The 71,405-nt window shown below is 46.2% G+C and overlaps 1 protein-coding gene and 1 pseudogene across 4 annotated transcripts; both read right to left on the reverse strand.

Annotated features, from left to right (window-relative positions):
- Positions 1-7,949: 7,949 nt before the first annotated feature.
- Positions 7,950-12,000, reverse strand: LOC145535554 (uncharacterized protein CXorf49 homolog; annotated as a pseudogene). Its single transcript, XR_014075467.1, has 6 exons — positions 10,553-12,000; positions 9,774-9,930; positions 9,160-9,236; positions 8,831-8,876; positions 8,223-8,264; positions 7,950-8,118 (listed from the first exon to the last, which is right to left on the reverse strand). The product of XR_014075467.1 is annotated as an uncharacterized protein CXorf49 homolog (transcript).
- Positions 12,001-32,338: 20,338 nt separating this feature from the next.
- Positions 32,339-36,407, reverse strand: LOC145535360 (uncharacterized protein CXorf49 homolog). 3 transcript variants are annotated; one of them, XR_014075386.1, is made up of 8 exons: positions 36,216-36,407; positions 34,945-35,072; positions 34,160-34,309; positions 33,501-33,879; positions 33,218-33,263; positions 32,764-32,834; positions 32,614-32,655; positions 32,339-32,509 (listed from the first exon to the last, which is right to left on the reverse strand). XR_014075386.1 is itself a non-coding variant. In XM_081563776.1 (6 exons), exons 1-5 carry the CDS (start codon positions 36,229-36,231, stop codon positions 32,615-32,617), a joined length of 381 nt encoding a protein of 126 aa, XP_081419902.1. In that variant the 5' UTR covers positions 36,232-36,407; the 3' UTR covers positions 32,339-32,509; position 32,614. The 3 variants fall into 3 exon arrangements, 1 of the variants encoding a protein (XP_081419902.1); XR_014075387.1 differs by lacking the exon at positions 32,764-32,834 and having other exon boundaries at positions 33,501-33,622; XM_081563776.1 differs by lacking the exons at positions 32,764-32,834; positions 33,501-33,879.
- Positions 36,408-71,405: the final 34,998 nt, after the last annotated feature.

Below are 71,405 nucleotides of genomic sequence, written 5' to 3' on the forward strand. Positions count from 1 at the left end.
GATGCTGGGAGAGAGTGAGGGCAGGAGGATAAGGTGGGGTGGGGATGGGGTACACAGGAGGAGATGGTTGGATGCCATCACCGACTCAATGGACACGAGTTTGAGCAAACTCCAGGAGATAGTGGAGGACAGGGCAGCCTGGTGTGTTGCAGTCCATGGGGTCGCAAAGAGTTGGACACGACTTAGTGACTTGAACAACAACAACAGCTACATGTAAGAGAGATATTTCCGAAAATAAAATTTGGGGGCAAAGAGGACATCACGGGCCACTTTATTCCAATCCGTTTGAAAACTTAGGAAAAGATGACCAATTTTTAGAAAAAAAAAAAGAAATAACTTACCAACACTGACTCCAGAAAGAATAGCCACCCTGAGTTGCTCCAGGTAACCATAATGAAATACACCAGTAGTCAAAGCAACTTTCACAGAAATCCTCCAGGCTTCCCCCACTGAATGCTGACAAACATCCTAGGCATAAATATTTTCAATTTCACACAAAACCTTAGGAAAAATAGAAAAGGTGGGATACTCCCAAACTCATTTCCCTGAGAATGAAATAACCTTGATATTCAATCCTGTCAAGGACAGTTTGAGAAAGGAAACGCACAGGTCAATCACACACTCAGCGCATAAAAGCAAGAACCAGAAATGGAATCTTAGCAAGGTGAATCCTACAGGATATGCAAAAGGGAAATACATCATATGCCATGAGTAGGTTCATCCCGGGGCTTCCCTGGTGGCTCAGATGGTAAAGAACCTACCTGCAATGCGGGAGACCTGGGTTCGATCCCTGGGTGGGGAAGTTCCCCGGGAGGAGGGCGTGGCAACCCACTCCAGTATTCTTGCCTGGAGAATCCCCATAGACAGAAGAGCCGCTGGGCTCCCCCCTCCATGGGGTCGCAAAGTGCCGGGCAGGACTGAGCAACTAAGCACAGCACAGCACACAGATTCACCCCAGGAATACAAACTTGATTTAATTTGAGGTGATATATCATTCCAGCTCATCAGACTATGGGAGAAAACCATGTTCAGAAAAAGTAAGTAGTGTCAATATCTATTCATAATGTACTTTTAAAAATATTTCTTTTAATTTAATGTTTATTTTTAACTGGCGTGTAGTTGATTTACAATGTTGTGTTAGGTTCAGGTGTACAGCAGAGTGATTCAGTTATACATCTACATATATCCATTTCTTTTCTGATTCTTTATCCATAAAAATTATTACACAATGTTGAGTAGAGTTCCCTGTGCTATAGAGAAGGCCCTTGTTGATTATCTATTTCACATATAGTAGGCTGTATCTGTTAATCCCGAACTTCTAATTTATCCCTCCCCTACCGCTGCCTTTCCCTTTTGGTAATCATAAGTTTTCAAAGTCTGTTTCTGTTTGGTAAATAAGTTCCTTTGTACAGTTTTTTAGGTTCCACCCCTAAGGGACACTTGTCTTTCTCTTTCTGACTTTCCTCACTCAGTATGACAATCACCACATCCATCCATGTTGCGGCAAGTGGCATTATTTCATTCTTTGTATGGTTAAGTAATATTGCATTGTATATATGTACCACATATTCCTTATCCATTACTCCGTCGTTGGATATTTAGGTAGCTACCGTGTCTTGGCTGTTGTAAAGAGTGCTGCAATCAACATTTGAGTGCATGCATCTTTTCAAATTATGGTTTTCTCCAGATATATGCCCAGGAGTGGGATTGCTGGATCTTACGGTAGTTCTATTTTCAGTTTTTAGGGAAACTTCATACTCTTCTCCGTAGTGGTTGTACCAATTTATGTTCCCATCAACAGTGAAGGAGGATTCTCTTTTCTCCACACTTTCACCAGCATTTACCGTTTGTACATTTATGATGATGGCCATTCTGATAGGCGTGAGGTGATACCTCATTGTAGTTCTGATTTGCATTTATCTGATAATTAATGATGTTGAGCATCTTTTCACGTGCTTTTTGGCCATCTGTATGTCTTCTTGGAGAAACACAATTTCTGCCCCTTTTTATAAAACATAATGGGCAGATTTTATATATATATACGTATGTATGTATGTATGTATGTATGTATGTATGATGAGCTTCATGAAGTGCTTCTATATTGGAAGGTAATCCCCTGTCTGTCACATCATTTTCAAATGTATTCTCCCATTCTGAGGGTTGTCTTTTCGTCTTGTTTATAGTCCCCGCCCCACCCCCTCACCCCCCCGCCACCTTTGCTGTCCAAAAGCTTTTAAGTTTAATTACATCCCACTTGTTTATTTTCGTTTTTATTTTCATTACTCTAGGAGGTGGATGCAAAATCATATTGCTGTGATTTATGTCAAAGAGTGTTCTGCATATGTTTTCCTCTAAGAGTTACATAGTGTCTTGTGTTACATTTAGGTTTTAATCCATTTTGAATTTATTTTTGTGTATGATGTTAGAGAATGTTCTAATTTCATTCTTTTCTGTGCAGCTGTTCTCCCAGCACCACTTATTGCAGAGACTGTCTTTTCTCCTTTGTATATTCTTGCCTCCGTTGTCAGAGATTAATTGACCGTAGGCGCATGGGTTTATTTCTGGGCTTTCTATCCTGTTCCTTTGATCAATATTTCTGTTTTTCTGCCAGTAGTACCATACTGTTTTGATGACTGTACCTTTGTAGTATAGTCTGAAGCCCAGGAGCCTGATTCCTCCAGCTCCATTTTTCTCTCTCAGGATTGCTCTGGCTATTCACAGTCCTTTGTGTCTCCATACAAACTTTGAGAATTTTTGTTCTAGTTCTGTGAAAAATACCAGCGGTAATTTGATAGGGATTCAGCATCAGTAGGTTGCACTGGGTTGTATAGTCGTTCTGCCAATATTGATTCTTCCAATCCAAGTGATCTCAGAGAGGCAGCAGTGAGCTGTGGCTTTAAGTTTGCCCCTTTGAAAAACGCATTTCTCAAGGAGGCAAAATCTGTAAAAAGAGGTACAGAGTTTATTGTTAGAGACACAGCACAACAAGTAGGAGAGCACACAGAGAAACAGCTTGTTTAGTTAAGACAGAGAAGGCAATGATACACAGTTGGAGAGACAGGGTGTGGGCATCTGTCCTAATGAGGAGGAGTGCAGTGAGAGGCAGTTAAGTCACTTATATAGGGCAGTCCTTTTGGGTCTTTGTTTCCGTTTGGCCAGTTATCCTGTTTCTTTTCTCACACCTGACCTGCCCTAGGACCCTCCCCAACATGCATGAGCAACTCTATCCCAAGATGCATGCCAGCCCAGAGACCTATGGGGGAGACGTTGCATCACATATTATGGGGTGGGGCCCCTTTGTTTTTGACCCCCAAGGAGCCTTTCTGCCCATGTGCAGTGTCTCTCCTGCCCTGAGAATGGGACACACGTGACCTCTTGCTCTTTTACTCAAACGGAGAGTAGCCCCTCTGTCTCTGCCAGAGCTGTTATCTTAAAGTGTCCTCAGGAGACCAAGCCTGACTATTTACCCTGTATCTCTTATTCTTTCTCTTTCAAAGGGCAAGCCGGAGGTTGATTGTAAATACCTGGACTCAAGCCCACTTGCCTCCTTCCTTGGGAAATGGAAAGCAGAGGCTAGTTGCAAATGCTTGGCCTCACAAGAATATGATCTTTCTTTCCATCTGTTTATGTCATCTTCAACATCTCTCATTAGGGTGTTCCAGATGAGGATCTTTATCCCTTCCCTACCTCTGCCTTTCCCTTTTGGTAATCATAAGTTTTCAAAGTCTGTTTCCGTTTTGTTAATAAGTTCATTTGTACAGTTGTTTAGGTTCCACATGTAAGGGACATTTGTCTTTCTCTTTCTGACTTTCTTCACTCAGTATGGCAATCACTACGTCCATCCATGTTGCTGCAAGTGGCATTATTTCATTCTTTTTATGGTTAAGTAATATTCCGCTGTATATAGGTACCACATATTCTTTATCCATTCCTCTGTCGATGGATATTTAGGTAGGTATTCTTGCCTGGAGAAACCTATAAAAGAGGAGCCTGTTGGGTTACAGTCCATGGGGACGCCAAGACTCACACACGACTGAGCAACTAACACTTTCACTTTCACTTACTAGCATATGAAATGAGCACAGTTGTATGGTAGTTTGAACGTTCTTTGGCATTACCCTTCTTTGGGATTGGACCCCATGAACAGGATAGCAATGTAACAGATTTCTATATAATAATTTTGTACTCTTCAACTTTACTGAATTGATTTATGAATTCTGGAAGATTTCAGGTGGCATCCTTAGGATTTCCAATGTATAGTAACATGTCACATGCAAACAGTGACAGTTTTCATTTTCCTTTTCCATTTTGGACTCCCTTTGTTTCTTTTTCTTCTCTGATTGCGGTATCATACTGTACTTTCTACAGTTTATTAAATAATATGGGTTTACTGAAATTAATTTACATAAAAATCTAAGTGCCTACAAACATTCGATTATGGAAACACCACTACAATCAACATAAAAAGCATTTTCATCAGCTACAAAATTGTTTCATTCTCTTTGGTAGTTTAACCCCTAATCTCAAGCCCGAGACCCTGGCAATCCCCAGTCTGTTTTCTGTGTCTATAGTTTGGCCTCCTCAAGAATGTGAAGTAAATGGAATCGGGCAGTATGTAGATTTATCCATTTGGATTCCTCAGAGAAAAGAACATATCGGTGACTTCTGGACGTGCAATGTACATTTATGTCACCTGAGTATAGTTACATGGGTTGATTGGTTCATGATTATTTGTGATACTGAGGGCTCACACGCTCCACAATGTGTATATGTATGGTCTGTTTAATTCAATGTAATTAATCTTTTATGTTTGGAAGGGTTATTTTAATAAAAAGCAATAGTAAATCCTTTTCAAAAAGTGAATCATCCTGGTAAAAGTCAGGCTGGCAGATACCTCAAGAGGACTAGGGAGGAAGAAGTGATTGGCTTGGAACAAAAGGGGGGTTCGAAACTACAGGCCTGTTCTCCATCTGCATCTGAGCAGTACTTACCAGGCCTTCAAGATCGCACGAGCACAAGGGCATCAAGCACACCACAGTCATTCAAACACTGGGACACTCCAGGGACTGGGATAGTTACCCAGGGATAGTCAAGGTGGAAAATCTGGCAGCCCCAGTGTGCCCGGCCGAACCTGGCCAATGCAGGTGAAACTTACCCCACATTAAGTCAGCTGAGTAGCAGCCTTCATTGCATCTGCAAGCATAACCCACTGTTATCACGCAAAGGAAAATACAAGCCAACTGCAGGGATTAGGACTTGGACATCTTTGGGCAAGTTTACTGTGCTCACCACCCCAGGCTCCCTCTTCAGGACTCACCTCCTCTACCTTCTTTGTTTGTGCCAATCTCCCTCAAGAGTCCAGAGAGAGAGGTAGGCCTGGGGCTGGGGCTGGGGCTGGGGCTGGTGGGGTGGGGGTGTAATGGGGAGGGAGCCTCTTCCCAGGTGTTGGACAGGCAGGATGGGGCCTAGGGCTCTCCAAAGCAGCTGTCACTGTCTCCCAGGCTGGAGAAGGGGCATGAGGGGGAAAGGCAACAGGGGTGCACCGAATGAGGCTGGGCTTCGGCCTTCCTCCTACCCTCTGGGGCGCAGATGTATTTCTTTAACCTATGCCTCAGATTTCCCGCTGGAAGTGGAAGGCTTGGGGCTGAGCCAAGGCCTGTGATGTATATGTTTCCAGCAACATTATAGTGAGGTAGTTGGTCTGAACTGTGTGCCCAGAGGAGGGAAGGGAGCCTGGTGAAAAGTGAGCGAGGGGCTGTGTTCACGCCCTCGCACCTCCACTTCCATGAGCTTCTCCAACTTCCTCACCCTGGTGACCACAGTCCCGTGCCCCACTCTGCCCAAGGGTGGTGCTGATGCTGGTGCTTGACTTCTCCCCAGGCACAACTTACCTACGTGTCTCGGTGGGCAGAAACCTCAGCGGGAAGGTCTCTGCCAAATCTACTCACTCGGACAACAGCGAGATGTGCTACACCACCAGGCAATAACCACCGGATCAGCTGTAAACTAAGTGATCAGGCCCTCCTGCTCCAGGGAGGGGTCTGAGTGGAAGGAGTAAGTCCCACGCATGTTCTTTGCTGACCCTTGAGGTCTGTGACTGGCCCAACCCTCGTGCTCTGTCCACCTGACCTCATGCCATGAGCCCCGGAAGGAAGTCAAGGTCAAAATGTGGGGGAAGGGCGGGCCCGAGGGCTCCCCATTGCTCAGGTGCAGTCACCCCTAACTCCCCACAAGTAATCCAGATGGGGGGGGATCTCCTGTTTCTAAGATGGGCAGCCACGTCCCAGGTAGTCTCCGGAGCCACCCTTCCCATTTTCACTCATCCACACCCTCAGCAGTTGGCAGACATCACAGAATCGCAAGGTAGGATCCAGTGCCTCCTCCAGCGACTCCAACATTTTGGGATGTCCTGTCCTGAGGTTTGGTGAACTGCATCCTCCCCCTTCTATGTTTTGGGAACGTGACAACACCCCTTGAATAAAGGAGATCCGACCCTTGCTTCGGCTCACTCAGTGCCTTACAGAATCTAGACCAGGCTCTATTTCCATTACTCCCCGAATCACACCTTTCTGCCTCAAGGGGCATTATCCCTGATGACTTTAATTCACCCAGAGAGATGCCCAGGCACCAACTTTGAATGTGCTACCTACCATCATACCCTCTTTTGTGAAATAAAACCGTGGTCTTTCAGGAAGGGAGTCAGGCAGAACCTACCCTCATTTCACTCCAATACAAATGTGTCCCTCTGAGTCTCAGGCTGGCACAGCCCTGGGGTCTTGGCTGAGAGAAGGAAGTCCTCCCCAAACTTCAGGGCGGGAGGGAGGGATGGGAATTGAACATGGATTTCAGACTCAGTCTTGTGTGCCCTAACAAGTAGTCTGGGAGACTGAGCTGGGACACTCCGGGAAGTATCATTCGCAGGAAAATCTGTGTCATGGGGCTGGTGGAACGGTATTTGATGGAGACCCTGTAAGAACACAGACTTACCAACCATACTTGTCATAGAGCCTGATGGGCCCGTTTCCACTCAAGGGCAGAGAGACATCCAGGCTGCAGGAGTGTAGGCTGGTCAGTTGGTTAGGGCAGGGAGGATATGAAAGCTCCAAGGACCGGACCATCCATCTCTAGCTGTCAGGGTGCACTCTGCCCCAGACTGGCACCAGACGCCTCTCCTGACCTCCAGCTCAGCAACTAACCTGAGCTTTTCTCCTGTGTTCCCCTGTGTTCCCCTGAGCTTCGATCCTGCTCCCCAGTTCAGCGGGTCCAAGATTCATCCTCATGCCCTTTACTGAACCCAAGGAAGGGGAAGCCAAAGTTTTGGTGCCTGAGTCTCAGGGGTGAGTGCTAAAGAGAGCGGGGAGAGTATGCAGGTTCCTGCTTGCAAGGTGGCACCGGGGGGGTGGGGTAGGGACTCCACTGAGAGGGTAGGGCCGGGGAAGGGGGAAGATGAGCAAACCTGTGCCTGTTACCACCTGCTTAAGTAAACATGCAGGCAAGGTCATCGATGGCAAGCCAGGGGAGGGATCGAGGGTGCTCTGACAGGAAAGCAGAGTGGTCGGGGTAAGCAGGACAATGAGTGCAGTGAGGGAAGGGTGAAAGACTGGAGCTCTGTAAGGGGGTCATGACTTCCTTCTGACAGGGAGGCAGAATGGCAGCAATGAATGGAAACTCCTAAACCCCAGAGGAGGGTGTTTAGAGAACTAGAAGAGGGCCTTCAGGGAAAAGGGGGGACGTGCCAAGGTGGCCAGACAGAGCCCACACAGAACACACACTAGGGGCGCTCCGCTGGCCTGACGGCCTGGATGGTAGCACAGGCTGAACCAGAGTGCCCCCCACAGGATGCCAGAGGTACTGTTCTGGAACAGACTCTGATACGAAGTGGCTCCCCACCAGGCCTTGCCCCATTCCCCCAACCCCTACCCCCCAGAGAGAGGACAGAACACAGAATATGAGAAGCCTTTTAATCAAAAACTGCTGTGAAACTGGGGCAGACATGGGGCAAAACAAGGGGCAGAGGATGCCCTGGTGGAGGCAGAACAGGAGGCAACAAGCTTGGCCACAGCTCGCCGGCCCTGGAGGTAACAGCTGCTCCTCTTGCCGGAAGATACTGGGCTCAACCTGTGAAACAGCAGAGTCAGGGAAGAGCCTCAAGCCAGGGCCAGCCCACGGCCCTGCTCCACAGCCAGGACTGTGGGAAGGGGTGTGGGGTGTGTAACACTCACTTCAAAGGATCCGGAACTTGTCAACCTGGTACTGCATGGAGGCTGCAACAGGGAGAGGCATAAACAGGTGCTCTAGACAGACGGACATAGAAGCCTGTCCCCCTGTCCCCGTGGGGAACCACCTAGCCCTGCAACCTGAAACCCACATACCCCCAGCCCCGATGCAAAGAGCTCTGGGCCTCGTCACTCCCCACTACCGGAATTAAATGTGGAGCCATTTCCTAAAAGGAAACAAAATGTGCCAGCAGCTCTCAAGGTCGGGGCCACGCCCAGACCATTCAAAAATTGTCTCACAAACAATCCAACAAGAACCTCTGAGGCCACACCAGATCAACAAGGCATCTCTACAAGTCCTATCAGAAGGAGCTCTCTAGGACTCGCCTGGCTGGCAGAGTGTGTACGCAGTCCACACAGCACTTTGCTCCTTGTCCACATGCCCAGCTGAACATGCACCGCCCCCTCCAGGGTCAGGCGTGATAGGTTCTCCTCCCCACAGGAATGCTGGTCCATCCCTACGAGGCCTCCTGCACCGGCAGCCCACCCACCCCAAGGGCCCACCCCACTTCTGCACTAAGAACCCACTGCTCTCTGTCCCTGGTTCCTCATACCAAGTTGCTCCTTAAGGTCGTCTATTTCTCTCTGTAGCACCAGACACTAGGCCAGCAGACACAGCAGGAAGAGAAATGGTTAGTATACACCCACCTCCCTTCTCCTCCTCCTCTCCTCTCCCCCCGGGCCCTCCATCCCAAAGCCAGGTGTCTAGACTGGCAAGGGAAAGACTTTCCTCAGAGGAAAGGAGGTGGGCTCCCTCCCTGGGGTGTGGGATGGGGACAGGGCGGGGGGACGGGGGGGGTGCCCACACATGTCAGTTGAACTTGGACTCAGATCCCACCATGGGGTTTGGGTGTGCATTTCCAGGAGCCAGAAGAAGCATTACCCGAGGACAGCCCTGCCTTGCAGGTGGCTGCTGCCGCCTTTTCGGTCTTGGGGGATGGTCAGTTGGTTCGCGGTCACCTGACAGGGAAAGGACACACAATCCAGCTTCCCAGGCTCCCAGTGAGGTGGAAAGGGCCAAGCAGGGTCTAACGTGAGGTGAGGCAGTACCACCCTCTGCTAGCATCAAGCCTCCCCGGCTCTGCCCGGCAGGCAGCCCAAACCTTCTCTCTGGGCCTGCCCCTCCTATTCCTCAGGGGCAGCCATTTTACCACGATGGTCCCGAAAGACTGTGGTTCTGGGTTCGAGCCTCCCAGAGCGGCAGCCACGGCCAGCACCTGGGAGAGCAATGTGGGCGAACAGCACTTCACAGAAAACGCTATTAGCCTGCAGGTCTACGCCCAGAGTAGCTGTTGGGGCACTGCCACCGATCACCCCTGCCAAACAAATCCCACACAGAAGGTGATGGGGCCAGGGCTAGCCCTGCTGACACCTGTTTCCCATGGAAGAAGCAGCCTGAGAGCAAGGCTGAGGCCCCAGAAAAGAGAGACAGACAGACAGAGGTTTCTGCCCTCACCCCTGGTTCCCTGCCCCCATATCAAAACCCAGGACACTCACCTGAGGGGCCAGGCCCTCTGGGCATGACTTCTCCCTTGTTCATGGCCACGGGCTCTGAGTTTCCTGAATCCTGCCCGCCTCTGATGTTGACGTTGGTGCTGCTGGGTTCTCCTTGACGCACCCGTGGACAAGACGCCGGTGCCCTGTCAGTGGTCAGCTAAGAACAAAGATTTCTCACTGACCTGGAGTAAGGATGTGTGTGTGCATGCACCTGTGTGTACCAGTGCATTTATATGTCTATGTCTGTGTGTGTGAGACCTCGTGTGATTCAAGACCGAGCTGAGGCAGGGAACTGGAAAGGAAACTGAAAGGCTGATCTCTTCAGCACATTCCCTCTAAGTCAGCCCCAGGCCAGCAGGCAGAGCTGAGCTGGGGACAACAGTGTGGCACTGAGAAAGCCTGGGGCCCCTGCAAGGAAGGTTTGGGGATCAGCTAGGAAGTAGGATTCAGGAAAGTGATGTGTCTAAACACCGAAGCTCTGTGAAGCTTTTAAGGGGCCCCTCAAATCAATTCAGCTACCAGCTCTCCCTTCCACTCCAGCCCCAGCCTGGCTGGAAACAGGCCAAGGGTGGAGAACCCAGCCCAGCACACCCAAAGTGCTACCTTAACGTTTGTCCCTAGTAAAAGACCCCAATCTGGCATCCTAATGACCCAGTGACCGAGGGCCACCCAATGACCACCCCTGAGGGATGGACAGAGGGAGCACGGGTGAAGACCTGTGTCCTGGAGAGGGTGGGAGGGGGAAGACGGGGGAGACAGGAGGGGCCTGGCCTACTTACTCGGCCCTTTGGGGATGGGTCTCTATTTGGGTCGTTGTCTTCTCCGGACACCGCCATTGCTGCCACCGACTCCCGTGCCTGCCTTGCCACGGATTTCTTCCGAGCGCCGGTTTGCTTTGACTCTTTGCCTTCCCAAGGGACCAAGGCATACCTCTTGGACCTCCCAAGCAGCGGGATGCCAGAGATTGGGGGGAAGGTGGCCGGTTCCAGGGGAGTGGCCGAGATTCCCTGCTCCCAGGAAGGGAAGGTTGTCCCCGGGGCATGTTTGGAGACGCCCCTGAGGGATTTCTTCAGGAACCCCTTCCTCCTAGGACTGGGCCACGGTAGGCTGCCTGTAGTGGCAGCTGCAGTAGCTGATGCTACTGCTACTCCCGGGTACCTGGGCAGGCTGCCCCCCTTCTCCCTGAGCACGCTCTGCAATTTCTTAGGGGGAGAGATGTCCTCCTGCTCTGCATCGCCCTGCCTGACCTGCCTTTCCACAACCGAGATTAATCCTCGCAGAGCCGAGGACAGGCAAGTGCCTGGCACGTTAACGAGATTCTCCCTGCCTTGGATTTTCGAGTCTCTGGGTGTGTCCCCGGGGTCCTTGGGGCCGTTGCGCTTGGCCTGGCCTCTGTCTTTGGCATAAATGCTCACCCTCATCAGCTCTATCTCACTGAACTCATCAGAGGACTCAGAGTCGGACAGCAGCCCGGCTGGGCTTTCTGAGGGGAGCCGCTGGCGATCCACAGCCACCTTCAACCTACTCTTACTGCCTCTCTTCGGGTTCCCCCAGGCCCGGCCCGCCTCGAGTCTGCCGACCTGGAGAGGGCCGGCCTCAGCCTGTGCCTCTTCCCCACACCTCTGGGCGGCCACGCCTCGACTGCCGGGACGCGCCTCGAGGTCCCACAAGGGAGACCCTTCGCCGACCACGTAGCTCTCCGGGAACAGGCATCTGCGGATGCCCCGCAAGCCCAGGTTGGCCAGCTGCTGCAGGACGGTCGCCACTGACTCGTCAGCCAGCTGCAGGACGTCCCCCTGGTCGTCGGCCGGGGAGCCAGGCCGGCCTTCGCGGCCCCACAGCACCTGCCCTCCCGCTTCCGGCACCTCCCGCTCTGACTCGAAGCCTTCAGGGTCTAGGAAGCCATCCCCACCCTCACCCTCGCCGCTTCAAGGTGCCCCCGGCTCGGGGCCTGGCCTGGGTCCCCGCGGGGCTGTGGAGCTGGCCTCAAGGCCGCTGGTCTGCTCCCAGCACTCTGAGCCGAAACCCGCTCCCCAAACAGCCGACTCACCATCTGAGAAGCTCATGTCGTGATCTGGGTGGCCGGCGGACCTGGGACGGCGACGATTTATCAACCGGATCGAGGTGGCAGCGGTGGCGGCGGTCAGGGCAGGCGAGCCGGGTGGCGTCTGGCGCACGCCGTCAAGCACCATGCGCACCACACACAGGAGATCGCCTCAAATCACGCGAGGCTTTCAGCGAGCCAGCGCTGCCGCCTCCTCATTGGTCCGGTTCCTGCCAAGCAGCACGCGCCTTGTTTGCCCGCCCCCTCGAGGTGTAACCAATGGGGTCGAGGGCCTCCTGTGGTTTGCTGCCAAGCCCAAAGGCCATCGCGGCAGATGGCGAGTTGGTGGCTGAAGGTGATGCTGCGTGTATACCTCTGTCAAGCCTCTCGTCCCACCTCCTCCTGTCCCACCTCCCCTTTCCGGTTAGAGTCACAGCCCTGAGCCCTGACTGTGTACAAAGTGGGTGGAGCAGGAGGCAGGAAGGTACTGAGGGCGCTGGTCTCCTGGGAGGTGAGGATGAAACGTCAGGATGGAGGCGCTGGGCGCCTAGCACGTGCTGAAAGCATTTGCCAGCCTCCCTTCCACCACAAGTCTTATGACCCAATGGGAGAATGGGCAGAGGAATCCCGCGCTCAGTGATGAGTGGTCGGCGTACTTCTCCCTAAGTGGCCAGAGGACAAAGGGATTGTCGTTTTCTTCTGTAACATCTCTGCCTCAACTGCTCCATCAAACGTTCTTGGCAGGCAGATTTGGGGGACAGTCTGGGGTTGACCTCACTCCCCCAGCTCTTTCCCCACTCTGAGGCAATTCAAAGAAGAGAGAGTCTCACTGTCCAGTCCCCCCTTCAAAGATGCTCACCACCGCTGACCCTGGAGATGTAAACTAAAACCACGAATCGGGCTTCCCGCACTAGGACGACAAGCTTCCAAGTGCTTAACCATTCCGAGAGTGGGTGAGTTGAGGAGCAAACCTCTGTGGCGGTGGTGCAAGAAATCCATTTGGGAGGTAATTTGGCTGAATCTATGAAAAGCAACTTATAGAGCAGGGACCCTGTGCCCGGCACTCTTCTAAGTGCTGTACATAAATAGTAATGCTTCCTTGTGACCCTCCTAGGACTATAGTACTAATGATCACCAGCCTCTTACAGGTGAGGAAACAGGTACTGAGAGGTTCAGCCACTGGCCCACGGTCACTTGGCCTATGGGGATCAGTGGTAGAATTGAAACCAAGCAATCTGACTCCAGAGTCCTTGCTTTGATCCAAAGATCTTAAACCTTAAAAGAAAAAGAGAGAGAGAGAAAGCCATTTTTCCCCTCTATCAGGAAGTCCACGGCCTGGCACATCTTCTAAAAGTGAGGGTTTATTTCTAAGATCTCTATTTTACCCCACCGATCTATTTGTTAATATGGCAGTGACATACAGTTTTCTTTACTGTAGCTTTGTAATGTTTTGAAATCAGGAAGTGTGAGTTCTCTACTTTTTCTTTTTCCAAATTGTTTTCCCTGCTAAGGATCTCTTTAGATTCTATTTAAATTTTAGGACGAGTTTTTCAATTTCTGTACAACATGCTATTGGGATTTTGATAGGGTTTGCATTGGATCTGTAGATCACTCTGGGTAGTGTGTTAGAAGAACAGATCCAGTGGAGTGTGTGTGTGTGTGTGTGTGTGTGTGTTTGTGTGTGTGTGTAAAAGAATTGACTCATTCGACTGCAGAGGCTGGTAAGTCCCAAGATCTAGAGGGTGAGTTGGCTAGCTGGAGACCCAAAAGAGCCAGTGGTTTAGCTCTAGCCCAGGTTAGAAGGCCTAAGAACCAAACCAGTAGAGCTGATATTTCAGTTTCAGTCTAAAGGCAGGAAAAGAAGCTGATGTCCCGGGTCCAAAGGCTTTCACGCAGGAGGAATTCTCTTACGTGAGGAAAGGTTGCCTTTTCGTTTTATTCAGACTATCAACTGATTAGGTAAAGCCCACCCACATTATCAGGAGGAAATCTGTTTTATCCAGTTGACTGATTTAAATGTTAATCTCATGAAAAAGCACCCTACAGAAACACCCGGAATAATGTTTGACTAAATACCTAGGCACTCTGTGGACCAGTCAAGCTGACACATAAAATTAACCACCTTAGATAGTGTGGACTTCTTAACAATATTTATATTCCAGTCTGTGCAGAGAGATGCCTCTCCGTTTATCTGTGTCTTTTTTAGTTTCCTTCAGCAATGTTTTGTAGTTGGCAGTGTACAAGTCTTTTGACTCCTTGCTTGAGTTTATTCCTCAGTATTTTATTCTTTTTTGCTGCTAATGTCAATGGAATTGTTTTCTTAATTTCCTTTTCAAATTATTCTTTGTTAGTGTATAGTAATACAACTGAACTTTCCTTTTGGATTTTGTGTCCTACAACTTTTTTGAATTTGTTTATTAGTTCTACCAGTTGTGTCCATGTGTGTGTGTAAGGGTGTGTGTAATCTTTTGAGTTTTGCATGTACGAAAGCATGCTATCTTCAACAGAGATAATTTTACTTCTTTCTGACTTGGATGCCTTTTATTTCTTTTGCTTTCCTAACAGCTCTGGCTATGACTTCCAGTTGTTGAATACTAACATAATGGTGAGAGCGGGCTTCCTTGCCTTGTTCCTCACCTTAGAAGAAGCGATTTCAGACTTTCACCACTGAGTATGATGTTAGTTGTGGACTTTATTATGTCGAGGTAATTTCTTTCTACTCCTAGTTGTTTGACTGTGTTTTCTCATGAAGGAGTGTTGAATTTTTTGTGCATCTATAGAGAAGATCATGTGATTTTTGTCCTTCATTCAGTTAATGTGTTTTATTACATTGATTGATTTTTGTATGTTAAACTATCCTTGCACCAAGGGAGAAATCCCTTTTGACCGGGGCACATAGTCCTGCTAATGTGCTGTTGAATTGTTTTGCTAGTATTTTGTCGAGGATTTTTGCATCCGCATTCATCCGGGAATGTGGCCTCTAGTATTCTTTTCTTTTGGTGCCTTAGATATGAGGATAACGCTGGCCTCATAAAATGAGTTTGGAAGTGTTCCCTCTTCTTCGATTTTTTGGAAGCATTTGAGAAAGATTGGTATTAATTTTTTAAATGTTTGGTGGAATTCTCCAGTGAAGCTATCAGTTCCTGATTTTGTGTGTGTGTGTGCGGGGGTGGGGGGGTTGTCATTACCGATTCAATCTCATTATTGGTCTATTGTGTTTTCTGTTTCTCCTTGATTCAGTTCTGGTAGATTGTGTGTTCCTAGGAATTTATCCATTTCTTCTAGGTTGTCCAATTTATTGCCACAATTGGTCATGATATTCTTGTAAAATCCTGTTTATTATTGTCACGTTGGTTGTAATATCCCCTCTTTTATTTATGATTTCAGTTACTTTAGTCTTTTCCTCTTAGTTAATCCAGCTAAGGACTTAAAAACAATTCTCTGTGTATAAAGAGGTTTGCTCACAACAGTGTTGTTTATAAGGGCAAAAAACCCTGACTGCTACTTACATTTTCATCACAAAAGCTACTAATATCTGTTGAAACTTGATTATGTGCTAAGCCCTCTACATGCATTATGTCATTTAATTCTCACAACAGCCATGTGAGGGAGACACTAATGTTATCCCTACTTTATATTCGAGGCACAAACATGCGATAACTTGTCCAAAGTCAAACATCTAGTAGATGGTGGAATCAGGATTTAAACTCTGGCCTTTGGGTTTATATAGATACAAATCTGTGTTATGCAACTATTAGCAGAGGAAGTATGTTGCAATAAATGATATCCTGCACTGTTCGAAGCAAGAACTCAAGAAATCTGCAAGTGCCTAAAATCGTTGTATTGAAACATGAATGTCCAGGATGGGTTTCTGGCAACCAGTGGGTCCAATGGCTCTGAACCTTTTTTTTGGTTATGGGCCCTGCGTTAGTCTGTTCGAGTTGCCAAAACCAAATACCACAGGCCGGATGGCTTAAACAAAAGACATTAAGTTTCTCATAGTTCGGGATACTAGAAGTCCAAGATCAAGGTGCCAGCAAGTTCAATTCCTGGTGTAGGCACTCCTCTTGTATTGCAGTTGGCCACCTTCTCTCTGTTTCCTCACATGACATTTCCTCTGTGTGTGGATGGTGACAGAGAGAGAGAGTGCGAGAGACCTGGTAACTCCTCCTCTTTTAAGGATATCAGATCCTATGGGATTAGGGCCCCACTCTTATAACCTCTGTGTGTGTTGTGCTTGGTCACTCAGTCGTGTCAGACTCTTGGTGACCCCATGAACTGTGGCACACCAGGCTCCTCTGTCCATGGGAATTTTCCAGGCAAGAATACTGGGGTGGGTTGCCATGCCCTGCTCCAGGGGAACTTCCCAACACAGGGATGGAACTCAGGTGTGCCACACTGCAGGTGGATTCGTTACCATCTAGCCACCAGAGAAGCCCAAGAATACTAGAGTGGGTAGCGTATCCCTTCTCCAGGGGTACTTCCCAACACAGGAATCAAACCTGTATTGCAGGCAGATTCTTTACCAGCTCCCTCAATCAACCCTAATTACCTCTCTAAAGGCTCCATCTCCAAATTCAGTCACTTTGAGCGTTAAGGTTTGAAGATAGGAATTTAGGGGCAACACAACTCAGCCCATAATAGGACTCCTTTGAGAATCTATTGAAAGCTCCATACACCCTCCCAAGAAGTCTTTGCACACAATTTCAGGAAGTTCTTGGAACCCAGGTTGAGAGCCACTGTTCTAGGTCACCTTCCTCTTTTCCCAGATGGAGAAACAAGAGGTTCAGAAAGGGGAAGTGCTTTTCAGCAGGTGAGGCGAGAGACAGGTCTCCTGATTGCTCATCAAGTGCTTGCCCTACCTTACTCCACCTTGCGTTAGGCCTGTCAGGTCAGCAATCCACGGTGACCCCAAAACACTAGAGATTCTGTGGATGCAGTGAAGGAGAGTGCTTCACCCGGGATGCTCAAGTGAGTGAACAAGGCTCTAGCTATAACTGACAGTAAATGGGACAGATTTCATTGTTTCCAGTTAGTCAGGAGGTTGGGAAGAAGCTGTACCAACTTCAACACCCATCCACAAGGGCTCTGAGTGTGAGGCGATGGAGGTGCTTCTGTCCTAACAAACAGCAAAGTGGGGACTGAAGAGGTATAGTTGAACTGTCTGCTGGCCTTGACATGGCACTGTCCCTCTACTCTCAGATTCCCCATTTGTACACCCCTCAGGAGTAGAACTGTTAGATTTCTACGTGAGATTATCTAGCTCTAATATTCTGTACGTCTGTGATTCTGGGGCAGGAACCATGCGGGAAAACTCAGTTGAGGCATTTGGGTCCTCGAATCATGGGCAAAACAATTTTTTTCCAAAATGTCTTCTGATGGTGTCAAAGAATTAGCAATAAAGCACATGTAGTTTAAAGAGATGAAAAATCCCTAATAAGCACGAGAAGACCCTTACATGCTCAGTCATTTAAGGTAAAGTCTCAAGAGAAATGTTTCCTCAATTTCTGTTTCGGGTCCATCCTTAAAAAGGGAGGTGCATTATAACAGCTGGAATTCTGAACAACAAGGTTACAAGATGGATCCGTATTTATAATGGGAAAAGTTTTGTTATCTTTAGGCAGCGGGGTGGCCCCAGAAAATGACTCCTGTTTCATTTCATCAATCAGTGAGCTTTTAAAAAACATGACATTCTTCCTATCGACCCTATCGATGCCACAAACCAGTGTGGAGCCTTCACTTGGGCCACAAGACTAGAAACAAAAGTAGGGGCACTCACTGCGGGGTGGAGGCTGACATTCAAGGAAAATTCTTTCCACTTTGCTCCTTACAAAGAACAAGGGAAGGGCTTGAAGGGCTGTGCACACCCACCTACTGCTTCTGTGCCAGTGGAAGGTGGGAGCACACCCAGTCTAGCACATCGATGATCTCAGTTTCTGTCTGAGGAGAAAGAGGAAGAAAAGAGCTGCTGCTGCGGGGAGCAGGGGTGAAGGTTGGTGTTAAGACAGCAGTGTCAAACGGGCAAGGGAGATGCAGCCCATCCAACCACCAGCACCATCACCACCGCCACCATACTGGCACAAATAAGCTCCTCAGTCTCAGGGGTTAATAGACGAATCACAAAGAACAGGAGGAACTCCAAAGGCATGGCATCTGGCCCTTCCCAACAAACAGCCTTAAGCAATACTGCCCTCGGCTGGTCAGATAGGTGTACTATAGCGCAGGCACATCGCTCTGGATTTCTGGCCTTCATTTCTTTTTCTCGGGTTCTTGGTGCTCCACCTCTGAGAGGAAGTGGATGGGGAGGGGAGACGTCTCTGAGAAATTGTATCCAAATACATGACTTCTTTGAGTTTCAGCACAAGTTCACAATTAAATTCTGAATGAGAATGTACTACCCAAATATGGAATATATTTAAAAATTGAGATTGATATTATAATTAAATAAGCATCACTTGATTAGTTTTAGTTAAAAAGGTATGAGTTCCCAAAAATATAGCTATTAATGTAGATGAAATAAGATTACTAAGCTCAGTTAGATAGGTTATCAACAAAGAAAGTAATTTTGGTTCTACTTCTGGTTAGAATATAATTACAATATGCTTATACTGGGATGTTATTTCCCTAAGCATTATATTCTTCTCCAGTTATACCGAAACGTAACATAGATAGAGAAAAAGTCACAATATGTACGTCGAGTTTAATAATTGATTATCAAGTGTATACCCCCAAGTCATAGAAGCGGATAGTGTCGGCTTTCCCCAACACTCCTGAAGTTTCCCTGTCTTATCTTAGCCCCGTTCCTTCTTCAAGGAGAATAGGCCCACTCTTACTTATGTGCCATCCTTTCTTCCGTTTTCCTCAAAAATTTTATACTACACACACACACACACACACATACACACACACACACACACACACACACACATATAATGTTATGAGTTAGTGTTGACAGCTACTTACAGCTGTACGAATGGAATTGTTAAATATATCTGTGTTGCTTCCTGGTTTTTCAATCAATGTTAAGTTTGTAAGATTCATGCCTATTCTGTGTAGTGGTAGTCTGTATAATTTTGCTGATGAAATTGTATTTATTCGCATGAAGAGGATCTCCCAGGACTTTTGGATTTGAAGCCGGCAGGGCTTAATTTCAGGAGAGCCAAGGGGTCGTGGGAAATAGACTGCACTCTTAAAGGGGGCATACAAAATCTCACACGCTCCAGGACCCAGGGCTGAAGCAATAGTTTGAAAGGAGCCTGGGTCAGACCCAGCTACTTATCTTGGAGAGCCTCCCAGAGAGGCAAGAGGCAACTGGACTCACCCTGGGGACATAGACACAGGAAGCAGTCATTTTGCGGAGCTCCTTCTACCCCGTGGTCACTGGTTCTAGCAAGTGCCATTTTGGACTCCCCCCCTCTAGCTTACTAGCACCAGTGCTTAGACCTGCCCATCAGCCTGTAGGCAGGAATACTAGGACAGGCCAAGCTACTAGCCAGGCAGAGACGCAGCCCCACCCACAAGCAAGCCTGCTGTCTTAAGACTCCCTGGAGCTGGACCTGTCAATCAGAGGCCCCGACACACCACACTGGCCCTATACCAGTGAGAAGGCACTAAGCCAGGACTCCAGGATCCTGCAGTCAGAGGCCCTGTGACCTAGTTCCTGCCCACAGCAGGTCATCACTAGCCCCAGGACCAGTTTTACCCATCAGTGGGTAGGCACCAGCCCTAGTATTCCTTGTACCCAGACCCATCCACCAATGGCCCAAAACACCAACTTCTGGACTCCTCCAGAGCCCTGAAGTCAGAGAACCCAGGAACCAGCTCCATCCACTAGCAGGCAGACAACAGCAACCAGCCCTGCAGCCTGCCACAGCAGGAAATAGGTCACCCACCAGCAGGCCCACACCAGTCCCAAGAGCCACTGAGCCCCAGCACAGTGTACCAGCAAGTAGACACCAGGTCTGGGACACTTTGGAGCTCTCAGCCAGCAGCTCTGGAATCTGGCCCCACACTGCAGTGTGTGGAAACCCCCTATGCAATATCCAGGATTCCACAGCCAGCAATATCAGGAACGGGCCCCACCGAAGAGTGAACTGAGACCAGCTCTGAGACCCCCAGGGCCCTGCAGTTAGAGACCCAGGAACAGAAACAGAGCTCCACCCACCAGTGAGCTGGCGCTAGCCCCAGGACACCCTGGACCCCAAACCCAGTCAACGGCAGGACAAACCAGCCTGAAGATACCTTGGCATGTCAGCCAGCTGCCCCCAGAAACAGCCACACTCACCAGCAGGACAAGACGAACTTTGGGACACCTAGGACCCCATAGCCAGCAATGTAGGTGCTAGCCCTACCTATGTCAGCTGAAGGCTATGCGTATTCGTTTGATATTGATTCATAGTGGGGAGAGAAGTATGTTTTAGGCTTGCAGGATTATATGCAATAGAATTTATTGTTGTTTAGTAGCTCAGTCGTGTCCCACTCTTTGCCACCCATGGACTGCAGCACGCCAGGCTTCCCTGTCCTTCACTATCTCCCAGAGGTTGCTCAAACTCATGTCCACTGCGTCAGTGATGCCATCCAAACATCTGATCCTCTGTCGTCCCCTTCTCCTCCTGCCTTCAGCCTTTCCCAGCATCAGGGTCTTTTCCAATGAGTCGGCTCTTCGCATCAGGTGGCCAAAGTATTGGAGCTTCAGCTTCAGCATCAGGGCTTCCAATGAATGAGCAGGATTGGTTTCCTTTTGGGTTGACTGGTTTGACCTTGCTGTCCAAGGGACTCTCAAGAGTCTTCTCCAGCACTTCACTTCAAAGGCGTCAATTCTTCGGCGCTCAGCCTTTTTTCTTGTCCAGCTCTCACATCCCTACGTGACTGCTGGAAAAGCCATAGCTTTGAGTACAAGGACTTTTGTAGGCAAAGTAACGTCTCTGCTTTTTAATACGCTGTCTAGGTTTGTCATTGCTTTTCTTCCAAGGAGCAAGCGTCTTTTAATTTTGTGGCTGCGGTCACCGTTGACAGTGATTTTGGAGCCCAAGAAAATAAAGTCTGTCACTGGTTCCGTTGTTTCCTCATCTATTTGCCGTGAAGTGATGGGACCGGATGCCATGATCTTCGTTTCTTGAATGTTGAGTTTTAAGCCAGTTTTTTCACTCTTCTCTTTCACCTTCATCAAGAGGCTCTTTAGTTCCTCTTCACTCTCTGCCGTAAGGGTGGTGTCGTCTGTGTATCTGAGGTTATTGCCATTTCTCCCCACACTCATTATTAGAAAACGTAAATCAAAACTATAACGAGGTATCACCTCACACAGGTCAGGATGGCCATCATCAGAATAGCTACAAACAACACACACTAGAAATGATGTGGAGAAAAGCAAACCCTCTGGCACTGTTGGTGGCAATGTAAATGATATAGCTACTCTGGAGAACAGTAAGGAGAGTCCTTGAAACAAAACCTGGGAATAAAACGACCATAAGACCCGACAATCCCACTACTGGGCATGTACCCTGACGATACCATAATGCAAAAAGACCCATGTATGCCAATGTTCACTGCAGCACTATTTGAAACAGCTAGGAAATGGAAGCCACTTAGATGTCCATGGACAGATGAATGGATAAAGAAGTGGTGGTACATATATACAGTGGAACATTACTCAGCCATAAAAAGGAACACATTTGAGTCAGTTCTATTGAGGTGGATGAACCTAGAGCCTATTATACAGAGTGAAGTAAGTCAGAAAGTGAGAAACAATTATCATATATTAACGCATATATATGGAATCTAGAAAGATGGTACTGATGAACCTATTGGCAGACACAGAGAACAGTCTTGCGAACACAGTGAGGGAAGGAGCCGGTGGGACGAATAGAGAGAGTAGCTTTGAAACACATACCTTACCATATGTAAAACAGATAGCCATTGGGAATTTGCTGTATGATGCAGGGGACTCAAGCCTGGTGCTCTGGGGCAACCTAGATGGGTGGGGTGGGGTGGGAGCTGGGAAGGAGGTTCAAGAGGGAGGGGATATATGTATACCTATGGATGATTCAAGTTGATGTTCATCCGAAGCCAACATAATATTTTAAAGCAATTATCCTCCATTTAAAAATAAATCAATTTAAAAAAGTTTAAAAAAAGTAGCAAGAATAAAACATCTAAAGGAGAACCAAACAGAGATGAAGAGTACAATCCGTGAAATAAAAAATATACTTCAACGGTAGGTGAGATGATACGGAGGAACAGATCAAGAAGCTGGAAGACAGGAGAGTGGAAATCACTGAAGCTGAACAGGAAGAAAGAAGGAATAAACATAGATGAGGACAGTTTCAGAGACCTCTGGGACCAGGTCAAGCATAGAAACATTTGAATTCTAGGGGTCCCAGCAGGAGAAGAAAGAGAGAAAGGGGCAGAGAGCATATGTGAAGACATACCAGCTGAACACTTTGCTAACCTGGCAAAAGAAATGGGCATCCAGGTACTGAACACAGAGAGCCCTAAACAGAAAGAAGACCACAGCAAGACACATTGTAGTTAGAATGGCAAAAAATAAAGCTAAAGAGGGGATGTTAAAAGCAGCAAGGGAAAAGCAACAAGTTACACACAAGGGACTTTTTGGCAGAAACTCTGCAGGCCAGAAGGGAGTGGCACGACATATTTAAAACGATAAAGAGAAAAACCTCCAACCAAGAAGACACTACTGGAAAGACTGTCACTCCGATCTGAAGGAGAGATCAAAAGTTTTACAGACAGGCAAAAGCTAAAAGAGTTCAGCATCACCAAACCAGCTTTACAGGAAATGTCAAACGGACTTCTCCAAGCAAAAAAGAAAAGACACAACTAGAAACATGAAAATGATGAAAGGAGAAAGCTCACTGATAAAGGCGAATATACAGTAAAGGTAGTACATCAATGACTTACAAAGCTAGTGGGAAGGATAAAGGACTAAAGTAGTAAAAAGCATCTGTATCCGCAATGAGTAGGTACGGGAGTGTTGCTGTTGTTTAGTTGCTAAGTCATGTTCGAGTCTTTGAAGCCCCATGGACCTAGCCCGCCAGACTCCCCTGTCCATGGGATTCTCCAGGCAAGGATATTGGATTCGGTTGACATTTCTTTCTCCAGGGGACCTTCCCGACCCACAGGTCGAACGCACGACTCCTGCATTGGCGGGCAAATGCTTTACCGCTGAGCCACCTGGGAAGCCCCTTAGTTAAGGGATACACAGAAGAAAAAGATGGAAAATATGATGTCAGAAACAGTAAACGTGAGAAGAGGAGTAAAGATGAGGGGTAGTTAATATGCATTTAAACTTAAGAGGCCAGCAACTTAAAATAATCAGATAGAAAAAGAGACACGCACAGTGTACGGAATATAGTCAATAACTACGCACTGCCCTTGTATGGTGGCATATCATAACTAGAATTACAGTGCTGACCATTTTGAAATGTATAGAAATAATAAATCACGATGTTGTATCCCAGGAACTAACATGGTGTTGTAGGTCAATTATGCTTGCAAACAGACAAACAAGGAAACAAACAAAGATGCGGAGGAAAAGAGATCAGATTTGCACTTACCAAAGGGTAGGTGTGGGGGAGGGGAATTGGACAAATGTGGGCAAAAGGGGCAGACTTCTGGTTATTAGATAAATAAGTACGAGGGATGTAACGTACAACATGGTAAATACAATCGACACTGCCGTATGTTATATATGAAAGTTGTTAAGAGAGCAAATCCTAAGAGTTCTTCTCACAAGAAAAATTGTCTTTTTCTTTAATTTTGTATCTATATGAGAAGATGAGCGTTCACTAAACTTGTTGTGATAATCATTTCATTTCATGATGTATATAAGTCAAACCATGATGCTGTACACTTTAAATTTATACAGTGCTGTATGTCAAATATATCTGAATAGAATTGGAAGAATCTAAAGAATATCCTGATGCCATGCGCGGAGACGGACAGGACATCAACTTTGCGGTATTCCTGCCAAAACATTTAACCTGAGTGGAATCAGGAAGCAGCAATGAGACAAATTCAACTGGAGAAGATTTCTAAAAACCACCTGGATTGGATCTTTAAAAATGTCACTATCGTGCAAGACCAAAAAAATCTAGGGAAATGTTATAGTTTACAGGACACTGAAGACGCTTGACAACCAAATGCATCACGTGGCCTTTATTTGGAAGCAAACTTATTTTAGAAATCAGGTAGAAAAACCATATTGGGACGATCAGACATTTTGAGTGAGGATCATATAGTAGGTAACTGTATTGTCTCAAAATTAAATTTCCTGAGTATGATAATTGCATTAAGATTTCGAGGCAGACTAATCTTTTTCTTTAGAGATCCATACTGGAATATTGAGAGAAGATACACCACAACGTCTTAAAGGAACTCCAGTGATTCAACAAAACAGAGAGAGAGACAGACAAAGACTATGGCAAATGTGGCAAAATATTAATAGTGGGTCAGTCCAGGTGAAGGATCTTTGGGTGTTCTGTGCTGTTTTCTTGCAACTGCTATCTGTAGAAGGAATACCCTGGGGGTCCAGTGGTTAGGACTCAGTGGAAAAGACCCTGATGCTGGGAGAGAGTGAGGGCAGGAGGATAAGGTGGGGTGGGGATGGGGTACACAGGAGGAGATGGTTGGATGCCATCACCGACTCAATGGACACGAGTTTGAGCAAACTCCAGGAGATAGTGGAGGACAGGGCAGCCTGGTGTGTTGCAGTCCATGGGGTCGCAAAGAGTTGGACACGACTTAGTGACTTGAACAACAACAACAGCTACATGTAAGAGAGATATTTCCGAAAATAAAATTTGGGGGCAAAGAGGACATCACGGGCCACTTTATTCCAATCCGTTTGAAAACTTAGGAAAAGATGACCAATTTTTAGAAAAAAAAAAAGAAATAACTTACCAACACTGACTCCAGAAAGAATAGCCACCCTGAGTTGCTCCAGGTAACCATAATGAAATACACCAGTAGTCAAAGCAACTTTCACAGAAATCCTCCAGGCTTCCCCCACTGAATGCTGACAAACATCCTAGGCATAAATATTTTCAATTTCACACAAAACCTTAGGAAAAATAGAAAAGGTGGGATACTCCCAAACTCATTTCCCTGAGAATGAAATAACCTTGATATTCAATCCTGTCAAGGACAGTTTGAGAAAGGAAACGCACAGGTCAATCACACACTCAGCGCATAAAAGCAAGAACCAGAAACGGAATCTTAGCAAGGTGAATCCTACAGGATATGCAAAAGGGAAATACATCATATGCCATGAGTAGGTTCATCCCGGGGCTTCCCTGGTGGCTCAGATGGTAAAGAACCTACCTGCAATGCGGGAGACCTGGGTTCGATCCCTGGGTGGGGAAGTTCCCCGGGAGGAGGGCGTGGCAACCCACTCCAGTATTCTTGCCTGGAGAATCCCCATAGACAGAAGAGCCGCTGGGCTCCCCCCTCCATGGGGTCGCAAAGTGCCGGGCAGGACTGAGCAACTAAGCACAGCACAGCACACAGATTCACCCCAGGAATACAAACTTGATTTAATTTGAGGTGATATATCATTCCAGCTCATCAGACTATGGGAGAAAACCATGTTCAGAAAAAGTAAGTGGTGTCAATATCTATTCATAATGTACTTTTAAAAATATTTCTTTTAATTTAATGTTTATTTTTAACTGGCGTGTAGTTGATTTACAATGTTGTGTTAGGTTCAGGTGTACAGCAGAGTGATTCAGTTATACATCTACATATATCCATTTCTTTTCTGATTCTTTATCCATAAAAATTATTACACAATGTTGAGTAGAGTTCCCTGTGCTATAGAGAAGGCCCTTGTTGATCATCTATTTCACATATAGTAGGCTGTATCTGTTAATCCCGAACTTCTAATTTATCCCTCCCCTACCGCTGCCTTTCCCTTTTGGTAATCATAAGTTTTCAAAGTCTGTTTCTGTTTGGTAAATAAGTTCCTTTGTACAGTTTTTTAGGTTCCACCCCTAAGGGACACTTGTCTTTCTCTTTCTGACTTTCCTCACTCAGTATGACAATCACCACATCCATCCATGTTGCGGCAAGTGGCATTATTTCATTCTTTGTATGGTTAAGTAATATTGCATTGTATATATGTACCACATATTCCTTATCCATTTCTCCGTCGTTGGATATTTAGGTAGCTACCGTGTCTTGGCTGTTGTAAAGAGTGCTGCAATCAACATTTGAGTGCATGCATCTTTTCAAATTATGGTTTTCTCCAGATATATGCCCAGGAGTGGGATTGCTGGATCTTACGGTAGTTCTATTTTCAGTTTTTAGGGAAACTTCATACTCTTCTCCGTAGTGGTTGTACCAATTTATGTTCCCATCAACAGTGAAGGAGGATTCTCTTTTCTCCACACTTTCTCCAGCATTTACCGTTTGTACATTTATGATGATGGCCATTCTGATAGGCGTGAGGTGATACCTCATTGTAGTTCTGATTTGCATTTATCTGATAATTAATGATGTTGAGCATCTTTTCACGTGCTTTTTGGCCATCTGTATGTCTTCTTGGAGAAACACAATTTCTGCCCCTTTTTATAAAACATAATGGGCAGATTTTATATATATATACGTATGTATGTATGTATGTATGTATGTATGTATGATGAGCTTCATGAAGTGCTTCTATATTGGAAGGTAATCCCCTGTCTGTCACATCATTTTCAAATGTATTCTCCCATTCTGAGGGTTGTCTTTTCGTCTTGTTTATAGTCCCCGCCCCACCCCCTCACCCCCCCGCCACCTTTGCTGTCCAAAAGCTTTTAAGTTTAATTACATCCCACTTGTTTATTTTCGTTTTTATTTTCATTACTCTAGGAGGTGGATGCAAAATCATATTGCTGTGATTTATGTCAAAGAGTGTTCTGCATATGTTTTCCTCTAAGAGTTACATAGTGTCTTGTGTTACATTTAGGTTTTAATCCATTTTGAATTTATTTTTGTGTATGATGTTAGAGAATGTTCTAATTTCATTCTTTTCTGTGCAGCTGTTCTCCCAGCACCACTTATTGCAGAGACTGTCTTTTCTCCTTTGTATATTCTTGCCTCCGTTGTCAGAGATTAATTGACCGTAGGCGCATGGGTTTATTTCTGGGCTTTCTATCCTGTTCCTTTGATCAATATTTCTGTTTTTCTGCCAGTAGTACCATACTGTTTTGATGACTGTACCTTTGTAGTATAGTCTGAAGCCCAGGAGCCTGATTCCTCCAGCTCCATTTTTCTCTCTCAGGATTGCTCTGGCTATTCACAGTCCTTTGTGTCTCCATACAAACTTTGAGAATTTTTGTTCTAGTTCTGTGAAAAATACCAGCGGTAATTTGATAGGGATTCAGCATCAGTAGGTTGCACTGGGTTGTATAGTCGTTCTGCCAATATTGATTCTTCCAATCCAAGTGATCTCAGAGAGGCAGCAGTGAGCTGTGGCTTTAAGTTTGCCCCTTTGAAAAACGCATTTCTCAAGGAGGCAAAATCTGTAAAAAGAGGTACAGAGTTTATTGTTAGAGACACAGCACAACAAGTAGGAGAGCACACAGAGAAACAGCTTGTTTAGTTAAGACAGAGAAGGCAATGATACACAGTTGGAGAGACAGGGTGTGGGCATCTGTCCTAATGAGGAGGAGTGCAGTGAGAGGCAGTTAAGTCACTTATATAGGGCAGTCCTTTTGGGTCTTTGTTTCCGTTTGGCCAGTTATCCTGTTTCTTTTCTCACACCTGACCTGCCCTAGGACCCTCCCCAACATGCATGAGCAACTCTATCCCAAGATGCATGCCAGCCCAGAGACCTATGGGGGAGACGTTGCATCACATATTATGGGGTGGGGCCCCTTTGTTTTTGACCCCCAAGGAGCCTTTCTGCCCATGTGCAGTGTCTCTCCTGCCCTGAGAATGGGACACACGTGACCTCTTGCTCTTTTACTCAAACGGAGAGTAGCCCCTCTGTCTCTGCCAGAGCTGTTATCTTAAAGTGTCCTCAGGAGACCAAGCCTGACTATTTACCCTGTATCTCTTATTCTTTCTCTTTCAAAGGGCAAGCCGGAGGTTGATTGTAAATACCTGGACTCAAGCCCACTTGCCTCCTTCCTTGGGAAATGGAAAGCAGAGGCTAGTTGCAAATGCTTGGCCTCACAAGAATATGATCTTTCTTTCCATCTGTTTATGTCATCTTCAACATCTCTCATTAGGGTGTTCCAGATGAGGATCTTTATCCCTTCCCTACCTCTGCCTTTCCCTTTTGGTAATCATAAGTTTTCAAAGTCTGTTTCCGTTTTGTTAATAAGTTCATTTGTACAGTTGTTTAGGTTCCACGTGTAAGGGACATTTGTCTTTCTCTTTCTGACTTTCTTCACTCAGTATGGCAATCACTACGTCCATCCATGTTGCTGCAAGTGGCATTATTTCATTCTTTTTATGGTTAAGTAATATTCCGCTGTATATAGGTACCACATATTCTTTATCCATTCCTCTGTCGATGGATATTTAGGTAGGTATTCTTGCCTGGAGAAACCCATAAAAGAGGAGCCTGTTGGGTTACAGTCCATGGGGATGCCAAGACTCACACACGACTGAGCAACTAACACTTTCACTTTCACTTACTAGCATATGAAATGAGCACAGTTGTATGGTAGTTTGAACGTTCTTTGGCATTACCCTTCTTTGGGATTGGACCCCATGAACAGGATAGCAATGTAACAGATTTCTATATAATAATTTTGTACTCTTCAACTTTACTGAATTGATTTATGAATTCTGGAAGATTTCAGGTGGCATCCTTAGGATTTCCAATGTATAGTAACATGTCACATGCAAACAGTGACAGTTTTCATTTTCCTTTTCCATTTTGGACTCCCTTTGTTTCTTTTTCTTCTCTGATTGCGGTATCATACTGTACTTTCTACAGTTTATTAAATAATATGGGTTTACTGAAATTAATTTACATAAAAATCTAAGTGCCTACAAACATTCGATTATGGAAACACCACTACAATCAACATAAAAAGCATTTTCATCAGCTACAAAATTGTTTCATTCTCTTTGGTAGTTTAACCCCTAATCTCAAGCCCGAGACCCTGGCAATCCCCAGTCTGTTTTCTGTGTCTATAGTTTGGCCTCCTCAAGAATGTGAAGTAAATGGAATCGGGCAGTATGTAGATTTATCCATTTGGATTCCTCAGAGAAAAGAACATATCGGTGACTTCTGGACGTGCAATGTACATTTATGTCACCTGAGTATAGTTACATGGGTTGATTGGTTCGTGATTATTTGTGATACTGAGGGCTCACACGCTCCACAACGTGTATATGTATGGTCTGTTTAATTCAATGTAATTAATCTTTTATGTTTGGAAGGGTTATTTTAATAAAAAGCAATAGTAAATCCTTTTCAAAAAGTGAATCATCCTGGTAAAAGTCAGGCTGGCAGATACCTCAAGAGGACTAGGGAGGAAGAAGTGATTGGCTTGGAACAAAAGGGGGGTTCGAAACTACAGGCCTGTTCTCCATCTGCATCTGAGCAGTACTTACCAGGCCTTCAAGATCGCACGAGCACAAGGGCATCAAGCACACCACAGTCATTCAAACACTGGGACACTCCAGGGACTGGGATAGTTACCCAGGGATAGTCAAGGTGGAAAATCTGGCAGCCCCAGTGTGCCCGGCCGAACCTGGCCAATGCAGGTGAAACTTACCCCACATTAAGTCAGCTGAGTAGCAGCCTTCATTGCATCTGCAAGCATAACCCACTGTTATCACGCAAAGGAAACTACAAGCCAACTGCAGGGATTAGGACTTGGACATCTTTGGGCAAGTTTACTGTGCTCACCACCCCAGGCTCCCTCTTCAGGACTCACCTCCTCTACCTTCTTTGTTTGTGCCAATCTCCCTCAAGAGTCCAGAGAGAGAGGTAGGCCTGGGGCTGGGGCTGGGGCTGGGGCTGGTGGGGTGGGGGTGTAATGGGGAGGGAGCCTCTTCCCAGGTGTTGGACAGGCAGGATGGGGCCTAGGGCTCTCCAAAGCAGCTGTCACTGTCTCCCAGGCTGGAGAAGGGGCATGAGGGGGAAAGGCAACAGGGGTGCACCGAATGAGGCTGGGCTTCGGCCTTCCTCCTACCCTCTGGGGCGCAGATGTATTTCTTTAACCTATGCCTCAGATTTCCCGCTGGAAGTGGAAGGCTTGGGGCTGAGCCAAGGCCTGTGATGTATATGTTTCCAGCAACATTATAGTGAGGTAGTTGGTCTGAACTGTGTGCCCAGAGGAGGGAAGGGAGCCTGGTGAAAAGTGAGCGAGGGGTTGTGTTCACGCCCTCGCACCTCCACTTCCATGAGCTTCTCCAACTTCCTCACCCTGGTGACCACAGTCCCGTGCCCCACTCTGCCCAAGGGTGGTGCTGATGCTGGTGCTTGACTTCTCCCCAGGCACAACTTACCTACGTGTCTCGGTGGGCAGAAACCTCAGCGGGAAGGTCTCTGCCAAATCTACTCACTCGGACAACAGCGAGATGTGCTACACCACCAGGCAATAACCACCGGATCAGCTGTAAACTAAGTGATCAGGCCCTCCTGCTCCAGGGAGGGGTCTGAGTGGAAGGAGTAAGTCCCACGCATGTTCTTTGTTGACCCTGAGGTCTGTGACTGGCCCAACCCTCGTGCTCTGTCCACCTGACCTCATGCCATGAGCCCCGGAAGGAAGTCAAGGTCAAAATGTGGGGGAAGGGCGGGCCCAAGGGCTCCCCATAGCTCAGGTGCAGTCACCCCTAAATCCCCACAAGTAATCCAGGTGGGGGGGGGATCTCCTGTTTCTAAGATGGGCAGCCACGTCCCAGGTAGTCTCCGGAGCCACCCTTCCCATTTTCACTCATCCACACCCTCAGCAGTTGGCAGACATCACAGAATCGCAAGGTAGGATCCAGTGCCTCCTCCAGCGACTCCAACATTTTGGGATGTCCTGTCCTGAGGTTTGGTGAACTGCATCCTCCCCCTTCTATGTTTTGGGAACGTGACAACACCCCTTGAATAAAGGAGATCCGACCCTTGCTTCGGCTCACTCAGTGCCTTACAGAATCTGGACCAGGCTCTATTTCCATTACTCCCCGAATCACACCTTTCTGCCTCAAGGGGCATTATCCCTGATGACTTTAATTCACCCAGAGAGATGCCCAGGCACCAACTTTGAATGTGCTACCTACCATCATACCCTCTTCTGTGAAATAAAACCGTGGTCTTTCAGGAAGGGAGTCAGGCAGAACCTACCCTCATTTCACTCCAATACAAATGTGTCCCTCTGAGTCTCAGGCTGGCACAGCCCTGGGGTCTTGGCTGAGAGAAGGAAGTCCTCCCCAAACTTCAGGGCGGGAGGGAGGGACGGGAATTGAACATGGATTTCAGACTCAGTCTTGTGTGCCCTAACAAGTAGTCTGGGAGACTGAGCTGGGACACTCCGGGAAGTATCATTTGCAGGAAAATCTATGTCATGGGGCTGGTGGAACGGTATTTGATGGAGACCCTGTAAGAACACAGACTTACCAACCATACTTGTCATAGAGCCTGATGGGCCCGTTTCCACTCAAGGGCAGAGAGACATCCAGGCTGCAGGAGTGTAGGCTGGTCAGTTGGTTAGGGCAGGGAGGATATGAAAGCTCCAAGGACCGGACCATCCATCTCTAGCTGTCAGGGTGCACTCTGCCCCAGACTGGCACCAGACGCCTCTCCTGACCTCCAGCTCAGCAACTAACCTGAGCTTTTCTCCTGTGTTCCCCTGTGTTCCCCTGAGCTTCGATCCTGCTCCCCAGTTCAGCGGGTCCAAGATTCATCCTCATGCCCTTTACTGAACCCAAGGAAGGGGAAGCCAAAGTTTTGGTGCCTGAGTCTCAGGGGTGAGTGCTAAAGAGAGCGGGGAGAGTATGCAGGTTCCTGCTTGCAAGGTGGCACCGGGGGGGTGGGGTAGGGACTCCACTGAGAGGGTAGGGCCGGGGAAGGGGGAAGATGAGCAAACCTGTGCCTGTTACCACCTGCTTAAGTAAACATGCAGGCAAGGTCATCGATGGCAAGCCAGGGGAGGGATCGAGGGTGCTCTGACAGGAAAGCAGAGTGGTCGGGGTAAGCAGGACAATGAGTGCAGTGAGGGAAGGGTGAAAGACTGGAGCTCTGTAAGGGGGTCATGACTTCCTTCTGACAGGGAGGCAGAATGGCAGCAATGAATGGAAACTCCTAAACCCCAGAGGAGGGTGTTTAGAGAACTAGAAGAGGGCCTTCAGGGAAAAGGGGGGACGTGCCAAGGTGGCCAGACAGAGCCCACACAGAACACACACTAGGGGCGCTCCGCTGGCCTGACGGCCTGGATGGTAGCACAGGCTGAACCAGAGTGCCCCCCACAGGATGCCAGAGGTACTGTTCTGGAACAGACTCTGATACGAAGTGGCTCCCCACCAGGCCTTGCCCCATTCCCCCAACCCCTACCCCCCAGAGAGAGGACAGAACACAGAATATGAGAAGCCTTTTAATCAAAAACTGCTGTGAAACTGGGGCAGACAGGGGGCAAAACAAGGGGCAGAGGATGCCCTGGTGGAGGCAGAACAGGAGGCAACAAGCTTGGCCACAGCTCGCCGGCCCTGGAGGTAACAGCTGCTCCTCTTGCCGGAAGATACTGGGCTCAACCTGTGAAACAGCAGAGTCAGGGAAGAGCCTCAAGCCAGGGCCAGCCCACGGCCCTGCTCCACAGCCAGGACTGTGGGAAGGGGTGTGGGGTGTGTAACACTCACTTCAAAGGATCCGGAACTTGTCAACCTGGTACTGCATGGAGGCTGCAACAGGGAGAGGCATAAACAGGTGCTCTAGACAGACGGACATAGAAGCCTGTCCCCCTGTCCCCGTGGGGAACCACCTAGCCCTGCAACCTGAAACCCACATACCCCCAGCCCCGATGCAAAGAGCTCTGGGCCTCGACACTCCCCACTACCGGAATTAAATGTGGAGCCATTTCCTAAAAGGAAACAAAATGTGCCAGCAGCTCGCAAGGTCGGGGCCACGCCCAGACCATTCAAAAATTGTCTCGCAAACAATCCAACAAGAACCTCAGAGGCCACACCAGATCAACAAGGCATCTCTACAAGTCCTATCAGAAGGAGCTTTCTAGGACTCGCCTGGCTGGCAGAGTGTGCACGCAGTCCACACAGCACTTTGCTCCTTGTCCACACGCCCAGCTGAACATGCACCGCCCACTCCAGGGTCAGGAGTGATAGGTTCTCCTCCCCACAGGAATGCTGGTCCCTACGAGGCCCCCTGCACCGGCAGCCCACCCACCCAAAGGGCCCACCCCACTTCTGCACTAAGAACCCGCTGCTCTCTGTCCCTGGTTCCTCATACCAAGTTGCTCCTTAAGGTCATCTATTTCTCTCTGTAGCACCAGACACTAGGCCAGCAGACACAGCAGGAAGAGAAACGGTTAGTATACACCCGCCTCCCCTCTCCTCCTCCTCTCCTCTCCCCCCGGGCCCTCCATCCCAAAGCCAGGTGTCTAGACTGGCAAGGGAAAGACTTTCCTCAGAGGAAAGGAGGTGGGCTCCCTCCCTGGGGTGTGGGATGGGGATGGGGCAGGGGGCGGGGTGGGTGCCCGCACATGTCAGTTGAACTTGGACCCAGATCCCACCATGGGGTTTGGGTGTGCATTTCCAGGAGCCAGAAGAAGCATCACTCGAGGACAGCCCTGCCTTGCAGGTGGCTGCTGCCACCTTTTCGGTCTTGGGGGATGGTCAGTTGGTTCGCGGTCACCTGACATGGAAAGGACACACAATCCAGCTTCCCAGGCTCCCAGTGAGGTGGAAAGGGCCAAGCAGGGTCTAATGTGAAGTGCGGCAGTACCACCCTCTGCTAGCATCAAGCCTCCCAGGCTCTGCCCGGCAGGCAGCCCAAACCTTCTCTCTGGGCCTGCCCCTCCTATTCCTCAGGGGCAGCCATTTTACCACGATGGTCCCCAAAGTCTGTGGTTCTGGGTTCGAGCCTCCCAGAGCGGCAGCCACGGCCAGCACCTGGGAGAGTAATGTGGGCAAACAGCACTTCACAGAAAACGCTATTAGCCTGCAGGTCTACGCCCAGAGTAGCTGTTGGGGCACTGCCACCGATCACCCCTGCCAAACAAATCGCACACAGAAGGTGATGGGGCCAGGGCTAGCCCTGCTGACACCTGTTTCCCATGGAAGAAGCAGCCTGAGAGCAAGGCTGAGGCCCCAGAAAAGAGAGAGAGACAGACAGAGGTTTCTGCCCTCACCCCTGGTTCCCTGCCCCCATATCAAAACCCAGGACCCTCACCTGAGGCGCCACCCCTCTGGGCATGACTTCTCCCTTGTTCATGGCCACGGGCTCTGAGTTTCCTGAATCCTGCCCGCCTCTGAGGTTGGTGCTTCCGGGTTCTCCATGACGCACCCGTGGACAAGACGCCGGTGCCCTGTCAGTGGTCAGCTAAGAACAAAGATTTCTCACTGACCTGGAGTAAGGATGTGTGTGTGTGCATGCACCTGTGTGTACCAGTGCATTTATATGTCTATGTCTGTGTGTGTGAGACCTCGTGTGATTCAAGACCGAGCTGAGGCAGGGAACTGGAAGGAGAACTGAAAGGCTGATCCCTTTAGCACATTCTCTGTCAGTCAGCCCCAGGCCAGCAGGCAGAGCTGAGCTGGGGACAACAGTGTGGCACTGAGAAAGCCTGGGGCCCCTGCAAGGAAGGTTTGGGGATCAGCTAGGAAGTAGGATTCAGGAAAGTGATGCGTCTAAACACTGAAGCTCTGTGAAGCTTTTAAGGGGTCCCCTCAAATCAATTCAGCTACCAGCTCTCCCTTCCACTGCAGCCCCAACCTCCTGGAGGAGGCTGGAAACAGGCCAAGGGTGGAGAACCCAGCCCAGCACACCCAAAGTGCTACCTTAACGTCTGTCCCTAGTAAAAGGACCCCAATCTGGCATCCTAATGACCCAGTGACCGAGGGCCACCCAATGACCACCCCTGAGGGATGGACAGAGGGAGCACGGGTGAAGACCTGTGTCCTGGAGAGGGTGGGAGGGGGAAGAGGGGGGAGACAGGAGGGGTGTGGCCTACTTACTCGGCGCTTTGGGAATGGGTCTCTATTTGGGTCGTTGTCTTCTCCGGACACCGCCATTGCTGCCACCGACTCCCGTGCCCGCCTTGCCACGGATTTCTTCCGAGCGCCGGTTTGCTTTGACTCTTTGCCTTCCCAAGGGACCAAGGCATACCTCTTGGACCTCCCAAGCAGCGGGATGCCAGAGATTGGGGGGAAGGTGGCCGGTTCCAGGGGAGTGGCCGAGATTCCCTGCTCCCAGGAAGGGAAGGTTGTCCCCGCGGCAGGTTTGGAGATGCCCGTGAGGGATTTCTTCAGGAACCCCTTCCTCCTAGGACTGGGCCGCAGTAGGCTGCCTGTAGTGGCAGCTGCAGTAGCTGATGCTACTGCTACTCCCGGGTACCCGGGCAGGCTGCCCCCCTTCTCCCTGAGCACGCTCTGCAATTTCTTAGGGGGAGAGACGTCCTCCTGCTCTGCATCGCCCTGCCTGACCTGCCTTTCCACAACCGAGATTAATCCTCGCAGAGCCGAGGACAGGCAAGTGCCTGGCACGTTAACGAGATTCTCCCTGCCTTGGACTTTCGAGTCTCTGGGTTTGTCCCCGGCATCCTTGGGGCCGTTGAGCTTGGCCTGGCCTCTGTCTTTGGCATAAATGCTCACCCTCATCAGCTCTATCTCACTGAACTCATCAGAGGACTCAGAGTCGGACAGCAGCCCGGCTGGGCTTTCTGAGGGGAGCCGCTGGCGATCCACAGCCACCTTCAACCTACTCTTACTGCCTCTCTTCGGGTTCCCCCAGGCCCGGCCCGCCTCGAGTCCGCCGACCTGGAGAGGGCCGGCCTTAGCCTGTGCCTCTTCCCCACACCTCTGGGCGGTCACGGCTTGACTGCCGGGAGGCGCCTCGAGGTCCCACAAGGGAGACCCTTCACCGACCACGTAGCTCTCCGGGAACAGGCATCTGCGGATGCCCCGCAAGCCCAGGTTGGCCAGCTGCTGCAGGACAGGCGCCACTGACTCGTCTGCCAGCGGCAGGACGTCCCCCTGGTCGTCGGCCGGGGAGCCAGGCCGGCCTTCACGGCCCCACAGCACCTGCCCTCCCACTTCCGGCACCTCCCGCTCTGACTCGAAGCCTTCAGGGTCTAGGAAGCCATCCCCACCCTCACCCACGCCGCTTCGCGGTGCCCCCGGCTCTGGGCCTGGCCTGGGTCCCCGCGGGGCTGTGGAGGTGGCCTCAAGGCCACTGGTCTGCTCCCCGCACTCTGAGCCGAAACCCGCTCCCCAAACAGCCGCCTCACCATCTGAGGAGCTCATGTCGCGATCTGGGTGGCCGGCGGACCTGGGACGGCGACGATTTATCAACCGGATCGAGGTGGCAGCGGTGGCGGTGGTCAGGGCAGGCGAGGCGCGTGGCGTCTGGCACACGCCGTCAAGCGCCACGCGCACCACGCGCACCACACACAGGAGATCGCCTCAAATCACGCGAGGCTTTCAGCGAGCCAGCGCTGCCGCCTCCTCATTGGTCCGGTTCCTGCCAAGCAGCACGCGCCTTGTTTGCCCGCCCCCTCGAGGTGTAACCAATGGGGTCGAGGGCCTCCTCTGGTTTGCTGCCAAGCCCAAAGGCCATCGCGGCAGATGGCGAGTTGGTGGCTGAAGGTGATGCTGCGTGTATACCTCTGTCAAGCCTCTCGTCCCACCTCCTCCTGTCCCACCTCCCCTTTCCGGTTAGAATCACAGCCCTGAGCCCTGACTGTGTACAAAGTGTGTGGAGCAGGAGGCAGGAAGGTACTGAGGGCGCTGGTCTCCTGGGAGGTGAGGATGAAACGTCAGGATGGAGGCGCTGGGCGCCTAGCACGTGCTGAAAGCATTTGCCAGCCTCCCTTCCACCACAAGTCTTATGACCCAATGGGAGAATGGGCAGAGGAATCCCGCGCTCAGTGATGAGTGGTCGGCGTACTTCTCCCTAAGTGGCCAGAGGACAAAGGGATTGTCGTTTTCTTCGGTAACATCTCTGCCTCAACTGCTCCATCAAACGTTCTTGGCAGGCAGATTTGGGGGACAGTCTGGGGTTGACCTCACTCCCCCAGCTCTTTCCCCACTCTGAGGCAATTCAAAGAAGAGAGAGTCTCACTGTCCAGTCCCCCCTTCAAAGATGCTCACCACCGCTGACCCTGGAGATGTAAACTAAAACCATGAATCGGGCTTCCAGCACTAGGACGACAAGCTTCCAAGTGCTTAACCATTCCGAGAGTGGGTGAGTTGAGGAGCAAACCTCTGTGGCGGTGGTGCAAGAAATCCATTTGGGAGGTAATTTGGCTGAATCTATGAAAAGCAACTTATAGAGCAGGGACCCTGTGCCCGGCACTCTTCTAAGTGCTGTACATAAATAGTAATGCTTCCTTGTGACCCTCCTAGGACTATAGTACTAATGATTACCAGCCTCTTACAGGTGAGGAAACAGGTACTGAGAGGTTCAGCCACTGGCCCACGGTCATTTGGCCTATGGGGATCAGTGGTAGAATTGAAACCAAGCAATCTGACTCCAGAGTCCTTGCTTTGATCCAAAGATCTTAAACCTTAAAAGAAAAAGAGAGAGAGAGAAAGCCATTTTTTCCCTCTATCAGGAAGTCCACGGCCTGGCACATCTTCTAAAAGTAAGGGTTTATTTCTAAGATCTCTATTTTACTCCACCGATCTATTTGTTAATATGGCAGTAACATACAGTTTTCTTTACTGTAGCTTTGTAATGTTCTGAAATCAGGAAGTGTGAGTTCTCTACTTTTTCTTTTTCCAAATTGTTTTCCCTACTAAGGATCTCTTTAGATTCTATTTAAATTTTAGGATGAGTTTTTCTATTTCTGTAAAACATGCTATTGGGATTTTGATAGGGTTTGCATTGGATCTGTAGATCACTCTGGGTAGTGTGTTAGAAGAACAGATCCAGTGGAGTGTGTGTGTGTGTGTGTGTGTGTGTGTGTGTGTGTGTGTGTGTAAAAGAATTGACTCATTCGACTGTAGAGGCTGGTAAGTCCCAAGATCTAGAGGGTGAGTTGGCTAGCTGGAGACCCACAAGAGCCAGTGGTTTAGTTCTAGCCCAGGGTAGAAGGCCTAAGAACCAAACCAGTAGAGCTGATATTTCAGTTTCAGTCTAAAGGCAGGAAAGGAAGCTAATGTCCCAGGTACAAAGGCTTTCACGCAGGAGGAATTCTCTTACGTGAGGAAAGGTTGCCTTTTCGTTTTATTCAGACTATCAACTGATTAGGTAAAGCCCACCCACATTATCAGGAGGAAATCTGTTTTATCCAGTTGACTGATTTAAATGTTAATCTCATGAAAAAGCACCCTACAGAAACACCCGGAATAATGTTTGACTAAATACCTAGGCACTCTGTGGACCAGTCAAGCTGACACATAAAATTAACCACCTTAGATAGTGTGGACTTCTTAACAATATTTATATTCCAGTCTGTGCAGAGAGATGCCTCTCCATTTATTTGTGTCTTTTTTAGTTTCCTTCAGCAATGTTTTGTAGTTGGCAGTGTACAAGTCTTTTGACTCCTTGCTTGAGTTTATTCCTCAGTATTTTATTCTTTTTTGCTGCTAATGTCAATGGAATTGTTTTCTTAATTTCCTTTTCAAATTGTTCTTTGTTAGTGTATAGTAACACAACTGAACTTTCCTTTTGGATTTTGTGTCCTACAACTTTGTTGAATTTGTTTATTAGTTCTACCAGTTGTGTCCATGTGTGTGTGTAAGGGTGTGTGTAATCTTTTGAGTTTTGCATGTACGAAAGCATGCTATCTTCAACAGAGATAATTTTACTTCTTTCTGACTTGGATGCCTTTTATTTCTTTTGCTTTCCTAACAGCTCTGGCTATGACTTCCAGTTGTTGAATACTAACATAATGGTGAGAGCGGGCTTCCTTGCCTTGTTCCTTACCTTAGAAGAAGCGATTTCAGACTTTCACCACTGAGTATGATGTTAGTTGTGGACTTTATTATGTCGAGGTAATTTCTTTCTACTCCTAGTTGTTTGACTGTGTTTTCTCATGAAGGAGTGTTGAATATTTTGTGCATCTATAGAGAAAATCGTGTGATTTTTGTCCTTCATTCAGTTAATGTGTTTTATTACATTGATTGATTTTTGTATGTTAAACTATCCTTGCACCAAGGGAGAAATCCCTTTTGACCGTGGCACATAGTCCTGCTAATGTGCTGTTGAATTGCTTTGCTAGTATTTTGTCGAGGATTTTTGCATCTGCATTCATCCGGGAATGTGGCCTCTAGTATTCTTTTCTTTTGGTGCCTTTGATATCAGGATAACGCTGGCCACATAAAATGAGTTTGGAAGTGTTCCCTCTTCTTTGATTTTTTGGAAGCATTTGAGAAAGATTGGTATTAATTTTTAAATGTTTGGTGGAATTCTCCAGTGAAGCTATCAGTTCCTGATTTTGTGTGTGTGGGGGGGGGGGTTGTCATTACTGATTCAATCTCATTATTGGTCTATTGTGTTTTCTGTTTCTCCTTGATTCAGTTCTGGTAGATTGTGTGTTCCTAGGAATTTATCCATTTCTTCTAGGTTGTCCAATTTATTGCCACAATTGGTCATGATATTCTTGTAAAATCCTGTTTATTATTGTCACGTTGGTTGTAATATCCCCTCTTTTATTTATGATTTCAGTTACTTTAGTCTTTTCCTCTTAGTTAATCCAGCTAAGGACTTAAAAAAAATTCTCTGTGTATAAAGAGGTTTGCTCACAACAGTGTTGTTTATAAGGGCAAAAAACCTGACTGCTACTTACATTTTCATCACAAAAGCTACTAATATCTGTTGAAACTTGATTATGTGCTAAGCCCTCTACATGCATTATGTCATTTAATTCTCACAACAGCCATGTGAGGTAGACACTAATGTTATCCCTACTTTATATTCGAGGCACAAACATGCGATAACTTGTCCAAGGTCAAACATCTAGTAGATGGTGGAATCAGGATTTAAACTCTGGCCTTTGGGTTTATATAGATACAAATCTGTGTTATGCAACTATTAGCAGAGGAAGTATGTTGCAATAAATGATATCCTGCACTGTTCGAAGCAAGAACTCAAGAAATCTGCAAGTGCCTAAAATCGTTGTATTGAAACATGAATGTCCAGGAAGGGTTTCTGGCAACCAGCGGGTCCAATGGCTCTGAACCTTTTTTTTGGTTATGGGCCCTGCGTTAGTCTGTTCGAGTTGCCAAAACCAAATACCACAGGCCGGATGGCTTAAACAAAAGACATTTAGTTTCTCATAGTTCGGGATACTAGAAGTCCAAGATCAAGGTGCCAGCAAGTTCAATTCCTGGTGTAGGCACTCCTCTTGTATTGCAGTTGGCCACCTTCTCTCTGTTTCCTCACATGACATTTCCTCTGTGTGTGGATGGTGACAGAGAGAGAGAGTGCGAGAGACCTGGTAACTCCTCCTCTTTTAAGGATATCAGATCCTATGGGATTAGGGCCCCACTCTTATAACCTCTGTGTGTGTTGTTCTTGGTCACTCAGTCGTGTCAGACTCTTGGTGACCCCATGAACTGTGGCACACCAGGCTCCTCTGTCCATGGAAATTTTCTAGGCAAGAATACTAGAGTGGGTTGCCATGCCCTCCTCCAGGGGAACTTCCCAACACAGGGATGGAACTCAGGTGTGCCACACTGCAGGTGGATTCGTTACCATCTAGCCACCAGAGAAGCCCAAGAATACTAGAGTGGGTAGCGTATCCCTTCTCCAGGGGTACTTCCCAACACAGGAATCAAACCTGCATTGCAGGCAGATTCTTTACCAGCTCCCTCAATCAACCCTAATTACCTCTCTAAAGGCTCCATCTCCAAATTCAGTCACTTTGAGCGTTAAGGTTTGAAGATAGGAATTTAGGGGCAACACAACTCAGCCCATAATAGGACTCCTTTGAGAATCTATTGAAAGCTCCATACACCCTCCCAAGAAGTGTTTGCACACAATTTCAGGAAGTTCTTGGAACCCAGGTTGAGAGCCACTGTTCTAGGTCACCTTCCTCTTTTCCCAGATGGAGAAACAAGAGGTTCAGAAAGGGGAAGTGCTTTTCAGCAGGTTAGGCGAGAGACAGGTCTCCTGATTGCTCATCAAGTGCTTGCCCTACCTTACTCCACCTTGCGTTAGGCCTGTCAGGTCAGCAATCCACGGTGACCCCAAAACACTAGAGATTCTGTGGATGCAGTGAAGGAGAGTGCTTCACCCGGGATGCTCAAGTGAGTGAACAAGGCTCTAGCTATAACTGACAGTAAATGGGACAGATTTCATTGTTTCCAGTTAGTCAGGAGGTTGGGAAGAAGCTGTACCAACTTCAACACCCATCCACAAGGGCTCTGAGTGTGAGGCGATGGAGGTGCTTCTGTCCTAACAAACAGCAAAGTGGGGACTGAAGAGGTATAGTTGAACTGTCTGCTGGCCTTGACATGGCACTGTCCCTCTACTCTCAGATTCCTCATTTGTACACCCCTCAGGAGTAGAACTGTTAGATTTCTACATGAGATTATCTAGCTCTAATATTCTGTACGTCTGTGATTCTGGGGCAGGAACCATGCGGGAAAACTCACTTGAGGCATTTGGGTCCTAGAATCATGGGCAAAACAATATTTTTCCAAAATGTCTTCTGATGGTGTCAAAGAATTAGCAATAAAGCACATGTAGTTTAAGGAGATGAAAAATCCCTAATAAGCACGAGAAGACCCTTACATGCTCAGTCATTTAAGGTAAAGTCTCAAGAGAAATGTTTCCTCAATTTCTGTTTCGGGTCCATCCTTAAAAAGGGAGGTGCATTATAATAGCTGGAATTCTGAACAACAAGGTTAGAAGATCGATCTGTATTTATAATGGGAAAAGTTTTGTTATCTTTAGGCAGCGGGGTGGCCCCAGAAAATGACTCCTGTTTCATTTCATCAATCAGTGAGCTTTTAAAAAACATGACATTCTTCCTATCGACCCTATCGATGCCACAAACCAGTGTGGAGCCTTCACTTGGGCCACAAGACTAGAAACAAAAGTAGGGGCACTCACTGCGGGGTGGAGGCTGACATTCAAGGAAAATTCTTTCCACTTTGCTCCTTACAAAGAACAAGGGAAGGGCTTGAAGGGCTGTGCACACCCACCTACTGCTTCTGTGCCAGTGGAAGGTGGGAGCACACCCAGTCTAGCACATCGATGGTCTCAGTTTCTGTCTGAGGAGAAAGAGGAAGAAAAGAGCTGCTGCTGCGGGGAGCAGGGGTGAAGGTTGGTGTTAAGACAGCAGTGTCAAACGGGCAAGGGAGATGCAGCCCATCCAACCACCAGCACCATCACCACCGCCACCATACTGGCACAAATAAGCTCCTCAGTCTCAGGGGTTAATAGACGAATCACAAAGAACAGGAGGAACTCCAAAGGCATGGCATCTGGCCCTTCCCAAAAAACAGCCTTAAGCAATACTGCCCTCGGCTGGTCAGATAGGTGTACTATAGCGCAGGCACATCGCTCTGGATTTCTGGCCTTCATTTCTTTTTCTCAGGTTCTTGGTGCTCCACCTCTGAGAGGAAGTGGATGGGGAGGGGAGACGTCTCTGAGAAATTGTATCCAAATACATGACTTCTTTGAGTTTCAGCACAAGTTCACAATTAAATTCTGAATGAGAATGTACTACCCAAATATGGAATATATATAAAAATTGAGATTGATATTATAATTAAGTAAGCATCACTTGATTAATTTTAGTTAAAAAGGTATGAGTTCCCAAAAATATAGCTATTAATGTAGATGAAATAAGATTACTAAGCTCAGTTAGATAGGTTATCAACAAAGAAAGTAACTTTGGTTGTACTTCTGGTTAGAACATAATTACAGTATGCTTATACTGGGATGTTATTTCCCTAAGCATTATATTTTTCTCCAATTATACTGAAACGTAACATAGATAGAGAAAAAGTCACAATATATACGTGGAGTTTAATAATTGATTATCAAGTGTATACCCCCAAGTCATAGAAGCTGATAGTGTCGGCTTTTCCCAACACTCCTGAAGTTTCCCTGTCTTATCTTAGCCCCGTTCCTTCTTCAAGGAGAATAGGCCCACTCTTACTTATGTGCCATCCTTTCTTCCATTTTCCTCAAAAATTTTATACTACACACACACACACACACACACACACACACACACACACACACACACACACATAATGTTATGAGTTAGTGTTGACCGCTATTTACAGTTGTAGAAATGGAATTGTTAAATATATCTGTGTTGCTTCTTGGTTTTTCAATCAATTTTAAATTTGTAAGATTCATGTCTATTCTGTGTAGTGGTAGTCTGTATAATTTTGCTGATGAAATTGTATTTATTCACATGAAGAGGATCTCCCAGGACTTTTGGATTTGAACCGGCAGGGCTTAATTTCGGGAGAGCCAGGGGGTCGTGGGAAATAGACTCCACTCTTTTTTTTTTTTTTTTTTGAGTTTTATTTTATTTTATTTTATTTTTTTTTAATAAATTTATTTATTTTAGTTGGGGGCTAATTACTTTACAATATTGTAATAGTTTTTGCCATACATTGACATGAATCAGCCATGGGTTTACAAGTGTTCCCCTTCCTGGACCCCCCACCCACCTCCCTCCCCATCCCATCCCTCTGGGTCATCCCATTGCCCCGGCCCTGAGCCCTTGTCTCATGCATCGAACATGGAATGGTGTTCTGTTTCACATATGATAATATACATGTTTCAATGCTGTTCTCCCAGAACGTCCCACCCTCACCTTCTCCCTCAGAGTCCATATAATTGTTCCATGCATCTGTGTCTCTTATTCTGTCTCGCATATAGGGTTATCGTTACCATCTTTCAAATTCCATATATATGCATTAGTATACTGTATTGTTGTTTTTCTTTCTGGCTTACTTCACTCTGTATAATGGGCTCCAGTTTCATCCATCTCAGTAGAACCGATTCAAATGTATTTTTTTTAATGGCTGAGTAATATTCCATTGTGTATATGTACCACAGCTTCCTTATCCATTCGTCTGCTGATGGACATCTAGGTTGCTTCCATGTCCTGGCTATTGTAAACAGTGCTGCGATGAACATTGGGGTACACGCGTCTCTTTCAATTCTGGTTTCCTCGGTGTATATGCCCAGCAGTGGGATTGCTCGGTCATATGGCAGTTCTATTCCCAGTTTTTTAAGGAATCTCCACACTGTTCTCCATAGTGGCTGTACTAGTTTGCATTCCCACCAACAGTGTAAGAGGGTTCCCTTTTCTCCACACCCTCTCCAGCATTTATTGCTTGTAGACTTTTGGATAGCAGCCATTCTGACTGGTGTGAAATGATACCTCATTGTGGTTTTGATTTGCATTTCTCTAATAATGAGTGATGTTGAGCATCTTTTCATGTGTTTGTTAGCCATCTGTATGTCTTCTTTGGAGAAATGTCTGTTTAGTTCTTTGGCCCATTTTTTGATTGGGTCGTTTATTTTTCTGGAATTCAGCTGCAGAAGTTGCTTGTATGTTTTTGAGATTAATTGTTTGTCTGTTGCTTCATTTGCTATTGTTTTCTCCCATTCTGAAGGCTGTCTTTTCACCTTGCTTATAGTTTCCTTTGTTGTGCAAAAGCTTTTAATTTTAATTAGGTCCCATTTGTTTATTTTTGCTTTTAGTTCCAATATTCTGGGAGGTGGGTCATGGAGGATCCTGCTGTGATTTATGTCGGAGAGTGTTTTGCCTATGTTTTCCTCTAGGAGTTTTATAGTTTCTGGTCTTACATTTAGATCTTTAATCCATTTTGAGTTTATTTTTGTGTACGGTGTTAGGAAGTGTTCTAGTTTCATTCTTTTACAAGTGGTTGACCAGTTTTCCCAGCACCACTTGTTAAAGAGATTGTCTTTTCTCCATTGTATATTCTTGCCTCCTTTGTCGAAGATAAGGTGTCCATAGGTGCGTGGGTTTATCTCTGGGCTTTCTATTTTGTTCCATTGATCTATATTTCTATCTTTGTGCCAGTACCATACTGTCTTGATGACTGTGGCTTTGTAGTAGAGCCTGAAGTCAGGCAGGTTGATTCCTCCAGTTCCATTCTTCTTCCTCAAGATTGCTTTGGCTATTCGAGGTTTCTTATATTTCCATACAAATTGTGAGATGATTTGTTCTAGTTCTGTGAAAAATACCATTGGTAGCTTGATAGGGATTGCATTGAATCTATAGATTGCTTTGGGTAGTATACTCATTTTCACTATATTAATTCTTCCAATCCATGAACACGGTATATTTCTCCATCTGTTTGTGTCCTCTTTGATTTCTTTCATCAGTATTTTATAGTTTTCTATATATAAGTCTTTTGTTTCTTTAGGTAGATATATGCCTAAGTATTTTATTCTTTTTGTTGCAATGGTGAATGGTATTGTTTCCTTAATTTCTCTTTCTGTTTTCTCATTATTGGAGTATAGTAATGCAAGGGATTTCTGTGTGTTAATTTTATATCCTGCAACTTTACTATATTCATTGATTAACTCTAGTAATTTTCTAGTAGAGTCTTTAGGGTTTTCTATGTAGAGGATCATGTCATCTGCAAACAGTGAGAGTTTTACTTCTTCTTTTCCTATCTGCATTCCTTTTATTTCTTTTTCAGCTCTGATTGCTGTGGCCAAAACTTCCAAAACTATGTTGAATAGTAGTGGTGAAAGTGGGCATCCTTGCCTTGTTCCTGACTTTAGGGGAAATGCTTTCAATTTTTCACCATTGAGGATAATGTTTGCTGTGGGTTTGTCATATATAGCTTTTATTATTTTGAGATATGTTCCTTCTATTCCTGCTTTCTGGAGGGTTTTTATCATAAATGGATGCTGAGTTTTGTCAAAGGCTTTTTCTGCATCTATTGAGATAACCATATGTTTTTTTTCTTTCAATTTGTTAATGTGGTGTATTACATTGATTGATTTGCGGATGTTAAAAAAACCTTGCATTCCTGGGATAAAGTCCACTTGGTCATGATGTATGATCTTTTTAATATGATGTTGGATTCTGTTTGCTAGAATTTTATTAAGGATTTTTGCATCTATGTTCATCAGTGATATTGGCCTGTCGTTTTCCTTTTTTGTGACATCTTTGTCTGGTTTTGGAATTAGGGTGATGGTGGCCTCATAGAATGAGTTTGGAAGTTTACCATCTTCTGCAATTTTCTGGAAGAGTTTGAGTAGGATAGGTGTTAGCTCTTCTCTAAATTTTTGGTAGAATTCCGCTGTGAAGCCGTCTGGTCCTGGGCTTTTGTTTGCTGGAAGATTTCTGATTACAGTTTCCATTTCCGTGCTTGTGATGGGTCTGTTAAGATCTTCTATTTCTTCCTGGTTCAGTTTTGGAAAGTTATACTTTTCTAAGAATTTGTCCATTTCTTCCAAGTTGTCCATTTTATTGGCATATAGCTGTTGGTAGTAGTCTCTTATGATCCTTTGTATTTCTGTGGAGTCTGTTGTGATCTCTCCATTTTCATTTCTAATTTTGTTGATCTGATTCTTCTCCCTTTGTTTCTTGATGAGTCTGGCTAATGGCTTGTCAATTTTGTTTATCTTCTCGAAAAACCAGCTTTTAGTTTTGTTGATTTTTGCTATGGTCTCTTTTGTTTCTTTTGCATTTATTTCTGCCCTAATTTTTAAGATTTCTTTCCTTCTACTGACCCTGGGGTTCTTCATTTCTTCCTTCTCTAGTTGCTTTAGGTGTAGAGTTAGTTGATTTATTTGATTTTTTTCTTGTTTCTTGAGGTACGCCTGTATTGCTATGAACCTTCCCCTTAGTATTGCTTTTACAGTGTCCCATAGGTTTTGGGTTGTTGTGTTTTCATTTTCATTCGTTTCTATGCATAATTTTATTTCTTTTTTGATGTCTTCTGTGATTTGTTGGTTATTCAGAAGCGTGTTGTTTAGCCTCCATATGTTGGAATTTTTGATAGTTTTTTTCCTGTAATTGAGGTCTAATCTTACTGCATTGTGGTCAGAGAAGATGGCTGGGATGATTTCAATTTTTTTGAATTTACCAAGGCTAGATTTATGGCCCAGGATGTGATCTATCCTGGAGAAAGTTCCATGTGCACTTGAGAAAAAGGTAAAATTGATTGTTTTGGGGTGGAAAGTCCTGTAAATATCAATTAAATCTAATTTGTCTATTGTATCATTTAAAGTTTGTGTTTCCTTGTTAATTTTCTGTTTAGTTGATCTATCCATATGCCTGAGTGGAGTATTAAAGTCTCCCACTATTATTGTGTTATTGTTAATTTCCCCTTTCATACTTGTTAGTATTTGCCTTATATATTGTGGTGCTCCTATGTTGGGTGCATATATATTTATGATTGTTACGTCTTCTTCTTGGATTGATCCTTTGATCTTTATGTAGTGTCCTTCTTTGTCCCTTTTCACATCCTTTATTTTAAAGTCTATTTTATCTGAAATGAGTATTGCGACTCCTGCTTTCTTTTGGTCTCCGTTTGCATGAAATATGTTTTTCCATCCCTTCACTTTCAGCCTGTGTGTGTCCCTAGTTTTGAGGTGGGTCTCTTGTAGACAGCATATATAGGGGTCTTGTTTTTGTATCCATTCAACAAGCCTTTGTCTTTTGGTTGGGGCATTCAACTCATTTACATTTAAGGTAATTATTGATAGGTATGATCCCGTTGCCATTTACTTTGTTGTTTTGAGTTCGTGTTGAAACATCCTTTCTGTGTTTCCTGTTTAGAGAAGATCCTTTAGCATTTGTTGGAGAGCTGGTTTGGTGGTGCTGAATTCCCTCAGCTCTTGCTTGTCTGTAAAGCTTTTGAATTCTCCTTCATATCTGAATGAGATCCTTGCTGGGTACAGTAATCTGGGTTGTAGATTATTCTCTTTCATTACTAAGTATGTCCTGCCATTCCCTTCTAGCCTGAAGGGTTTCTATTGAAAGATCAGCTGTTATCCTTATGGGGATCCCCTTGTGTGTTATTTGTTGTTTTTCCCTTGCTGCTTTTAATATTTGTTCTTTGTGTTTGATCTTTGTTAACTTGATTAATATGTGTCTTGGGGTGTTTCGCCTTGGGTTTATCCTGTTTGGAACTCTCTGGGTTTCTTGGACTTCTGTGACTATTTCTTTCCTCATTTTAGGGAAATTTTCAACTATTATCTCCTTGAGTATTTTTTCATGGCCTTTCCTTTTATCTTCTTCTTCTGGGACTCCTATGATTCGAATGTTGGGGCGTTTCATATTGTCCCAGAGGTCCCGGAGGTTTTCCTCATTTCTTTTGATTCTTTTTTCTTTTTTCCTCTCTGCTTCATTTATTTCCATCATTCTATCTTCTACCTCACTTATCCTATCTTCTCCCTCCGTTATTCTACTGTTGGTTCCCTCCAGAGTGTCTTTTATCTCCTTTATTTCATTATTCATTCTATATTGACTCCTTTTTATTTCTTCTAAGTCCTTGATAAACATTTCTTGCATCTTCTCAATCTTTGTCTCCAGACTATTTATCTGTAACTCCATTTTGCTTTCAAGATTTTGGATCATTTTTATTAGCATTATTCTAAATTCTTTTTCAGATAGATTCCCTATCTCCTCCTCTTTTGTTTGGCTTTGTGGGCATTTCTCATTTTCCTTTACTTGCTGAGTATTTCTCTGCCTTTTCACCTTGTTTAGATTGCTGTGTTAGGCGTGGCCCTTCTGTATTCTGGTAGTATGGAGTTCCTCTTTATTGTGGAGGTTCCTCACTGCGTTTGGGGTTGGACAGGTGGCTTGTCAAGGCTTCCTGGTTGGGGGAGCTTGTGTCGGTGTTCTGGTGGGTGGAGCTGGATTTCTGCTCTCTAGAGTGCAATGGAGTGACCAGTATTAATTTTTGAGATGTCTATGGATTTGGTGTGCCTCTGGGCAGCCTGTATATTGACGCTCAGGTCTATGTTCCTGCGTTGCTGGAGAATTTGCGTGGTATGTCTTGCTCTGGAACTTATTGGCTCTTGGGTTGGAGCTTGGTTTCAGTGTATATATGGAGGCTATTGGATGGTCTCTTATTAATTAATGTTTCCCCTGGCTTTCAGTCTTATTCTTGCAGTAGCCTCAAGACTTCTCCTTCCATACAGCCTCAATAATAAAACTTTTAGGTTAATGGTGAAAAGATTCTCCACAGTGAGGGATACCCAGAAAGGTTCACTGAGTTACATGGAGAGATGAGGTGGGGGGGGGGTTGAGGTGACCAGGAGGGGAAGAGGGGAATTCAAATGTGGAGAGAGCAATCTAGCCAGTAAGCACTTCCCTCTGTGCTTTCCACAGTTTGGAACCCTCAGAGTGGTTCACAGAGATACATAGAGAGGGGGGAGGAAGGTAATAGAGGTGAGCATGAGTAGAAAGGGAGGAATCAAGAGGGGAGAGAGAGATCTGGGCAGTATCCTGTTCCTGAAGTGTTCTCCGGTACCCAGAACACCCTCAGAGATTCACAGAATTGGGTTGAGAAGAGAAGGAGGAGGGTGGGAGATAGAGGTTCCCTGGGGGAGAAGAAAGAGCATCAATAGGGGGAGAGAGTAATCAGGCCAGTGATCACACTCCAGAGTAAAAATGGGTCCTAAAGATTGGGTTCTTAAATGTACAAAATTGATATCAAATATGTAAAACAAAGATTAAAAATCTAGAGTAGAGGTTAGACTCTTATAAAACTTACAATATAAAAAAAAAAGAAAAAAGGAAACAGTGTAAAAAGAAAAAAAAACAGTAAAACAGTAAAAAAAAGTAAAACAGAAAAAAAACATTAAAAAAAGAAAACACAAAAGGTATAAGATATATGTATGTAGTTTGCTTCAAAAATAGGGTTTTTTTTTTTGCAAGTTAATAGTGGGTTATGAAAATGAAATTTAAAGGTGTAATAGAGGACTTGAAGAAAAAGGAAAGAAGAGAAAAAAATTTTTTTTAATTAAAAAAATTAAAAAAAATTAAAAAAAAAATAATAGTAAAAAAATATATATCCCGGACTTTCTCTGGAGCTGTTGTGAGCAGTGTGGGATCTGCTCAGTTTCAGATAAATCCTTATTCCTGCTTATACTTTTCAAGATCTATAGGTCCTTTTCAATGCAGTTGGTATTAACTACAGGGATTTTAATCTGTTGGCCTGTCCCTTCCAAAGCGCTTCCCTCTGTTTATTTGGCTTCTGTTTGGAGATCTCTTCAGTATCTAATTTCCGCCCTGCAACAAAGCGGTGGAGGCGATCTCTTTAGGTTCGCTTGTTCAATCGTGCTGTGGGGAGGAGGGAACACTGCAAATCTGGCGTGTGTGTGGCAAGCTCGCAGTGTCTCGGCCGCACTGGGTTCGCCCCCGCTCACGGCATGTGTGCTTTCCCCGTCTACCCTGCTCAGGCTTCAGGTTACTCGGCCGGGGAGCGGGCCCTGAGCTGCGTGCACTTCCCAGGTCTAAGCCGCTCAGGTTCAGGCTCCCGGTTACTCCACAAAGGCGCAGACTCGGTTTCGCCCGCGGCTTGTGCCGTTCCCGGTCGGAGCTGCTCAGGCGGCCAGGAGTTTGGCGAGCGCGCTCTCCCCTGTTGGGGCGGTGCGGCTTATCACCTCCCTGGTCCCCGCCTCGGTTTACGGGCGCGCCCGGCTCCGGTGTGCTTTGTGTCAATTCTGGGGAGCTGGTCTCTGGCTGCGACCCTCCCGGCGGCTGTCGACCCTCCGGGATCTCAGGCAGTCTTTGCTTAGAAACTGGGAGCCTGTTTGCAGTTTGGTAGGGGGTGCCCTCTCTGGAGCCGAGTTTGCCCCTTTCCGGCTCTGGCGGGCCCTGCCTGCCCGCTGTGTCCGGCCGGGGATGGGGCGGTCCGCAGCCGGCTAGCTCTCCTCTGGTATCGCTCAGTCCTTTGTTCTGTGAGCGGGCCGGCAGTGCCTTAGAGTCGGGCTTTTCGCGGGATAGTTCTCTCTCTCTGGCTGTCCCACAGTTTAGGTTACTATCTCACGTTAGCTCCCTCAGATTGCCCTCGGGGCACTCGGGCCCGGTCCTTACCCTAGGCAGTGCCGCCCGCTCCTCTCCGTTCAGCCCCCACTTGCTGGTGGCGGATGATGCGAGCGTCTGGGGTTCTTTGCTGGGAGTTGCTTTAGGCACGTAATCTGTGGATTTTATTTATTTTTTCCTCCCAGTTACGTTGCCCTCTGAGATAAGAAATCTTCCCCCACACCGGCCGGTGAGAGGGTTTCCTGGTGCTTGGAAATTCCTCCTCTTTTACGACTCCCTCCCCGGGACGGGTCTCCGTCTCTAACTCTTTTGTCTCTCTTTTTATCTTTTATAATTTCTCCTACCTCTTTTGAAGATAATGCTCTGTCTTTGTGGAAGCCTGACGTCCTCTGCCAGCCTTCAGAAGTAGTTTTGTGAAGTTTGGTCAGCGTTCAGATGTTCTTTCGATAAATTTGTGGAGGAGAGAGTGGTCTCCCCGTCCTATTCCTCCGCCATCTTAGCCCCGCCTTAGACTCCACTCTTAAAGGGGGCATACAAAATCTCACACGTTCCAGGACCCAGGGCTGAAGCAATAGTTTGAAAGGAGCCTGGGTCAGACCCAGCTACTTATCTTGGAGAGCCTCCCAGAGAGGCAAGAGGCAACTGGACTCACCCTAGGGACATAGATACTGTCAGCAGTCATTTTGCAGAGCTCCTTCTACCATGTGGTCACCGGTGCTAGCAAGTGCCATTTTGGAATCCGCCCTCTAGCTTACTAGCACCAGTGCTCAGACCTGCCCATCAGCCTGTAGGCAGTAATACTAGGACAGGCCAAGCCACTAGCCAGTCAGAGACGCACCCCCACCCACTAGCAAGCCTGTTGTCTTAAGACTCCCTGGAGCTGGATCTGTCAATCAGAGGCCCCGATACACCACACTGGCCCTATACCAGTGAGAAGGCACTAAGCCAGGACTCCAGGGTCCTGCAGTCAGAGGCCCTGGGACCTAGTTCCTGCCCACAGCAGGTCATCACTAGCCCCAGGACCAATTTTACCCATCAGTGGGTAGGCACAAGTCCTAGTATTCCTTGAGCCCAGCCCCATCCACCAATGGCCCAAAACACCAACTCCTGGACTCCTCCAGATCCCTGAAGCCAGCAAACCCAAGACCCAGCTCCATCCACCAGCAGGCAGACAACAGCAACCAGAGTAACTCCAGCCCTGCAGCCTGCCATACCAGGAAATAGGTCACCTACCAGCAGGCCCCCACAAGCCCCAAGAGCCACTGAGCCCCAGCACAGTGTACCAGCAAGTAGACACCAGGTCTGGGACACTTTGGAGCTCTCAGCCAGCAGCTCTGGAATCTGGCCCCATACTGCAGTGTGTGGACACCCCCTATGCGACATCTAGGACCCCATGGCCAGCCATGTCAGCAACTGTCCCCCCACTAACAGTGAACTGAGACCAGCTCTGGGACCCCCAGGGCCCTGGAGCTAGAGACCCAGGAACAGAAACAGAGCTCCACCCACCAGTGTGCTGGCGCTAGCCCCAGGACACCCTGGACCCCAAACCCAGTCAACAGCAGTACAAACCAGCCTCAAGATACCTTGGCCTCTCAGCCAGCTGCCCCCAGAAGCAGCCACACTCACCAGCTGGACAAGAAAAGCTTTGGGACACCTAGGACCCCATAGCTAACAATGCAGGAACTGCCCTACGAAACAATAGGCCTACACTAGATCTGGGATTCCCACGTTTGCACCTATTCACAAGAGAAACAGGCTCAAAAAACCCTCAGGGACACAGAGCCAACAGTACCATGACCCCATCCCACTTATAAGTGACTGGCAAACTCCACACAAAGCAGGGCCTGGCAAGCAGTCAGACTGGAGTCTAGTTAGCCCTATGAGACCATGCCTCACATACGGGGCATCCCTAGAGAATATAGCTCTCGTGAGTGCACTGCAGGGATGCATGGGATGTCTCCCACAAAAGACATTCTTTCCAATTTTGGGAGATGTAATCAACCTACTAAACACATAGGATTAAAAATGCAAATTAGACAAAATGAGGAGACAGAGGAATATGTTCAAAACAAAGGAGCAAGGTAAAACCCCAAAAGAAGCACTAAGTGAAGTGGAGGTAGGCACTCTACCTGAGAAAGCATTCAGGGTAGGGATCACAAACATGATCAAAAAATTCAGGGCAATATTGGATGAACAGGGAAAGAAGTTACAGGTTTTTAACAGAGAATTGAAAATCTAAGACAAGAAACTCTAAAATTCTTAGAGGAAAACAGGCAGAATATTCTATGACATAAATCACAGCAAGATTCTCTATGACACACCACTTAGAGTAATGGAAATAAAAATAAACAGTGGGATCTAATTAAACTTAAAAGCTTTAGCATAGTAAAGGAAATGATAAACAAGGTGAAAATACAACCCTCAGAATGGGAGAAAATAACAGCAAATTAAACAACTGACAAAGAAGTAATCTTCAAAATATGCAAGCAGCTCATGAAGCTCAATACCAGTAAAACAGGAAACCCAATCAAAGACTGGGCAAAATATCTAAACAGACATTTATGCAAAGAAGGCACAGATGGCTAATAAACAGATGAAAGATGCTCAACATTACTCATTATTAGAGATATGTAAATCAAAACTATAATGAGGTCACCTCACACCAGTCAGAGTGGTCATCATCAAAAAGTTATAAACAATAAATGCTGGAGGGGATGTGGAGAAAAGGGAACCCTCTTGCACTGTTGGGGGGCATGCACACTGATACAGCCAGTATAGAGAACAGTATGGAGAGTCCTTAAAAAAACCCAAACAAACAAACTAGGAATAAAACTACCGTAAGACCCAGCAATCCCACTACTGGGCGTATACCATAAGGAAACCATAATGGAAAAAGACGCATGAATGGATAAAGAAGTTGTGGTACATATATACAATCAAATGTTACTCAGCCAGAAAAAGGAATGCGTTTGAGTCAGTTCTATTGAGGTGGATGAGCCTAGAGCCTATGATACAGAATGAAGTCAGTCAGAAAGAGAAAAACAAATATCGGATATTAACGCATACACATGGAATCTAGAAAGATGGTACTGATGAACCTATTGGCAGGGCTGCAATGGAGACACAGACATGGAGAACAGATTTGTGGACACAGTGGGGGAAGGAGTGGGTGGAATGAATGGAGAGAGTAGCATTGAAACACATACATTACCTTATATAAAACAGATAGCCAGTGGGAATTTGTTGTCTGACACAGGGAGCTCAAACCTGGTGCTCTGTGACAACCTAGATGGGTGGGATGTGGTGGGAGCTGGGAAGGAGGTTCAAGAGGAGGGTACAAAAAAACAGATGAAAGGGACATGTATATACCTATGGCTGATTCATGTTGATGTATGTCAGAAACCAACATAATATTTTAAAGCAATTATCCTCCAATTAAAAATAATCAATAAAAAAGTTAAAGAACCAAAAATAAAAAATCTATAGGAGAACCAAATAAAGATAAAGAGTACAATAAGTGAAATGAAAAATACACTTCAGTGGTAGGTGAGATGATACAGAGGAACGGATCAATAAGTTGGAAGACAGAATAGTGGAAATCACTGAAGCTGAACAGAAAAAAGAAAGAATAAACAGAAATGAGGACGGTTTCAGAGACCTCTGGGACCATATCAAGCATAGAAACATTTGAATTCTAGGGATCCCAGCAGGAGAAGAAAGAGAGAAAGGGGCAGAGAGCATATGTGAAGACATACTAGCTGAACACTTTGCTAACCTGGCAAAAGAAATGGGCATCTAGGTACTGGAACACAGAGAGCCCTAAACAGAAAGAAGACCACAGCAAGACATATTGTAATTAGAATGGCAAAAAATAAAGCTAAAGAGGGGGTATTAAAAGCAGCAAAGGAAAAGCAATAAGTTACAAACAAGGGACTTTTCGGCAGAAACTCTGCAGGCCAGAAGGGAGTGGCACGATATATTTAACATAATAAAAAGAAGAACCTACAACCAAGAAGACGCTACCGGTAATCTGTCATTTCTTCAAATCTGTCATTAAGATTTGAAGGAGAAAAAAAAAAAGATTTGAAGGAGATAGACGAATGGATAAGGAAGCTGTGGCACATATACACAATGGAATATTACTCAGCCATTAAAAAAATACATTTGAATCGGTTCTATTGAGATGGATGAAACTGGAGCCCATTATACAGAGTGAAGTAAGCCAGAAAGAAAAACACCAATACAGTATACTAATGCATATATATGGAATTTGAAAGATGGTAACGATAACCCTATATGCGAGACAGAATAAGAGACACAGATGCATAGAACAGTCTTATGGACTCTGAGGGAGAAGGTGAGGGTGGGACGTTCTGGGAGAATAGCATTGAAACATGTATATCATCATATGTGAAACAGAACACCATTCCAGGTTCGATGCATGAGACAAATGCTCAGGGCTGGGGCAATGGGATGACCCAGAGGGATGGGATGGGAAGGGAGGTGGGAGGGGGGTCCAGGAAGGGGAACACTTGTAAACCCATGGCTGATTCATGTCAATGTATGGCAAAAACTACTACAATATTGTAAAGTAATTAGCCCCCAACTAAAATAAATAAATTTATTAAAAAAAAAAAGATTTTAAGGAGATGAAAAGTTTTACAGAGAGGCAAAAGCTAAGAGTTCAGCATCATCAAACCAGCTTTACAGGAAATGTTATGGAGACTTCTCTAAGCAAAAAAGAAAAGACACAGTTAGAAATATGAAAATGATGAAAGGAGAAAGTTCACTGATAAAGGCAAATATACAGTTTACAAAGCTGTATCAATGACTTACAAAGCTAGTGGGAAGGTTAAAAGACAAAAGTAGTAAAATCATCTATATCTGCAATAATTAGTTAATGGATTGTTGTTGTTTATTCGCTAAGTCATGTCCGACTCTTTGAGACCCCATGGACTGTAATCTGCCAGGCTCCTTTGTCCATGGGATTTTCCAGGCAAGAATAGCAGAGTGGGTTGCCATTTCCTTCTCCAGGGGATCTTCCCAAACCGGGGATCGAACTCATGTCTCCAGCACTGAGCCACCAGGGAAACCCCTTAGTTTAGGAATATACAGAAGAAAAAAAAAATGGGAAAATATGATGTCAGAAACAGTAAACATGAGGAGAGGAGTAAAAATGTGGGGGCGTTAAAATGTGTTTAAACTTAAGAGGTCAGCAACTTAAAATAATCAGATACAGAAAGAGTTACACACAGTGTAGGGAATATAGCCAATAACTGTGTACTATCTTGTATGGTGGCACATTATAACTAGAATTACAGTGCTGACCATTTTGAAATGTACATAAATATTAAATCACTATGTTGTGTACCAGGAGCTAACATAGTGTTGTAGGTCAATTACACTTCAAAAACAAACAAACAAGCAAACAAGCAAAGATTCACAGAAAAAGATTTCAGATTTGCACTTACCAAAGGGTATCTGTGGGGGAGGGGACAAAGGTGGGCAGAAGGACACACTTCCAGTTATTAGATAAATAAGTGCTAGGGATATAATGTACAACTTGATAAATACAATTAACATTGCTGTATGTTATATATGAAAGTTGTTAAGAGAATAAATCCCAAGCATTCACATCACAAGAAAATTTTTTTCTTTATCTTTAATTTTCTATCTATATGAGAAGATGCGTGTTTACTAAACTTATTGTGATAATCATTTCATGATGTATGTATGTCAAATCATTATGCTGTACACTTTAAATTTATACAGTGCTGTATGTCAAATACATCTGAATAGAATTGGAAGAATCATAAGAATATCCTGATGCCATAAATTCCATCACCTATGCAATATTCCTGCCGAAACGTTTAACCTGAATGGAATCAGGAAGCAGCAATCAGACAAATTCCACTGGAGAAGCTTTCTGAAAACCACCTGGACTGGACCTTTAAAAATTCCAATATCATGCAAGACCTCCCCCAAAATCTAGGAAAATGTTATAGTTTAAAGGACCCTAAAGACACTGACAACCAAATGCACTACATAACCTTTATTTGGAAGCAAGGTTTATTTTAGAGTTCAGGTACGGAAACAATATTGGGACAATCAGACATTTTGAATGAGGATCATATAGTAAGTTAACTATATTGTCTCAAAGTTAAATTTCCTGAGTATGATAATTGGATTAAGATTTGAGGCAGACTAATCTTTCTGTGAAGAGATACATACTGAAATATTGAGAGAAGAAACACTGCAATGTCTTAAAGTAACTCCAATGATTCAACAAAACAGAGACAGAAACAGAGAATATAGGAAATTTGACAAAATATTAATGGGTCAGTCAAGGTGAAGGATGTTTGGGTGTTCTGTGTTATTTTCTTGCAACTACTATATGTAGGAGAAATATTAATATTTCCAAAAATATAATTTGAAAGGAAAGAGGATACTATGAGCTATTTTATTCCAATCAGCTTGAAAACAGGCAAATTGACCAGTTTTTATTTTATTTATTTAATTATTTTACTTTTTATGTGGCCAAACACAGAGGATATTTTTATTCATTAAAAAATATTTTAAATTGATAATTTAAAACAGAACAATGATAAGGTATTTAGAGTTTATAATGTGCATAGATGTAAAATGTATGACAACCAGGTGTGTGTGTGTGTGTGTGTGTGTATGTGTGTGTGTGTGTATATATATATATATAGAGAGAGAGAGAGAGAGAGAGAGAGACAGAGGGACAGAGAGACAGAGAGAGTTGCATGACCTTATTGCATATTTTGGAAAGTAATCCCTTGTTGGTTGCTTCATTTGCAAATATTTTCTCGATTCTGAGGGATGTCTTTCATCTTGTTTATAGTTTCCTTTACTATGCAAAAGCTTTTAATTTTAATTAGGTTATATTTGTTTATTTTTGTTTTTATTTTCATTACTCTAGGAGATGAATGAAAAAACATATTGCTGCGATTTATGTCAAAGATTGTTCTGCCTGTGTTTTCCTCTAAGAGTTTTATAGTATCTGGTGTTACATTTAGGTCTTTAATCCATTTTAAGTTTATTTCTTTGTATGATATTAGGGAATGTTTTAATTTCATTCTTTTACATGTAGCCATACTGCTTTCCCAGCACCACTTATTGCAGAGACTGTCTTTTCTCATTTGTATATTCTTGCCTCCTTTGTCATAGATTAATTGACCGTAGGTGCATGGGTTTATTTCTGGGCTTTCTATCCTGTTCCTTTGATCAATATTTCTGTTTTTGTGCCAGTACCACACTGTTTTGGTTACTGTACCTTTGTAGTATACTCTGAAGCCCTGGAGCCTGATTCCTCCAGCTCCATTTTTCTCTCTCAAGATTTCTTTGGCTATTCATGGTCTTTTGAGTCTCCATACAAATTTTGAGATTTTTTTTGTTCTAGTTCTGTGAAAGGTACCACTGGTAATTTGATAAGGATTGCATTGGATCAGTGGATTGCATTGGGTAGTGTAGTCATTTTGACAGTTTTGATTCTTCCAAGCCAAGTGGAGAGGCAGCAGTGAGCAGTGACTTGAGTGAGATCTTAGAATTGAACATGGGTAGCCTGGATGAAAACCAGGAATCCTACCCACTAGACTGAAAATGGCTAGAGGCTAGAAGCAAGTTTTCCCTAGCTCTTTCCCCATTGAAAAATGCATTTCTCAAGGAAATAAAAACTTTAAGTCAGTTCAGTCAGTTCAGTCGCTCAGTTGTGTCCGACTCTTTGTGACCCCATGGACTGTAGCATGCCAGGCTTCCCTGCCCATCACCAACTCCCAGAGCTTGCTCAAACTCATGTCCATCGAGTTGGTGATAACATCCAACCATCTCATGCTCTGTCGTCCCCTTCTCCTCCTGCCTTCAATCTTTCCCAGCATCAAGGTCTTTTCCAATGAGTCAGTTCTTCGCATCAGGTGGCCAAAGTATTGGAGCTTTGGTTTCAGCATCAGTCCTTCCAATGAATATTCAGGACTGATTTTCTTTAGGATGGACTGGTTTGATCTCCTTGCAGTCCAAGGAACTCTCAAGAGTCTTCTCCAACACCACAGTTCAAAAACATCAATTCTTTGGCACTCAGCTTTCTTTATAGTCCAACTCTCACATCCATACATGACCACTGGAAAAACCATAGCTTTGACTAGATGGACCTTAATCAACAAAGTAATGTCTCTGCTTTTTAATATGCTGTCTAGGTTGGTCACAACTTTTCTTCCAAGGAGCAAGTGTCTTTTAATTTCATGACTGCAGTCACCATCTGCAGTGATTTTGGAGCCCAGGAAAATAAAGTTTGTCACTGTTTTTATTGTAAAAACAGGTACAAAATTTATTATTAGTGATACAGCACAACAAGTGGGAGAGCACACAGAGAAACAGTTTGTTTAGTTAAGACAGAGCAAGGCAAAGGAGAAAAGGAAAGATATTCCCATCTGAATGCAGAGTTCCAAAGAATAGCAAGGAGAGATAAGAAAGCCTTCCTCAGTGATCAATGCAAAGAAATAGAGGAAAACAATGGAATAGTAAAGTCTAGAGATCTTTTCAAGAAAATTAGAGATACCAAGGCAACATTTCATACAAAGGTGGACATAATAAAGGACAGAAATGGTATGGACCTAACAGAAGCAGAAGATATTAAGAAGAGGTGGCAAGAACACACAGAAGAACTATACAAAAAAGATCTTAATGACCTGGAAAACCACGATGGTGTGATCACTCACCTAGAGCCAGACATCCTGGAGTGTGAAGGCAAGTGGGCCTTAGGAAGCATGACTATGAACAAAGCTAGTGGAGGTGATGGAATTGCAGTTGAGCTAATTCAAATCCTAAAAGATGATGCTGTGAAAGCGTTGCATTCAATATGCCAGAAATTTCTAAAAACTCAGCTGTGGCCCTAGGACTGGAAAAGGTCAGTTTTTATTCCAGTCCCAAAGAATGTTCAAACTACTGTACAATTGCACTCATCACACACGATAGCAGAGTAATGCTCAAAATTCTCCAAGCAAGGCTTCAACAGTACATGAACCAAGAAATTCCAGATATTCAAGCTGGATTTAGAAAAGGCAACGGAGCCAGAGAGCAAGTTGCCAACATCCGTTGGATCATCGGAAAAGCAAGAGAGTTCCAGAAAAACATCTACTTCTGCTTTATTGACTATGCCAAAGCCTTTGACTGTGTGGGTCACGACAAACTGTGGAAAATTCTTTAAGAGATGGGAATATCAGATCACCTGACCTGTCTCCTGAAAAATCTGTATGCAGGTCAGGAAGCAAGAGTTAGAACTGGACATGGAACAACAGACTGGTTCCAAATAGGGAAAGGAGTACATCAAGGCTGTATATTGTCACCCTGCTTATTTAACTTATATGCAGAATACATCATGAGAAACACTGGGCTGGATGAAGCACAAGCTGGAATCAAGATTGCCGGGAGAAATATCAATAACCTTAGATACACAGATGACACCACCCTTATGGCACAAAGAGAAGAGAAACTAAAGAGCCTCTTGATGGAAGCGAAAGAATAGAGTGAAAAAGCTAGCTTAAAACTCAACATTCAAAAAACTAAGACCATGGTATCTAGTCCCATCACTTCATGGCAAATAGATAGGGAAATAATGGACCATGACAGACTATTTTCTTGGAATCCAAAATCACTGCAGATGGTGCCTGCAGCCATGAAATTAAAAAACACTTGCTCCTTGGAAGAAAAACTGACCAACTTGGACAATGTATTAAAAAGCAGAGACATTACTTTGCCAACAAAGTCTGTCTAGTCAAAACTATGGTTTTTCCAGTAGTCATGTATGGATGTGAGAGTTGGACTATAAAGAAAGCTGAGTGCCAAAGAATTGATGCTTTTGAACTGTGGTGTTGGAAAAGACTCTTGAGAGTCCCTTGGACTGCACGGAGATCCAACCAGACCATCCTAAAGAAAATCAGTCCTGAATATTCATTGGAAAGACTGATGCTGAAGCTGAAGCTCCAATACTGTGGCTACCTGATGCGAAGAACTGATTCATTGGAAAAGACCCTGATGCTGGGAAAGATTGAAGGTAGGAGGAGAAGGGGACGACAGAGCATGAGGTGGTGGGATGGGATCACTGACTCTATGGACATGAGTTTGAGCAAGCTCTGAGAGTTGGTGATGGACAGGGAAGCCTGGCATGCTGCAGTCCATGGGGTGGCAAAGAGTGGGACACAACTGAGTGACTGAACTGAACTGAAGGCAAAGATACACACTTGGAGAGAAACAGTGTGGGCATCCGTCATAATGAGGAGGAGTGCAGTAAAGAGTCAGTTAAGTCATTTATATAAGGCAGTCCTTCTGAGTCTTAGTTTATATTTGGCCAATTATCTGGTTTCTTTTCCCACATCTGACTTGCCTTAGGACCCTCCCCAACATGCATTCACTACTCTATTCCAAGATGGAAGCCAGCCCAGAGACCTATGGGGGAGATGGCATCACATACTATGATGTAGTGCCTTTTAATTTTTGACCCCCAAGGAGCACATTCTGCACATGTGCCATGTGTCTCCTGCCCTGAGGATGGGGAATATGTGATCTCTTGATCTTTTACTGAAACAAGGTGTAGCCCCTCTCTGTCTCTGCCATAGCTATCATCTTAAAGTGTCCTCAGGAGACAAAGCCTGACTACCCTGTTTCTGTTCTTATTTCTATTTTGAAGTGCAAGCAGGAATCTGATTTAAATATCTAGACTCAAGCCCACTTGCCTCCTTCTGCAGGAGATATAAACTTTTTATTTAAATCATAAAAGGTTATTGGATTTTTCTCAAAAGATTTTTCTGCATATAGAGACCTATAGATTTGTGAATACTGAAAAATTATTGTATCATATGATAAATCCCACTTGATCATATTGTATGGTCCTTTTAATGTATTGTTGGATTAGGTTTGCTACTGTTTTGTTGAAGATTTTGTGCCTCTGTTCATCAGTGATAATGACCTATAATTTTCTCTTTTGGTGGTATCTTTGTCTGCTTTTGGTATCAAGGTGACAGTGGCCTGATAGAATGAGTTTGGAATAGATTCAGAAGGATAGGTACTGACTCTTCCCTTAATGCCTGATAGAATTTGCCCTTGAAGTCATCTGGTCCTGGACTTTTGTTTGCTTGCATGTTGTTGTTCAGTCACTCAGTCATGTCTGACTCTTTGCGACCCCGTGGACTGCAGCACGCCAGGCCTCCTTTTCCTTCACCAACTCCCGGAGCTTGGTCAAACTCATGTCCATCAAGTCGTGATGCAATCCAACCATCTCATCCCCTGTCATTCCCTTCTCCTCCCACATTCAATCTTTCCAAGCATCAGGGTCTTTTCTAATGAGTCAACTCTTCACAATCGGTGGCCAAAGTATTGGAGCTTCAGCTTCAGCCTCAGTCCTTCCAATGAATATTCAGGACTGACTTTCTTTAGGATTGACTGGCTGGATCTCCTTGCAGTCCAAGGGACCCTCAAGAGGCTTCACCACAGTTCAGAAGCATCAGTTCTTTAGCGATCAGCCTTCTTTATGGTCCAGCTCTCACATCCATATGTGACTACTGAAAAAACCATAGCTTTGACTAGACAGACCTTTGTTGGCAAAGTAGTGTCTCTGCTTTTTAATGTGCTGTCTAGGTGTCTCATAGCTTTTCTTCAAGGAGCAAGTGTCTTTTAATTTCATGGTTGCAGTCACCATCTGCAGTGATTTTGGAGCCCAAGAAAATAGTCTGTCACTGTTTCCATTGTTTCCCCATCTATTTTTGACATGAAGTGATGGGACTGGATGCCATGATCTTAGCTTTTTGAATGTTGAATTTTAAGCCAGCTTTTTTAATCTCATCTTTCCCTTTCATCAGGAGGCTCTTTAGTTCCTCTTCACTTTCTGCCATAAGTGTGGTGTCATCTGCATATCTGAGGTTATTAATAAATATCCTGACAATATTGATTCCAGGTTGTGCTTAATCCAGCCTGGCATTTCACATAATGTACTCTGCATTTAAGTTAAATAAGCAGGGTGACAATATACAGCCTTGATGTACTCCTTTCCCAATTTGATAACAGTCCATTGTTCCATGTCCAGTTCTAACTGTTGTTTCTTCATCTAAATACACATTTCTCAGGAGGCAGGTAAGGTGGTAAGGTATTACCATCTCTTTAAGATTTTTCCAATTAAACAGAAGTAGGTGTTCTTCTGGAATTCTCTTGCTTTTTCTATGATCCAATGAACGTTGGGAATTTGATTTCTGATTCCTCTGCCTTTTCTAAATCCAGCTTGAACACCTGGAAGTTCTCATTTGTGTACCATTGAAGCCTCACTTTGAGAATTTTGAGCATTATTTTGCTAATGCGTGAAATGAGTGCAATGTGCAGTAGTTTAAACATTCTTTGGCATTGCCTTTCTTTGGGCCTGGAATGAAAAGAAAACATACTTGTACATAGATTATATGATTCTCAAACATTTAGTGGGGCTGACGTGTGTGTGTGTGTGTGTGTGTGTGTGTACTTTAATTAATTTTATTTCATCAATTCTCCTTTTGATCAGTAATCTTTCAATAGAAAGCATTAGGTGATCAAGTATTTCATCTCTCAATTGGTTCTTCACTTGCCTTGGGTCCACCATGTCCCTCCCTGTTGGGTCCTATGCCTGGCTCTCTGTTTCCTTTTAGAGGGTGGTAATAGTAAGATGTCTGGCAAGGGAGAAAAGTCAACTCCAAGTTGTCCAATAGGACTACCCCAATTTTAACATGCATGTGCATTATACACATGTGTTACTTTAAAGAGAACTGTAGATGTGATCAATAGTTTCAAGTTCTATGGATATCATTATATTACTAGGAACAGGTGATACACAGTGCAAAAATCAAGACACTATCACTTTATAATATACACAAACTGTAATCAAAGTTGCCAATAGGAGGATATCATTAGTAAAGATTTAAACCAGTACGCTCTTGAAATGAACCATTTTCCTAGCATTTCCCTTAAACTGGGAAGAGGATCATTCAGAGTGGAAATTTGACTTTTCATATACATCATAAGGGGGGTTGCATTAGAAAACTCATCAGGTATAAAAATACAGCATTCACTATGTATTATAGTATAAGGTCCCCCTTGGGAAGCTGTTAGAATATTGAGGACCATGCATTCTGCAGGACTGCTTTTCTCATAATGGAAATTTCTGAATTGAGCAAACTAATGGCTTGGTTACTATCATTAAAGACTTCCTGGGTGAATTTTGTTAAAGCTTCTATATGAGTAGTGCTATCTTCTATTCTAGCTGAAGGAATAAGTATTGTGGCCAAATAATCATACCATTGGAGAACTGATTGAACCCACCATGCCCACATTGAAGGCAGACTGACAGTGGCTGCTTTCAGGGTACCTGTAGGCAACATTGAGCCTAAAGGAAACCTACTGTACACCTTCCTAACCAACCCTGGGGGATCCAAGGCCAAAACTATGTTCCATACACCTACTGCATCCAGTTAGGAGCTATCCAATATATTTCCCAGCCAGTGAAAAACACACTTCAGAACCTGAAACATACATACACCCAAAGGCTATCAACCATTAGATAGGATTCATTTGGGGTTTTAATAAATTTACAAATGTGTATCCAACACCATCATCCTGCAACTTGCAGTATGAAGTCAGGAGGATGCTTTTGAAATCTATGATAATGGTCTGATCCATTCTTTTGGACTGCCACACTTGTATCTACTGGATGCTACACCATGTTGCATTGATCCTTTTGCTTATTGATGAGAATTGGGAGTGTTCTCAGTTTTTCCCATCACCAACACCATTGTGCATGTGTTTTTGTACACTACAAGTACCAGCGTGTCTCCAGAAGATGTACCGGGCAGCGGACTTCCTGGAACAGAGAAAAAAATAGCTTTTTTTTTTTTTTCAAGATTTAAGACCTTTGGCTCAAAGCAAGGACTCTGGAGTCATATTGCTTGGTTTCAATTCTGCCACTGATCTGCACGGGCCAAATGTCCTTGGGCCAGTGGCTGAACCTGTTTCCTCACCTGTAAGAGGTTGGGCTCCAAAATCACTGCAGATGGTGATTGCAGCCATGAAATTAAAAGACGCTTACTCCTTGGAAGGAAAGTTATGACCAACCTAGATAGCATATTAAAAAGCAGAGACATTACTTTGCCAACAAAGGTTCATCTAGTCAAGGCTATGGTTTTTCCAGTAGTCATGTATGGATGTGAGAGTTGGACTGTGAAGAAAGCTGAGCACTGAAGAACTGATGCTTTTGAACTGTGGTGTTGGAGAAGACTCTTGAGAGTTCCTTGGACTGCAAGGAGATTAAACCAGTCTATCCTAAAGGAGATCAGTCCTGGGTGTTCATTGGAAGGACTGATGTTGAAGGTGAAGCTCAAATACTTTGGCCACCTCATGCGAAGAGTTGACTCATTGGAAAAGACCCCAATGCTGAGAAGGATTGAGGGCAGGAGGAGAAGGGGACAACAGAGAATGAGATGGCTGGATGACATCACCGACTCAATGGACATGAGTTTGGGTATACTCCGGGAGTTGGTGATGGACAGGGAGGCCTGGCATGCTGCGATTCATGGGGTCACAAAGAGTCGGACACGACTGAGTGACTGAGCTGAACTGAACTGAACTGAAGAGGCTAGTAATCATTAGTACTATAGTCCTAGGAGGGTCACAAGGAAGCATTACTATTTACGTACAGCACTTAGAAGAGTGCCGGGCACGGGGTTCCTGCTCTATAAGTTGCTTTTCATAGATTTTGCCAAATTTTGCTTTTCATAGATTTTGCCAAATTTTGCCAAATGGATCTCTGTGCAGTTCAGTGGTGCACACTGTCACAGGGGTTTGCTTCTAATCTCTCCCACTCTCAGAACGGTTAAGCTCTTGGAAGCTTGTCATTCTAGAGTGTGAAACCTGATTTGTGGTTTTAGTTTACATCTCCAGGATCAGTGGTGGTGAGCACCTCACAGGTGTAACTGGACACTGAGACTCTCTCTTCTTGAATTGCCTCAGAGTGGGGAAAGAGCTGAGGGAGTGAGGTCAACCCCAGTCTGTCCACCAAATCTGCCTGCCAAGAACGGTTGACGGAAGCAGATGAGGCAGATTGCTTATAGAACAAAAACAGGATCTCTTTGCCCTCTGGCCACATATGGAGAAGTATGCCGACCACTGATCACTGACTCTGGGATTCCTCTTCCCATTCTCTCATTGGGTTATAAGACTTGTGGTGGAAGGGAGGCTGGCAAATGCTTTCAGCACGTTCTAAGTGCCCAGAGCCTCCATTCTGACATTTCATCCTCACCTCCCAGGAGACCAGGGCCCTCAGGACCCTCCTGCTTCCCACTCCACCCACTTTGTACAGAGTCAGGGCTCAGAGCTGTGATTCTAATCAGAAGGGGAAGGCAGGACAGGAGGAGGTGGGACAAGAGGCTTGACAGAGGTACTCATACCATCATCTTCACCCGCCAACTCATCAACTGCCCTGAAGACCCTTGGGCTTGGCAGCAAACCAGAGGAGGCCTTTGACCCCATTGGTTACACCTCGAGGGGGCGGGCAAACAAGGCGCATGCTGGTTGGTAGGAACCAGACCAATAAGGAGGCCATGGCGCAGGCATCCCAGGCTTGCTGAAAGCCTGGCGCCGTTTGCCGCAATCTTGTGCTTGTGGTGCCTGGGGTGCTTGACCGCTCACTCCAGACGCCGCTGGCATCACCTTACGTGACTGCCACCACCACTGCCACTGCAACCCAGTTGATAAATCATCGCCACCCCAGGTCTGGGAGCCACCCAGATCGCTACATGAGCTCCCCAGATGATGAGGTGTCAGTTTGGGGAGCAGGTTTCTGCCCAGAGGGCAGGGAGCACACCTGCATACCTCAGGCTGGCTCCACAGCCCCGCAGGGACATGGACTGCGCTCCGAGGTGAGGACACCGCAAAGCTGCGAGGGTGAGGGTGGAGATGGGTACCCAAACCCTGAGGGATTCAACTCAGAGCGGGAGGTGCTGGAAGTGGGGGGTGTGGTGCTGTGGGGCTGCGAAGACTGGCCTGGCTCCCTGGCTGATGACAAAGGGGACGCCCTGCAGCTGGCTGACGAGTCGGTGGCGGCCATTCTGCGGCAACTGAGCGACCTGGACGTACTGGGCGTCCACAGATACCTGTCCCCAGAGAGCTATGTGATCACCAATGTGTCCTCCTTGTGGGCCGACCTCGAGGTGGGTCCCAGCGGTTCAGGCATGGTCCCCCAGAGTTGTGGGGCAGCGGTGCTGGCTGCGGTCGGCCCTCTCCAGGTTGGTGGGGCCGAGGAGGGCCAGGCCTGGGGGAACCCTAAGAGAGGCACTAAGAGTAGGTTGAACGTGGCTGCGGATCACCAGTGGCCCCCCTCGGAAGGCCCGTTTGGGCTGCTATCTGACCCCGAGTCCTCTGATGAGTTCAGTGAGATAGAGCTGATGAGGGTGAGCATTTATCCCAAAGAAGGAGGCCAGGCCAAGCTCAACAGCCTCAAGGGTCCCAGGAACACATCCAGACACTCGACTGTCTAAGGCAGGGAGAATCTCCTTCTTAACGTGCCAGGCCCGTTCCTGTCCTTTGCTCTGCGAGGATTCACTTCAGTTGTGGAAAGGCAGGGCAGGCAGGGCGATGCACAGCTGGACATCTCTCCCCCTAAGAAAATGTAGAGCGAGCTCTGGGGGAAGAGTGGCCACCAGCAGAGCTACCAGGGAGTACCAGTAGCGGCAGCTACTGCAACTGCCACTATAGACAGCCTGCCGCAGGTCACTCCTAGGAGGAAAGGAGACCAGGAGAAGAAATCCCTTGGGGGTGTCTCCAAACCTGCCCTGGGGAGAACCGTCCCTTCCTGGGAGCAGCGAATCTCGGCCACTCCCCTGGAACTGGACACCTTACCCCCAATCTCTGGCATTCTGCTGCTTGGGAGGTCCAAGAGGTATACCTTGGTCCCTTCGGGAACCAAAGAGTCCAAGCACATGGGCTGGGGCGAAATCTGTGGCCAGGAGGGCATGGGAGGCTGTGTCCACAATGGCGGTGGTGGGAGAAGACAACGACCCAAATGGAGACCCATTCTCAAAGGGCCAAGTGAGTAGGCCAGGCCCCTCCTCTCTCCAATATCTTCCCCCTCCCACCCTCCCCAGGACACAGGTCTTCACCCGTGCTCCCTCTGTCCATCCCTCAGGGGTCGTCATTGGGTGGCCCTCGGTCACTGGGTCATTAGGATGCCAGATTGGGGTCCTTTTACTAGGGACAAACGTTAAAGTAGCACTTTGGGTGTACTTGGCTCGGTTCTCCACCCTTGAACTGTTTCCAATCTCTGCGAGTCTGGGACTACAGAGGAAGGGAGGGCTGGTAGCTTAATTGTGTCAAGGGGATCCCTTAAAAGCTTCCTAGAGCTTCAGTGTTCAGACGAATCACTTTCCTGAATCCTACTTCCTAGCTGTTCCCCAAACCTTCTTTCAGAGGGCCCAGGCTATCTCAGCGCTGCACTGTTGTCCCTCACTCAGCTCTGCCTGCTGGCCTGGGGCTGACTGCTGGATCAGCCTTTCAATTCTCTTCCCATTCCCCTGCCTCAGCCCAGTCCCAAATCACACCTGCTCACACACACACACAGACATAGACATATAAATGCACTGGTACACACATACATACATACATACATACATACACACACATCATTAGTCCAGATTGGTGAAAAATCTTTGTTTTAGCTGCCCACTCACTGGGCATGGCCATCTTCTCCATGGGTACATCACGGAGAACCCAGCAGTGCTGACCTCAATAACAGAGGCCACCAGGATCCAGGAAACTCAGAGCCCTTGGCCCTGAACCCGGGAGAAGTCATGCCCAGAGGGCCTGAACCCTCAGGTGAGTGTCTTGGGTTTTGATATGGGGGGAGGGAACCAGAGGTGAGGGCAGAAACCTCTCTCTCTCTCTCTCCTGGGGGCTCAGCCTTGCTTCCAAGCAGCTTCTTCCATGGGAAACAGGGTGTCTACAGGGCTGTCCCTGGCCCCATCACCTTCTGTGTGGGATTTGTTTGGCAGGGGTGATCGGTGGCAGTGCCCCAACAGCTACTCTGGGCGTAGACTTGCAGGTTAATAGTCTTTTCTGTGAAGTGCTGTTCGCCCACATTGCTCTCCCAGGTGCTGGCCGTGGCTGCCGCTCTGAGAGGCTCGAACCCAGAACCACAGTCTTTGGGGACCACAGTGGTGAAAATGCTGCCCTTGGGTAACAGAGGAGGCAGGCTCATAGAGAAGGTTTAGCTTGCCAGGCAGAGCAGGGGAGGCTTGTTACCAGCAGATCAAGGTGCTGCCTCACCTCGCGTTAGACCCTGCTTGGCCCTTTCCACCTCACTAGGAGCCTGGGAAGCTGGATTGTGTGTCCTTTCCCTGTCAGGTGACCACGAACCAACTGACCATCCCCCAAGACCGAAAAGGCGGCAGCAGCCACCTGCAAGGCAGGGCTGTCCTCGGGTAATGCTTCCTCTGGCTCCTGAAATGTACACCCAAACCCCACGGTGGAATCTGGATCCAAGTTCAACTGAAATGTGTGGGCCTCCCGCCTCATCCCCATCCCGCACCCCAGGGAGGGAGCCCACCTCCTTTCCACTGAGGAAAGTCTTTCCCTTGCCAGTCTAGACACCTGGCTTTGGGATGGATGGCCCTGGGGAGAGGAGAAAAAGGAGGCAATAGGAGGGCAGTGTATACTAACCTTTTCTCTTCCTCCCATGTCTACTGGCCTAGTGTCTGGTGCTACAGAGAGAAATAGACGACCTTAAGGAGCAACTTGGTATGAGGAACCAGGGACAGAGAGCAGCGGGTTCCTAGTGCAGAAGTGGGTTGGGCCCTTGGGGTGGGTGGGCTGCCGGTGCAGGGGGCCTCGTAGGGACCAGCATTCCTGTGGGGAGGAGAACCTATCACGCCTGACCCTGGAGCGAGCGGTGCATGTTCAGCTGGGCGTGTGGACAAGGAGCAAAGTGCTGTGTGGACTGCGTGCACACTCTGCCAGCCAGGCGAGTCCTAGAGAGCTCCTTCTGATAGGATGCCATGTTGATTTTCCCCTTTGACTGCTGCTTGGTGTGGCCTCTAAGGTTCTTGTTAGATTGTTTGTTTGAGAGACAATTTTTGAACTTGAGAGCTGCTGGCACATTTTGTTTCCTTTTAGGAAATGGCTCCACATTTAATTCCGGTAGTGGGGAGTGATGAGGCCCAGAGCTCTTTGCATCGGGGCTGGGGGTATGTGGGTTTCAGGTTGCAGGGCTAGGTGGTTCCCCACGGGGACAGGGGGACAGGCTTCTATGTCCGTCTGTCTAGAGCACCTGTTTGTGCCTCTCCCTGTTGCAGCCTCCATGCAGTACCTGGCTGACAAGTTCCATATCCTTTGAAGTGAGTGTTACACACTCCATACCCCTTCCCACAGTCCTGGCTGTTGAGCAGGGCTGTGGACTGGCCCTGGCTTGAGGCTCTTCCCTGACTCTGCTGTTTCACAGGTTGAGCCCAGTATCTTCCGGCAAGAGGAGCAGCTGTTACCTCTGGGGCCAGCGAGCTGTGGCCAAGCTTGTTGCCTCCTGTTCTGCCTCCACCAGGGCATCCTCTCCCCCTTGTTTCACCCCATCTGTCCCAGTTTCACAGCAGTTTTTGATTAAAAGGCTTCTCATATTCTGTGTTCTGTCCTCTCTCTGGGGGGTAGGGGTTGGGGGAGTGGGGCAAGGCCTGGTGAGGAGCCACTCTGTATCAGAGCCTGTTCCAGAACAGTACCTCTGGCATCGTGTGGTGGGAACTCTGGGTCAGCCTCTGCTACCATCTAGGCCATCAGGGCAGCGGAGTGCCCCCGGTCTGGGTTCACTGAGGGCCTTGTCTGGACACGTTGGCACATCCTCCCATTCCGTTAAAGGCCCTCTTCTAGTTCTCTAAACACCCTCTTCTGGGATTTGCTGGTTCCCATCCATCGCTGACATTCTGCCTCCCCATTGGAAGGAACTCATGACCCCCTTACAGAGCTCCAATCCATCCTCCTTGCCATACTGGACTCATTGTCCTACTTACCCTGACCACTCTCCTTTCCTGTTGGAGCACCCTTGATCCTTCCCCTGACTTGCCATTGGTGACCTTGCCTGCAAGTGTAGTTCAGCAGGTGGAAACAGGCACAGGTGCGCTCATCTCTCCCTTCCCAGGCTTTGCCCTCTCATTGGAGTCTCTACTGCCCATAGCCCCCCCGCCCCAGTCCCACCTTGCATGCTGGAACCTGCACACAGTCCTTCTCTCCTCTTTGGCCCTCACGCCTGAGACTCAGACACCAATACTTTTGCTTCTCCTTCTTTGGATTCAATAAAGGGCTTGGGGATGAAACCTGGACCCACTGAGCTGGGGAGCAGGAGAGAAGGTACAGGGAACACAGGAGACAGGCTAGTCTCTGGGCTGGAGGTCAGGAGACGCATCCGTTTGATGCCAACCTGGGTCAGAGTGCACCCTGGCAGCTAGAGATGGATGGTGC

The sequence above is a fragment of the Giraffa tippelskirchi genome, chromosome X (assembly GCF_054371585.1).
Source record: "Giraffa tippelskirchi isolate mGirTip1 chromosome X, T2T-mGirTip1v1.2.pri, whole genome shotgun sequence".
Lineage (NCBI taxonomy): Eukaryota > Metazoa > Chordata > Mammalia > Artiodactyla > Giraffidae > Giraffa > Giraffa tippelskirchi.

Bases quoted from the DNA above. Each gene is read 5' to 3' on its own strand.
- LOC145535360 (XM_081563776.1), bottom strand. The intron at 33,264-34,159 runs GTGAGGGTCCTG...CTGCTGGCCTAG, and splicing joins CCAGAGGGGTGGCGCCTCAG to TGTCTGGTGCTACAGAGAGA. The intron at 32,656-33,217 runs GTATGAGGAACC...TCCCTGTTGCAG, and splicing joins TGACCTTAAGGAGCAACTTG to CCTCCATGCAGTACCAGGTT.